Source organism: Pelobates fuscus, chromosome 10, assembly GCF_036172605.1.
Source record: "Pelobates fuscus isolate aPelFus1 chromosome 10, aPelFus1.pri, whole genome shotgun sequence".
NCBI lineage: Eukaryota > Metazoa > Chordata > Amphibia > Anura > Pelobatidae > Pelobates > Pelobates fuscus.
In genome coordinates, this window is record NC_086326.1 from 115136180 (window position 1) to 115197127 (window position 60948).

At 42.3% G+C, this 60948-nt stretch overlaps 1 protein-coding gene across 1 annotated transcript; it reads left to right on the forward strand.

Annotated features, from left to right (window-relative positions):
- The first annotated feature begins 8635 nt into the window (after positions 1–8635).
- Positions 8636–60400, forward strand: PTPRCAP (protein tyrosine phosphatase receptor type C associated protein). Its single transcript, XM_063434985.1, has 2 exons — positions 8636–8658; positions 59467–60400. Exon 2 carries the CDS (start codon positions 59467–59469, stop codon positions 59911–59913), a length of 447 nt encoding a protein of 148 aa, XP_063291055.1. The 5' UTR covers positions 8636–8658; the 3' UTR covers positions 59914–60400.
- Positions 60401–60948: the final 548 nt, after the last annotated feature.

A 60948-nucleotide genomic window follows, 5' to 3' on the forward strand; every position in this document is an offset into this window, starting at 1 on the left:
AGGAACCTGCTACCCCCTCTCTCCAGCGGCAGCATAACCCACCAAGGGGAGATGTTAAGCCCCACAACAGTGTAGATGGGACCGTAGTCTCTGCATCTGCACCACCGGGGATAGGGACAGTCTGTCCTGTTTCCCAACAGCAAGCCAAGGTATTGGAAGGGGAGGCAGTCGGTTTTCCCCTCCAGCAGAGAGAGCGTCAGGGAGAGGAGCCTGTTACCCCCTCTCCTCAGCGGCAGTTTACAGTGCAGAGAGAGGAACTTGTTACACCCTCTCTCCAGTGGCAGCCTAACCCACCAAGGGGAGATGTTACACCCCCCAACGATGCAGATGGGACCGTAGTCTCTGCACTTGCAGCACAAGGGGTAAGGATGGTCGGACCTGTCCCCCAGCCACAGAGCGGTGTATCCAGAGGGGAGACAGTCGGTCTCCCCCTCCAGCAACCAGGCTCCAACCAGGCTACTTCCGTGGTAGTGCTGGCACCAGGGCAGAGTACCGCTGGTCTCTGCCCACTCAGCAACCCACCAAGTCAGTCTACCAGCCCCCCGCACAGCCGTGGCGAGGCATCTGGACATGGACAAAGTTCTCCTCTACTCAGGTGTAGTAACCAGTTATTGTGGGTGGGCTGTACTGCTGTTTCTGTTTTGTGGGTGGGTTGCTGGACTAACCAGGGCACTGACCGGCAGGAGGTCAGATACCCTGTTAGTCTAGATGGTAAAGGGGAGAAATGTGGCGAAACCGACCTCGCCACGTGTCCTTGGAGGGGGCTGCTTGCCCGCCTCTTGCCTTTGGAATATGGACCCGACTTTATGTGAATGTGTTAACCCAGATAGCTATGCCATGGAGTCCATTCGTGTAGTTAAAGACTTCGTCTCCATGGCAATTGAACTGTGTGAATAGGATCTGAGCGCTATTCGGTAGTTTTGTGCGCTCAGATCCCAGCTATCTGGGGATATGTGACATGTCTGTGTTTTATGTATAAAATGTGACTTTGTGTATTTTATGGTATTTTAATGCTTTGTGCTCACCATGTGCATAATGGAGTCTTGTCTCTGTCCTGGGAGATAATTGAATTACTTCTCAATTATCTCCAGGATAGAAGACTCTGAAACTGGTCTGGGCCGGAAAGCCATGCTGGCAGGGGTTTTTAAAATATACTTTACTAACTTTTGAACCCCTGGTCTGATTCATGCCATTTTTTTAATATGTTGTTCCCCTGAATGGATTGATTGTGAATATGTAATTTTTATGTGAATGTGATGTATGGTTTTAGAGTTTTGGAAGTTGGGTAAAAAGTATGTTTTAGCTGTATGTATAATTGTATTACCTCTCAGGCTAAGGGGAGGGAATCTGTGGGATGTAACCATTGTGTGATTGGTGTATTGTAAATCCCTCCCTTGCATGGGAGAATCCTTCATTAGACAGTGTGTGAATAAATCTTGAGTTCCTGCTTAACCCTCAAAGTGAAGTGTCGTCCCATTATTGGGGGAGGATTTTTTGTATGCTGTTCCAGTTTGACTGCTAGGAGTGTAAACCTATTCGCATGGTTTTTCCTATTCGGCTGTATACAGCATTCATATGTTTGAGAGAATTTATATGTTTCTCCGGTTCGGTGATTGTGGTGTCTGACAGAGTGCTTGGAGTCCTCAGGAAACACTAGAAGCATCCTTTAACGGAGGTACCTAGTCGGGGTGCCCGTCGATCCATTACAGGGGAGATAATGTATAATAAGTACAGGTTACTGGCTATGGGGGGGGATAATGTATAATAAACACAGGTTACTGGCTATAGGAGGATAATGTATAATAAACACAGGTTACTGGCTATGGGGGGGATAATATATAATAAACCCAGGTTACTGGCTATGGGGGATAATGTATAATAAACACAGGTTACTGGCTATGGGGGATAATGTATAATAAACACAGGTTACTGGCTATGGAGGATAATGTATAATAAACACAAAAAAAAATGAATGCAGCTTCAGAATTAATCTAAATTGTATGCCGTCTAGGAGGTGGGAGGGTCTGGGAGGGAGGGTCTGCTGCTGATTGGCTGGAATGTGTCTGCTGACTGTGAGGTACAGGGTCAAAGTTTACTCAATGATGACGAATAGGGGGCGGACCGAACATCGCATATGTTCGCCATCCGTGGCGAACGCAACACGCTATGTTCGCCTGGAACTATTCGCCAGCGAACCGTTCGGGACATCACTAATTCTAAACCAGTAAATCATGACGTGATAAAATTTGTGAGGTCATTAGTATTACATATCAATTTTAGATTGTCCTACGTTGCAAGTTACCCTCGGGTTTTATGAGAAGGTGATAGGGAAAGGTGGTAGCATTGAGGTGAGTTGGCAGTTGCTGTGGTCTCATTGAAGAAAAGGGAATTGTGACAGACATGTGGTTGTTTTGGGCAAAGTCCTCCTTATTTTGTAATGGAAATAATTCATGTAACCCACCACCACCTGCAGAATGTCAGCTTACTAGTCTTTCTCGAGATTTCTTTCAAATACCCATTTTTTCCCATCTATCTTTACTGATCTTCATTTGACTGCATCTGATATAACCCTGGTCTACCTTTCTTAAATTTTCTGTTTCTGTGTTTTGACTGCTCTTGTTCTGCTTGTCTCTCACGCCTCTCTCTTTTTTTTTTTTTCGCTCACTTGGGAGTGGTCCGTCATAGGAAACCCACAGGAAGTCAATAAACATATTAAGTGAGCAGCAGAAAAAAGTCCCAGTTGTAGTGAAGAAAAAGACAGAGCAAATCTTTACTCCAAGAATCTTCTCGGTGCTTTCTGGTCAGTGTTTCTCTGTGTTTGTTTATTGCACTTCAAATTGCCTCAGTCTAATTCATCAGAAGGTCTCTCAGTCTTATTTATATATTCACTTAATTTCTCTAAATAAATAAGCACGTGTTTGGCAATTAATGGTAATTTTCAATGGGCAGTTAAAGACATCAGTGCTAACATGTTTGTAGCGTTTCCAAATAATTGTGAATTCGCAATGCACTTGGAACTTTTTTCCCGCTTTTTTTTTGGACAAAAAGTTGCTTTTCAGCTCACTATTGTTTTATGAGCTGTATCCGAATAAGTCCCTTATTTTCATGTTATATGCTGCTTTCTATGCTTTTAAACCAATAATTTACCATTTCTACTTTTTTTGGTAAAGATTTTTCTTTCTTTTTTTAAATAAAATTATATGTGTAACATTAAACAGTAATACTGTGAAAATGCTATTGCAAAAACACAGTACTATAAGCTTCCATATCTTCTGACTACTGATTGCTATTTTGACCCTGCTATATAATTTTATATCAATAAAAAAACTATTGATGAAAAAAAACGAAAGATATACAAATGTATTTATCTCAAATGATGTCACTGACAAAAATCTGTCTCGTGAGCATAAATAACTGTCCCAGCATATCAATAATATCTATAGCAGCTTGCACATAAGCATGAAGCATTCTACGGGTAACCTCTATGATTGGCAGGTCCGGGACATGAACTGTAACTATCTGCCACTTACCATGCATTTCTCTACATTATTAACTCAGTGCTTGCCTGCACGTCTAACTTCCCTGCTTACTCATAGTGATTATGATAAAGTAGAAAGTCTTAGAGTAGAGTGAAGAGCCTCCCCATAATTCCCTTATAAACAATTCATTTACCCTTTTGCTCACGATGTAACTCACAGTTTTTACTGTGTTCACAGAATGAGATGAAGACTTGATATTCAATTTATAGACATCAAACAACAAGAATAAAATTAACCCCTTAATTATTATTATTATTATTACTATTATTATTATATTTATATAGCGCAATCAACTTCCGCCGCTACATAAATATAGTAATAATAATCACTGAATTAGTGATGAATGGGTCCCAAGTTTTTTTATTACTCTCAAAGATTGTGATTGATAGACACGTTTAGGGTTAAGTACAGACATCACCTTCAACCATACTTCCAGTTCTGTCTACTTTTATTTTGACATTTTGACTTCAGTGTCTACTTTGATAACCATCAATTCCAAATGTGAGAACTGAAACAGGAATGCATTCCTTTTGGTGTATTAACTCTACATATGAGAAATTAGTAAAAATCACAAGTGTGTGAGTTATCAAAATCAGGACAAACGGATCAATCTGAACTATATGGCCAAACGTGTATAGACACCTGACCGTCACACCTACAGTGAGGGGAAAAAGTATTTGATCCCCTGCTGATTTTGAATGCTTAGCCATTGAAAAAGAAATTATCAATCTATAATTTTAATGGTAGGTGTATTTTAACAATGAGAGACAGAATAACATAAAAAAAATCCAGAAAAACGCATGTCAGAAATGCTATAAATTGATTTGCATGTCAATGAGTGAATAAGTATTTCACAATGAGTGAATAAACCCCTGCGATTTAGTACTTGGTGGCAAAACCCGTGCACTTGCAATCACAGGTGTTAGGCAACCAGGTTTGCACACATCTCAGGAGGGATTTTGTTCCACTCCTCTTTGCACATCCTATCCAAGTCATTAAGGTTTGAGGCTGAAATTTTTCAACTTGAACCTTCAGCTCCCTCCACAGATTTTCTATGGGATTACGGTCTGGAGACTGGCTAGGCCACTCTAGGACCTCAATGTGCTTCTTCTTGAGCTACTCCTTTGTTGCCTTGGCTGTGTGTTTTGGGTCATTGTCATGCTGGAATACCCATCTATGATCCATTTTCAATGCCCTGCCTTAGGAAAGAAGGTTCTCACCCAAGATTTGACGGTACATGGCCCCGTTCATCATCCCTTTGATGCGCTACAGTTGTTCTGTCCCAGAAAAACACCCCCAAAGCATAATGTTTCCACCTCCATGTTTGAGGATGGTGTTCTTGGGATCATAGGCAGCATTCCTCCTCCTCCAAACACGGTGAGTTGAGTTGATGCTAGGGGCTCGATTTTGTTCTCATCTGACCACAACATTTTCACCCAGTTCTCCTCTGAATTATTCAGATGTTAATTGGCAAACTTCAGATGGGCCTGTACATGTGCTTTCTTGAGCAGGGGGACCTTGCGGGCACTGCAGGATTTCAGTCCTTCACGGTGTAGTGTGTTACCAATTGTTTTCTTGGTGACTATGGTCCCAGCTGCCTTGTGATCATTAACAAGATCCTCCCGTGTAGTTCTGGGCTCATTCCTCACCGTTCTCATGATCATTGAAACTCCATGAGGTGAGTTCTTGCATGGAGCACCAGACTGAATGAGACTGACAGTTATTTTGTGTTTCTTCCATTCGCGAATTATCGCACTAACTCTTGTCACCTTCTCACCAAGCTGCTTGGCGATGGTCTTGTAGCCCATTCCAGCCTTGTGTAGGTCTACAATCTTGTCCCTGACATCCTTGGACAGCTCTTTGGTCTTGGCCATAGTGGAGAGTTTGGAATCTGATTGATTGCTTCTGTGGACTGGTGTCTTTTATACAGGTTATGATCTGAGATTAGGAGCACTCCCTTTAAGAGAGTGCTCCTAATCTCAGCTTGTTACCTGTATAAAAGACACCTGGTAGCCAGAAATCTTGCTGATTGATAGGAGATCAAATACTTATTTCAGTTATTGACATGCAAATACATTTTTAACTTTTTTGACATCCATTTTCTGGATTCTGTTGTTGTTGTTATTCTGTCTCTGACTGTTAAAATACACCTACCATTAAAATTATAGACTGATCATTTCTTTGTCAGTAGACAAATGTTCAAAATCAACAGGGGATCAAATAAGTTTTTCCCTCACTGCATATGAGTGCTTTGGGCATCCAATTCCTATACCATGGGCACTAACAGAGTTGCCCCCACACACCCTCATGGGGCTATAACCAGGGACGTATCTTCCGGGAGGGAAACAAGGCATCTGCCTTGTGCGGCACTTTGCAGGGGGCGGCTAAAAAGCCGCCCCCAAATGCCCAGGCAGATCCCTTGTTTGCCTCGTGTCCTGGGGGGGGCTCAAAAGCTGGATGGCTGGCCACTTTTGAGCCCCCCGATGCGGGGGCGGACAGCGATGGAGCATACTCATCTGAGCTCTTCCTGCTTAGCTCCCTCGCGCGCCGCTTAATGTAGCTGGGACCCGGAATATGACGTCAGACCTGCTCCCGGCATCACTAAGCGGTGCGCGAGGGAGCTGAGCAGGAAGATTAAAGCTCCCTCGCCACCTATTCAGCCTGTCCGCCCCTGCAGCAGCCCCACTGGACCGCAGGTAAGCAATCCACTCCAGCTCTCCCAGGGAGGCTGGGTGGATTTAAAATAAAAAAATTATAATAATTTGTGAGTGTTGGTGGAAAAGTGTGTGTGTGTGTGTGTCTGTGAGTGAATGTGTGTGTGTGTCTGTAAGTGTGTATGTGTCTTAGTGAATGTGTTTGTGTGTCTGTAAGTGAATGTGTCTAAGTGAATGTGTGTGTGTGTGTGTGTCTGTAAGTGAATGTGTGAATGTGTCTGTAAGTGTGTATGTGTGTGTGTCTGTAAGTGCGTGTGTCTGTGAATGTGTCTAAGTGAATGTGTGTGTGTGTCTGTAAGTGAATGTGTGTGTGTGTCTGTAAGTGAATGTGTGAGTGTGTCTGTAAGTGAATGTGTGAGTGTGTCTGTAAGTGTGTATGTGTGTGTGTCGGTCAGTGAGTGTGTGCGTCTGTCAGTGAGAGTGTTTGCGTCTGTCAGTGTGTGTCCAAGTAATAGTGTGTGTCTGTCTATCAGTGTGTCAAATCAGTGAGTGTGTGTGTATGTCATTGTTTGTCAGTGTATATGAGAGTGTGTGTCTGTCAATGAGTGTATGCGTCTGTCAGTGAGTGAGCGTCTGTCAGTCAAAGTGCGGCCTTGACAGGAAGGGGTGGGGAAATTTTAAATTAGGGGAAGGGGGGTGCCCGAGCACCGTCCTGCCTATGGCAGCACAAATCCTAAATACACCACTGGCTATAACTACCACGCATGTGGGGAAGATTTCCATAAACTTTTGGATTGTGTATGTGGGAATGTGTGCCTATTCACCTAAAAGAGCATTTGTGGGGTCAGGCACTGATGTTGGACAAGGCGGTCTGGCTTGCACCCGATGTTCAAAGGTCAGGTCTTTCTGTAGGTCACTTGAGTTCATTCACACCAAACTTGCCAAATCAATTTAGAACCACTCCAAAGTCCATCAAATTGTAAGCTTATATACACACCAAGGCAAACCTCTTGGTAACCAATAATTCACCTTGCTGCTTTTAGCTAAAAGGTAAAATATGTAATAAAGCAGAAAGGGATACTAAAGAGTCCAAAACCTGAAAAATAGCCTCAGACCAGTATCCTTCATCCACCAAACTTTATAGTAGACACTATGCAAACTAGTAGGCAGCATTATCCTCCCATTTACCATACCACTCCATTAGAATGTCAAGCTCCCAACAACTCTTGTGCGAATGTTACTTTGATAGGCAGTTTGAGGGTCTGTAGTGAGTTATAATAGGCATTTTTTACAGCCTGAGAACTGAGCTCCGCTACAACCATTTCATAGCTTGTCTGCTCCTAGATGCTTCCACTTTGAAATAATAGCACTTACAGTTGACTGGTACAGATACAGTAGTAAAGAAATGATAAAACTTACTTGCAACAGTGGTGACATCCTATGTCAGTCATTGATCTCTTCAGTGCCTCACATTGTACTGACAGTGAATGTCTATGAAAATTTAATGGCAAAACTGTGAAAAGCTGCATTTTTATTAAACCTTTCTGTGGCGGAACCAGCCCCGCCACTTGTGCCTGGAGAGGACTGCTTGTCAGCCTTTTGCCCTGTGATTATGGTCCCTGGGAGGTTTGGCCCTTGAAATAACTGATTTGGGCATGTTGTGTTGTATTGTATTATGCTGCTACTGGCCCTTTAGGAACCATCTGGGGACATACTGTGGAGTTACTGGGTGGCCGCCATTTCATGTATCAGAAGGAAATGGTGAGAACAATGGATGGCGGCCATTTTAACTCACAGACACTGTTGTGACTTTTCTACATGGTGCGATCTCGCCGGTATTTGGTACACAACGACATCGTGCAGTAGTTTTAACCTATACAACAGGGGACACATTATACAGTAATTATTTTTTATATAATCTGTATATGTTCTGCATAATCTGCATTAAACTGTATCTTCCAAACTACTGAACAGATCTGGGGGAATTTTGGATATGTGGTTCACCCAGATCCCCCGGTTCTGAGGATATACTTTATATGGGGTTATTGCATGTTTTGGGGTCCCTGTGATATGTTTTAATAAACTGTATTCCTCTGCCTGTGATAATGAGATTACCCATTGTGTTCAGTAATCATATCAAAGGCAGAGGGGAGTATTTTGAGTGTCTGTGTGTATTATACGGATTGATTGGTTGTTCTGTAAAACCCTGTGGGCTGTACTATGTTTGTGGATTGGGAATAAAAGAGGCTGTATGTGCCAGTACAGTCAGATTCTGCTTAACCCTCCAAACAAAGTGTCGTCTCGTTATTGGGGGAATTGGATTGTATGCTGACTGCTTTCGTATGGTTTTCCCTGTTCAGCTGTTTCCAGGATTCGTGTAGTTTGCAGTTCGGGAGATTGGTGCTTACAGTAGCTGCCTGTGCATCTGGAAAGGGGAATATCGCCTAAACGTTTTTAAACCTCTGGTGAGCAAAACGGTCCGTTACACTTTCATTTTGTAAAAAAAAAAAAATGTGTCCATTGTAAACAAGGAGTTACATATATATAGAAGATAAAATATGAAATCTCCAAGTACAAAACTAGAACAAGTGCCCTGACCACAGGATCACTGTATAAGTTAAGACTTAACGTTTAATAGGTATGTACTAAAAGTATGTAGAGATAAAGCGTGAAATAATTGATCATTAGTCAATTACTACCACATACACATGGAAAAAATAGCATAGATACTGAGTCTGAGGTATAAATCTCATGTAGACCTGAGTGTCAGTACGAATGCATAGAAAAAATATAAAAAAAGACAAACACATAATGTATCTAAAAACAAGTGTGTATATAGAAATAGTTGACACAGAATCTAATTTCAAAAACGTGTGTATATTGAATCTAAGAACAATAATCGGTTCTGTGTCAGGCTGATAGAACTAACCGGGAATGAGTGTTTTACAAATAGTCCTGTTCTACGGATGTATAAGATGTAACCTGTCTCTACAGTATCAATAGTGAAACAATATACAGACCGAAGAATGCCTGCATGCTAGGTCTATTTCTCCCTCCTAGAGATAGGCACACTTTGAGAAGACTTCATTAGCTGCCCCTCAGTGTGCTACGCTGGGACTGCCACTGAAGCGTGATTTAATAAAGGTAGAAAGCTCTTAGGTAGATGCAGGGTGAAAGGGTTATTGCTGTAATGGACTCAACTCCCCTCGGTTCTCGATCCCTCGGTCACCAAAATCAATGTTGATGGAGAATCATTGTCAGCATTAAAGACATGGACAACAGGATGCTTTGTCAAGATTTCTCAGATGAGTATATTTCAGAGCTGACTTTTATACACAGTTTCTTACATAAGCCGTGGGATCTGTCGTACAAACAGTAAAATTTATAGTTTCCTTGTAGCTAATAGTACATACTAGTCTGACAATAGAAAGATAAGCATTTGAATAGAGTCTGGGCAAGAACATCCTGAAATCGGAATGGGCAATGTCGCACATCCTCTAGAAGAAAGACCTTAATTGTCACAGTTAGCATAATTATGTCATACATTATTTTAAAGCATACAAAGCAAAAATAGTTTTTACTGTTTCATATCCTTTCAGTCAGCAATAATGATTATAAACCTTATCTAAGCATAAAATACATATGGACAAGAAAAGTTAACTATTTCATTTTCTTACATTTCCCCTCTTTGAGCAAATTAATTTGCTCATCTTATCTATAAAATCTTATCAGGACAGAGAAACTTCCACATGGTATTTTCAGGGGTGCTAGTCATTCCCTGCAGGACTTTCATTAATTTCTTCACCTCGATTCCCATGTGGTAATTCCTAAGGCCCAGTGTTAAAGATGGGTTGATACCCTCCAGTGGCAGAGAGGAGAATTTCCAATTGTTTCTGTTCTGCATTATAAATTAATTTCTGTATTCTCTTCCTCAATGTACAAGTAAGGTGGCAGTTATATAAAATCATACTATTTATATTTGTATAAAACTTCCATTAACTAATCTGAGATGATGCTGCATCAACTTAAATCTTATAGAAATTGAACAAACATCTGGACCAGATTACACAGACATGGTTTCACCATAATCATTCAGAACTCTCAGAGACTTTAAAAAAAAAAAAAATGATACTATACCATGTTTAAAAGGCATGGCAAACCTTAGACCGGTCAGTCTCCAAGAGCCTTAGTAAAACAGGTAGAAACCTTTGTCCATGATTTCTGATCCAGGCTATATACCACCATTTAAAATAACACATAATGTGAGACATAGAAGACACAAAACATATGCAGTAGTTATTACACTGGATCATTTGTAGCAATAAAAAGGTTATTTTACAGCACAAAATAAAGCATGTGTTGGACCACTGAACATGTAAATGTTGCTCTGTTATTTTCAAACATAAATAATGTTTACAGTATAGACCCTTTGCAACAAACACACAGGGCAGGGAAGATGTGCTGATTGGTGTTCTACACAATTAATCCCATATGGGGAATTAACTTTTAAATACTAATGAAGTGCCTCTTTTGTCTCAGTATAAAACTCCAACGTTGACGGAGAATCTTTGTCAGCATTAAATACACAGACAACAGGATGCTTTGACAAGATTTCTCAAATGAGTATATTTCAGAGCTGACTTTTATACACAGTTTCTTACATAAGCCGTGGGATCTGTCGTACAAACAGTAAGATTTATAGTTTCCTTGTAGCTTATAGTACATACTAGTCTGACAATAAAAAGATAAGCATTTGAATAGAGTCTGGGCAAGAACATCCTGAAATCGGAATGGGCAATGTCGCACATCCTCTAGAAGGAACACCTTAATTGTCACAGTTAGCATAATTATGTAGTGATGTCCCGAACTGTTCGCTGGTGAATAGTTCCTGGCGAACATCACTTGTTCGCGTTCGCCACGGACGGCGAACACATGCGCTGTTCAGTCCACCCCCTATTCGTCATCATTGAGTAAACGTTGACCCTGACCCAGACACATTCCAGCCAATCAGCAGCAGACCCTCCCACCTCCTGGACAGCGTCCATTTTGCATTCATTGTGAAGCTGCATTCTTAGTGAGAGTAGGGACAGTGTAGCTGCTGCTGATTTGATAGGGAAATTGATAGCTAGGCTAGTGTATTCAGTGTCCACTACAGTCCTGAAGGACTCATCTGATCTCTGTTGTAAGGACAGCACCCCAAAAAGCCAGTTTTAGGGCTAGAACATCAGTCTACAGTTTTTTTTTCTGTGTAATGTAATTGCAGTTGCCTGCCTGCCAGCCTGTGTGTCAGGCTCACAGCATATACTGTGCCCACTTGCCCAGTGCCACCACTCACTCACTGGTGTCACAATAGCTTGCATTTAAAAAAAACTAAACTTTTTTGACTGTAATATAATAGCAGTCAGTTTCCTTCACTAGTGTGCGTTTCAGGGTCTGCCCAGTACCACCACTCACTCACTGGTGTCACAATAGCTTGCATTTAAAAAAAACTAAACTTTTTTGACTGTAATATAATAGCAGTCAGTTTCCTTCACGAGTGTGCGTTTCAGGGCCTGCCCAGTGCCACCACTCACTCATATCTGGTGTCCGAATAGCTTGCATTTAAAAAAAACTAAACTTTTTGGACTGTAATATAATTGCAGTCAGTTTCCTTCACAAGTGTGTGTTTCAGGGCCTGCCAGGGCACAGTGTCACACCAGTGCCACTCTTATCTGTTGTCACAGTAGCTTGCAAGCATAGTACCACTAATCTGAAAAAAAAATGACAGGCAGAGGCAGGCCACCCCGCAGGGGCCGTCGTGGTCATGGTGCTGTGATTCCCTTTGGCCCTAGAATAATGCTCAGTGTTCAGAGGCCACATACCCTGAACTTGAAAAGTTCTGAGGACGTAGTTGACTGGCTAACACAGGACACCCAATCTTCTACAGCTTCCGCTCGGAACCTCGACGCACCATCCTCCTCCAGCTTAGCTTCGGGCACCTCTCAAGTTTCCACTCACCCGCCTGCCGCCACCACCAACACTAGCACCACAGCCACTTCACTTGGTATGTCAGAGGAGTTATTTACACATCAGTTGGAAGAAATGAGTGATGCACAACCATTATTGCCAGAGGATGTAGATAACAGGGATATGTCTCAGTCAGGAAGCATTACACACGTACGGTGTGATGATGATGATGTTGTACTCACTGCTGCTTCCTTTGCTGAGTTGTCAGATACAAGTGAAGCAGTTGATGATGACAATGCGTCCGTGGATGTCACGTGGGTGCCCGCTAGAAGAGAAGAAGAACAGGGGGAAAGTTCAGATGAGGAGACAGAGAGGAGGAGGAGGAGACGAGTTGGAAGCAGGGGGAGGTCATCGCAAGGAGCTAGTGGCACAGTCAGACAGCATGCATCGGCACCCGGGGTCAGCCAGACAGCACGCCAATCAACGCATGCTGTTGCCACCACCAGAATGCCGTCATTGCAGAGCTCAGCAGTGTGGCATTTTTTTGTGTGTGTCTGCCTCTGACAACAGCGATGCCATTTGCAACCTGTGCCAAAAGAAACTGAGTTGTGGGAAGTCCAACACCCACCTAGGTACAACTGCTTTGCGAAGGCACATGATCGCACATCACAAACGCCTATGGGATCAACACATGAGTACAAGCAGCACACAAACTCAAAGCCGCCATCCTCCTCCTGGTCCAGCATCTTCAGCCACGTTAACCACTGCTGTCCTCCTTGTCCCCTCTCAACCATCTGCCCCTCCATCTCTCGCCTTGAGCAGTTCCTGCTCATCTGCCCACAGTCAGGTGTCTGTCAAGGACATGTTTGAGCGTAAGAAGCCAATGTCACAAAGTCACCCCCTTGCACTGGCGTCTGACAGCTGGCTTGACTGAACTCTTAGCCCGCCAGCTTTTACCATACAAGCTGGTGGAGTCTGAGGCGTTCAAAAAATTTGTAGCTATTGGGACACCGCAGTGGAAGGTACCCGGATGAAATTTCTTTGCACAAAAGGCAATCCCCAACCTGTACTCGATTGTGCAAAAGGAAGTAATGGCATGTCTGGCACACAGTGTTGGGGCAAGGGTCCATCTGACCACTGATACCTGGTCTGCAAAGCATGGTCAGGGCAGGTATATCACCTACACTGCACATTGGGTAAACCTGCTGACGGCTGCCAAGCATGGAATGCGTGGCTCTGCAGAGGAGTTGGTGATACCGCCACGACTTGCAGGCAGGCCTGCTGCCACCTCCTCTACTCCTCCTACTCCATCCTCTTCCATTACCTCCTCGGCTGAGTCCTCATCTGCTGCTGCCCCAGCTCCCCAGGTACTGTTCCACATCCCGGATACAGCAGTGTCACGCTGTCTTGGGGTTGACTTGCCTGAAAGCAGAGAGTCACACCGAACCAGCATTCCTGTCCGCCCTGAACGCACAGGGGGATCAGTGGCTGACTCCGCACCAACTGGAGATCGGCAAAGTGGTTTGTGACAACGGAAGAAATTTGTTGGCGGCATTGCATTTGTGCAAGTTGACACATGTGCCGTGCATGGCACATGTGTGTAATCTGATCGTACAACGCTTTATGCATAAGTACCCAGGCTTACAGGACGTCCTTAAGCAGGCCAGGAAGGTGTGTGGCCATTTCAGGCGTTCCTACACGGCCATGGCGCACTTTTCCGAAATCCAGCGGCGAAACAACATGCCAGTGAGGCGCTTGATTTGCGACAGCCCGACACGTTGGAATTCAACACTCCTAATGTTCGACCGCCTGCTTCAACAAGATAAAGCCGTTAACGAGTATTTGTATGACCGGGGTGCTAGGACAGCCTCTGCGGAGCTGGGAATTTTTTTGCCACGTTACTGGACGCTCATGTGCAATGCCTGTAGGCTCATGCGTCCTTTTGAGGAGGTGACAAACCTAGTCAGTCGCACCGAAGGCACCATCAGCGACATCATACCATTTGTTTTCTTCCTGGAGCGTGCCCTGCGAAGAGTGCTGGATCAAGCCGTAGATGAGCGTGACGAGGAAGAGTTGTGGTCACCATCACCACCAGAAACAGCTTTATCAGCATCGCTTGCTGGACCTGCGGCAACGCTGGAAGAGGATTGTGAGGAAGAGGAGTCAGAGGAGGAATGTGGCTTTGAAGAGGAGGAGGAAGACCAACCACAACAGGCATCCCAGGGTGCTCGTTGTCACCTATCTGGTACCCGTGGTGTTGTACGTGGCTGGGGGGGAGAACATACCTTCAGAGAGATCACTGAGGACGAGGAACAGGACATGAGTAGCTCGGCATCCAACCTTGTGCAAATGGAGTCTTTCATGCTGTCGTACCTGTTGAGGGACCCTCGTATAAAAAGGCTGAAGGAGAACGACCTGTACTGGGTGTCCACGCTACTAGACCCCCGGTATAAGCAGAAAGTGCCTGAAATGTTACCGAATTACGGCAAGTCGGAAAGGATGCAGCAGTTCCAAAATCGATTAAAAAGTATGCTTTACACAGCGTATAAGGGTGATGTCACAGCACAATGGGAATCTAACAGGGGAAGAGGTGAAAGTAATCCTCCTCCTCCCACGACCACGCCAGCAAGGATAGGACGCTTTACAGATGTTTGGTTGATGGAGGACATGCGGAGCTTTTTAAGTCCTACGCATCGCCACAGCCCTTCGGGGTCCACCCTCAGAGAACGACTCGACCGACAGGTAGCAGACTACCTCGCCTTAACTGCAGATATCGACACTCTGAGGAGCGATGAACCCCTTGACTACTGGTTGTGCAGGCTTGACCTGTGGCCTGAGCTATCCCAATTTGCAATAGAACTTCTGGCCTGCCCCGCTTCAAGTGTCCTGTCAGAAAGGACCCTCAGTGTAGCAGGAGGTATTGTCACTGAGAAGAGAAGTCGCCTAGGTCAAAAAAGTCTAGATTACCTCACCTTTATTAAGATGAATGAGGGATGGATCCCGAAGGGACTGATAGTGGGCGATACATTCGACTAAAAAAGGCCTGATGAGGGGGACTACTTAACACACCACTCCTATCTGGTGGCACATTAGATTGCACGCGCAGTTCCCCAAATTTGAAGTAGGAGGACCAACTAAGCATCTTTTTCCATCTCCCGCTTCCTAAAATTTATGCCTTATATACACATCCCCTGATAGGGGACGTAACAGGGATTAAACTGATAAGAATAGTACTACTTAACACACCACTCCTATCTGGTGGCACATTAGATTGCACGCGCAGTGCCCCAAATTTGAAGTAGGAGGACCGACCAAGCATCTTTTTCCATCTCCCGCTTCCTAAAATCGATGCCTTATATACACGTCCCCTGATAGGGGACGTAACAGGGATTAAACTGATAAGAATAGTACTACTTAACACACTACTCCTTTCTGGTGGCACGTTAGATTGCACGCGCAGTGCCCCAAATTTGAAGTAGGAGGACCGACCAAGCATCTTTTTCCATCTCTCACTTCCTGGGTGCAGGAAGAGAGACCTTCAATGACATCAGTGAGGACAAGGAACGGGACATGGCTAGCTTGGTATCCAACCTTGTGCAAATGGGGAGTTTGCGGTTGTGCAAATGGACTGTTTGCGGTTGTTTGCGGTGCGTTAAACGGGGAGTTTGGTCTGTCACTGTGAAGCGGGTGTAACCCTTACACTACCTGATCGATACAACATCATACCTGATGTTTTAAAGCACGTTATTCCAAACAATTTAGGAATGTTAGGTGATTTCTGCCCTTTATGGATTAAAACCAGACTCTGCATCAACTATGTAATTTTCCATGGGAGTTTTGCCATGGATCCCCCTTCGGCATGCCACAGTCCAGGTGTTAGTCCCCTTGAAACAACTTTTCCATCACTATTGTGGCCAGAAAGAGTCCCTGTGGGTTTTAAAATTTGCCTGCCCTTTGAAGTCTATGACGGTTCGCCCGTTTGCGAACATTTGCGGAAGTTCGCGTTCGCCGTTCGCGAACCGAAAATTTTATGTTCGCGACATCACTATAATTATGTCATACATTATTTTAAAGCATACAGAGCAAAAAGAGTTTTAACTGTTTCATATCCTTTCAGTCAGCAATAAACCTTATCTAAGCATAAAATACATATGGACAAGAAAAGTTAACTATTTCATTTTCTTACACAGGGGGGGGGGGCGTGAGGGCCCCTTGCTGTGTGCAGGCTGGCTGGGGAGCTTGTTGAACTCCCCAGCTGAGCAATTACTTGCATTACTTACAGCATCGCGGGTGGGCCGCCTCGGTACATGACTGATTTGCCCGAGTGCTCAGTCCGCCCTCAGTTCTCCCCTGGTGGTAACAAAAAGTGTCACTATTTCCCAGTAGTCTGATCAGATTATAACAACATACCACAATTGTGATATTTTCCCAAACACCAGAAGTAATGACGCTTTCCCGTGCCTTCAAGGGCACCTGGGCTTCAAGAATAAGCCATTGCTACTAGTCTAACGAAATAGTGTGTGAGCAAGGAAAAATAAGAATACAATTGCAGCACTGTTAAAGAGTCTCTGTACTGTGCCTTCGAGTGCACCTCAGCTGTTAATGCAAGCCTAATCTATCTAAAATAGTAGTAGTGCCGCAATCGATGATATACCTGGACAAATGAATCATAGCAGAAGGAGGATCCTACCTTCTTTAAGAATTTTAATGGCATCAATATGATGTGTTGCCGGATACGGCCGTATATGGGTGTCCAAAGGTTTGGCGGCTCTTCACAATTGTGGTATGTTGTTATAATCTGATCAGACTGCTATCCGTTTAATTTATAATTATAACTGATAGAGCGTTCCACAACATACAAAAACTTGGCTTAATTTAATATAAAATAGCTAAATGTTATTTTAAAAAAACATTAGGGCACCCATTTAACTGCCTTATCCCAAACTGCATTCTGCTGATGATCTCAGCAGTTCTAAGACTTCTCCCTAGGGTGGAATCACACAATCCTCCATTAAGAGAAATAGTGCATACTATGTCTTTCAGTAGGTGGCAGATGATAGGCTGAGAGCATCTGCTGGTCCTATCGATCTATTATCTGCCACCTGGCAAATCCTACTAATGCTGGGAGGAAGGAAGTGAGGAAGCAGATGTTTCAAGTACCAATGGAACCAATTTAAGGGTTAAATTGAGTTAATCTCTGAACATGGGATGACATCCATATACTCCTGTCCCCGTAACCACCTCAATTAGCTAAGTTTTTAAAGGGGGTGGGATTGTTCCTTTAAGAAGTGGAAATTGGAATCTTGCACATTCTGTTGCTGTTAAAAAAAACTATAGTCCCTAAAATAACAATAGTATTTTGTTATCCAATCCCACACCCCTTTGTCCACACCTTTTTGCTATAAAAAAAGTAAAATTAGAGCAGACACTCTGCTGCTGCAGTCAAATAAAGTACAAATGAGGTATGAATTGTTTTTTCTATATAAACTCAACAATCCCCAGTGCTACCGATCACCCACTGGAGCACAAAAACAGATAGACTAAATGTGAGCTTAACTTCTGTGACTGGGAAAATATTTGAAGGGCTATTAAGGGATAATATTCAGTAATTCATTGGGAAGAACTTTGTTATTAGCAATAATCAGCGTGGTTTTATGAAACATCGGTCATGTCAAACTAACCTAATTGAATTCTACAAAGACATAAGTAGAAGTATATATTAAGGTGTTGCAGTGGATGCGATCTACTTGGATTTTGCCAAGGCATTTGATACGTTTCCTCACAATAGGTTAGTCTTCAAACTAAAAGAAATTGGTGTAGATGAATATTCTTGTTCTTGGGTAGAACATTGGTTTAAGGATAGAGTACAACGAGCTGTGGTAAAAAAAAATTTAGGCTGGTCAAAAGTGGTAAGTGGTGTCCCTCAGGGTTCTGTTTTGGGACCTCTTCTATTTAACATATTTATAAATGATCTTGAAATAGGCATTGAAAACCATGTATCCGTGTTTGCAGATGACACAAAACTTTGTAAAGTAAAAAAAAAAGTGAGCAGAGGGATTTAGATAGATTGGGGGACTGGGCACTAAAATGGTAGATGAAATTTAGAGGTCTATGTCCATTTCTTACTTGTATGGTCAATGAACTGAAGGAAAGAAAAGAAGGTTATTAAAATCGAAGTGCATTCTATACAGGATATAACCTTAATTAAGCAATTTTGTGGTTTTAAATGTGATAACAAATTTAGGGGCATATAAAGTTTAAGCTATTTTTTGTTCAGATTCAGTTTTATGCTTATGTAATCCTTCCTTTTTTATGGACTACCCTGCATAATTTAGTCCACATAGGCTAAATTATGAGAATATATATAACAGAGGAATCACAGGTACAATAATCTTTTGTGTTATAACTACTGTCAATGTCTGGGTGACTACTATTAACTCAGAGCAGCATTTCTGTTTAGGGTTGGTAAATAATCAAATAGTTAATCTGAGGCTGAAATCATGCACTGTGCAAATGTTACTGCGGCTTCAGTCTCGCTAGCATCTCAGCATAATACTAACTGCATCACATCCCCTTCCTGCTACCCTCACTACATCTACCACTTTCTCAGTCCTACGCTATACTCAAAAGCCAGATTTTGCCTGCTAACAAGAAAGGAGAGAGAAAGAGAAATACAAGTGAGTCCTGATTAAAGATATCATTTTAATTATTAGGAAAGAGGGGTTGAGAGCTCAGGGGCTTGAAAATTGTTACTGATAGACTGGATTGAGAGACGGAAGAGAAAGACAATACATAATGTATGTGGATGTTTAACAAAGATGCAACCTGCAAGTGCTCTGAAACAATATGAGCTGAAAAGTGAAGGTTTGTCTTTAATTTATTTCATGCAGAATTCAAATTGTTCATTTATGATTCTGGAGATTGAACAAATTGCCTTGAGTTCATAGGACCTTGCATTTGTCCAAAAACAAATGCACAAGTCTAGTATGTATTAAAGTGATCTGAAAATGCTGGTTTTCTTTACAGTCAAAGCTGCAAGTTTTTACAGAGAGTTCCATTTCAGACGGCCACCAAATTTACAGTGGTCGGAAGAAGAGAAGTGAAGCACAACACTTTTCTGGTTGAAATAGTGGAGGAAACATTTATAACTCATTTGCATCACTAACAAAAATGGTGTATACCGTTTTATACTGTCAAAAGTGATGGTTGAATTAAACTGACAGATGAAAAATTCCAAGAGATTTAGTAAACTGTGCTAAACATTTGCCAAAAATGAGACTAAAAACATCAGTGACAGAGTGACACTATTTTAGTATTTTAACAGGTTCCATTTTTTTAATTTCTGAAAAACATTAGGAAAATGAACAGAAAAGACAAGAAAGTGTAAAATATACAGCATATCCACATATGGGAAGGAGAGTGTAGGGATTGAGATAGGCATGTATGTTTCTAGAGAGAGTGCAGTAATGTAGACCAAGTGCAAATTATCCAAAAATAGTAGTACCTTAGCCAAGAAAATATGTATGGTCAGTTGGCAAACAACTGCCTGTTCACTTGCACTTGTTAACTTGGTGTGCATGTGCACCATGCTAATACATCTATTTTGGCAATAAGCCCTTCATCCCTAATATGACACCACTGATGTGAGATTCATCGCTAACACAACCCTTAAAGCAGCCACCCCATATAATATACCAATTTCATGGAGACAGAAGTTGAGCAGTAAGGTTTTTTTCTCTGTTTTTCTGGGATGCATTATGCCAAACAAGTAGCCCAGGATGAAAGGACAAAGTTCTAAACCTCAGACTGACCCACCGTATTCAGAACACTTGGGTGACATGAATCTTTGCGTTTATAGCACATATATCCTAAATTAAGATTATTGTTTAAAAACTTTGTTATGCAGGGGTGACTCAAGACTTTGAGAGGCGTTAGATGAAACTCAAACAAGAGGCCCTTACTAACACCATTAGTAAAAAAAAAAAAAAAAAAAAAAGGGTTTTCCTTGTGTGTATAAGGAGCTGTAGATATATTTATTGGCAGGCATGCAGTGTTGGATACAGAGAGGTAGTCTCGGTATTCATCTTTAGAGGCTTGCATTGTCGTGGCTCCCTATGCCTCGGCATTGTGAGCTCTCTGAGCAAAATAAACACATTTATTTTGCAATTACGCTTATCGCTTATACACGATTGCTGGGTATGGTTGTATAGCCTGGCAGTCATGTATACATAAGTGCCAGTGTGAAGAGGTTATTGGAAAAAAAAATGTAACTTTTGGTTGGGCTTTTAAAAAAAAATACATAATAATTTACCAAATAATAAATTTACAGATAAGAAAACAATGTCATAGACCTTTTCCCCACATATTCTTTTTTTTTGTAAATATCTTTTTATTCGTATTTTGGGGTTGCATGTAGTTTCATGAAACGTAAATAACAGTGTGGACACGCAGGTCCAGGTATCAGGATATCAAGATTCAACAATGTTGGACTCGCAGGTCCAGTCTGTAAAGAGAATAAAAAATATGCAACGTATATATATGCTGGGGGTACACATTACCCCTATCAACTATACTTATTTCTACATTAGTGGACTCGCAGGTCCCTTTAGTTTGCCTGGGAACAGGGCTGAGCGTGTCTCCGGCTTCCCCTTGCATGTGCCGTGATTATGGTTTTGGCCGACTCTGGGGTTTCAGGGGTGTGTAGCCGGGGTCTCCCGGTTCATGGGTGGGAGCCCTTCTCTTCGTGGTATGAGGGAGAGGGGGTCGAGGGGGTTCTGTTCGTCGGGCTCGGCTGATGACTAAAGGTATCTCGGGATGTCGTCCCTGACTTACTTCTTCAGTCAGTCCCCCTTCCCCATTATCTCTCTGCTATGTGGGCTTAGTGTATCTCTTCGGTGTGTCCGCCTCCCCCTATACCGATTTGGTACATAGCACTTTTCCCCACTTGGTAGTCAACCACTGCCTGGAGAGCCTGATTTCTTATGCTTGTCCCTGTCTGGCCTTGCAATCTAGCATATTTCTTTTACTTAGTTAGTGCACGCATCCTCGCTCCCCGGTTCCCGGGAGGGGGAGGGGGGGGGGGGGGAGGAGGGGGGCAGGGGGGTCAGGTATGTAGGAGGAGGGAGGGGGGGGGTCGTGTCTCCAGGTGTGTGTCGGAAGTGTCGTCCGTGTCTATGACTGTTAGCGTATCAAGTCTTGGAAGTCTGGTTTACCGGTCGTTAGGATCCAATGGGTCCAGATGGTCTGGTACGTTTGTGATTTCCCCTCTGCCTGTAGGGTGAGCTCCTCAAGCGTTCTGAGTTCCTCCATACGTTGGAACCAGTGTGCCATCGGGGGAGCGTGTTGTTTTTTCCAGAATACTGGAATCAGGCTTTTAGCCACATTGAGGATTCTGACCGTAAGGGATTTCTTGTATACGGATGCTTTGGTTTTGGTGTGGTGTAGGAGGAGTGCTGCAGGGTCCTTCGGTGGTGGGGTGTCTGTAAATCTCTGAATGATTTTGTGTATGTGTTCCCAATAGGGTTGGATAATTGGACATTCCCACCAGATGTGGATGTAGGTTCCTGTGTGGCTTGTGCACCTCCAGCATGTATCGTCTGTTGTGGGGTCGTAAGTGTGTGTTTGGAGCGGGGTGCGGTACCATAGGCTCAATGTTTTGTAGGCTGTCTCCTGTGTCCCGCTCGACGGAGAGCAGTGGAGTGTGAGTGTGCAAATCTTGTCCCATTGGGCTGTTGTGAATGTGGTGTTAAGTGCTGCTTCCCATTTTCCCATGAAACTTGGGGGTGGCCTTCTCCTCAGTTGCATAAGCATACCATAGAGAACGGAGATGCCCTTCGCTAGGGGATCTGGGTCCATGCAGATGTCTTCGAATTCCGTCAATGATCTGGTGGCGTTATGTGTATGGAATAGTGTGTGCGTGAACATGTGTAGTTGGCGGTACCTAAACTGTAACATGAATGAGTTATGTGCATTCCCTGTCATTGCTTCGAGGGTTTTAAGTTGTCCACTGGTGGTCGCGTGGTGGAGTCTCGGAGTCTCCTGTGTCAAGAGTCTAGTTAGCGTCTTTGGTTCCATCCCCGGAGGGAAGTTCTCATTGTGGGTCAGTGGAAGTAGTGGGGATGGAGTGGTGGTGAGTGTTAGTGGGATGGCTATTCTGTGCCAGACTTGCATTGTGGCCTTAATTAGGGGGTGTGGAGCCGCCAGTCGTCTGCCCTGTGGGTGGTCTAGCCAGGGGAGGATCGAGATGGGTTTGCCTACCTGTGCCGATTCTATGTCTTTCCAGGGTTTGGGTACACCTGTTTTGGTCCATTCCACTACTCGTTGAATATGCGAGGCATAAAAGTATCTTTTAAAGTCAGGGAAGGCTAGCCCCCCCTTCTCTTTCGGTAGCGTAAGTGTGTCATGTTTTATCCTTGCCTTAAGTTTGTGCCAGGCGAATTTAAGGGCCATGGACCTGAGGGAATTAAAAAAGGCTTCCGGGATGGCGCATGGGACCGCCTGGAACAGGTACAGCACCCGTGGCAGGATGTTCATCTTGAGTACCCCTATTCTCCCGAACCATGAGAGCCGCACCTGCTCCCAGTCCCGAAAGTCCTTTCGGAAGATGTCGAGTAGCGGTTGGAAATTAGCTGCGTAGAGCTGGGTGAGATCTCTTGTGATGTTCGTCCCTAAGTATCGCAGGGATGTGCCTGACCACTGGAACGGGAGTTCCCGCTTCAGGGTTGTGGCCGTGTGTGATGGTATTGAGATATTGAGTATGGTAGATTTGGAGTGATTGATCTTGAAATTCGACAGTACCCCGTACGTGTCGAATTCCTGTAGTATTGCTGGCATTGTGGTTTCTGGTTCGGTGACAAAGAATAGCAGGTCATCAGCGTATGCTGCTACTGAGTGTCGTTTCCTCCCTACCACTAGACCTGGTATTAGAGGGTTGTTGCGGATTGAGGTCAAGAATGGTTCCAGGGCTAGTATAAATAGGAGGGGTGAGAGGGGGCAGCCCTGTCTAGTCCCGTTCATTATCGAGAAGGGGTCGGTGAAGGCTCCGTTGACGCATACTCGCGCCGTTGGTGTGGAGTAGATGGCTCTAATCCAGGACATCATGGATGGGCCCATCCCCAGCCGCTCTAGCACTTGGAACATAAAGTCCCATGATATTCTGTCAAAGGCCTTCTCTGCATCTGTTGAGAGCAGAAGAAGGCCCGTGTCACTGATTGTAGCAGCGTGGATCAGGGCCAGTGTCCTGGTCGTATTGTCTCTCGCTTCCCGATGTGGGGTGAAACCTACTTGATCCTCGTGGATCAGGTCCGGGAGGTAGGCCTGCAGTCTCTGCGATAGTACCTTGGTGAAAAGTTTGATATCGCAATTGAGCAGAGATATAGGCCGGTAACTGGCACATAATTCAGGGTCTTTCCCCTCCTTAGGGATTAAACTAATGTTCGCCGCCAGGGACTGCGGCGGAATGTGGATCTCGTCGCGAATCGCGTTGAGGGCTACCAGAAGGCGTGGGAGAAGGAGTTCAGGGAAAGATTTATAGTACCTAATCGGGAGCCCATCCGGGCCTGGGCTCTTGCCCTGTTTGGTTTGTTTAAGGGCCCCTGTTAGTTCTTGAAGTGTGATGGGTTCGTCTAGTTCCGTGCTCGCCTCTTGTGTCAAACTGGTGCCTATACGTGATTGTAGGTAGTGTGTTATGCGGGCTTTCTTTTCTGTTAGTTCCCTCTCTGTCAGGTGTGATTCTAGTGAGTATAGGTCCGCGTAATAGGTCCGTATGGTGTCGGCCATGTCTCGTGGCATGTTCTGGGGGTGACCCTGTTTGTCCCTGATTTTGGGGATGTATGCTGTCGATCTCTTCTTGGCAATCATGCGGGCAAGGAGGGCTCCACATTTGTTTGCGTTAGTATGGAAGAACGCCTTGGAGTGAGTGTATGCTCTATGGTAATTGGTGTTGAGGAGGGAGGAAAGTTCCCTGCGTAGGGCTGTCAGTTGTGCCCCGTCTGATGGAAGGTGGGATTGCTTGTGGGTGTCCTCTAATTTGCGAATGTCATTCAGTAGGGTGGTGAGTCTGGCGGTTTTTGCTCGTTTGAGGGCAGCACCTTTAGCTATAAAATGTCCCCTCATCACGCATTTGTGGGCTTCCCACAGGCAGAAGGGAGTGGTGTCAGGGGTGTCGTTCTCTGCGAAGTATTGTGTCAGTTTTCCCCACATATTCTATAATCCTTTACATGTATGTTATCATATATATGTTTCCCCATGTATTGTATATGTATGTATATATGCATATAATATATATGTTGCTTGCAACTTTACCTTTGCATTGCCCATTGATGATTATAGCCTCCCAGGGTACTGAGGAATAAAGGTAATCATGTTGACAATGCAAAGTAGCATTGTATACAGAGAGGTACATGTTTTTGCAGATACAGTTAACTATATAAAGCGCATGCAGAACATGAGTATACAAGAGGTCTATGTCCATATTCTTACTTGTATGGTCAATGAACTGAAGGAAAGAAAAAAAGGTTATTAAAATCGAAGGATATATAACCTTAATTGACCAATATTGTGGTTATACATTTTTGAAGAAATTTAGGTGCATCTGGAGTTTAAGTTTTTTTGTTGTTGTTCTGATTCTGTTTTATGCTTATATAATCTTTCCTTTTTTTATGGTCTACACTGCATAATTTAGTTCACATAGGCTAAATTATGAGAATATATATAACAGAGGAATCACAGGTATAATAATATTTTGTGTTGTAACTACTGTCAATGTCTGGGTGACTACGATTAACTCAGAGCAGCAAATCTTTTTAGGGTTAGTAAACAATCAAATAGTTAACCCCTTAAGGACACATGACATGTCTGACATGTCAGGATTCCCTTTTATTCCAGAAGTTTGGTCCTTAAGGGGTTTTAATCTGGGGCTGAAATCATGCACTGTGCAAATGTAAATACTGCACATGCATACACACACAAACACACTATTGCACAGAGACACAAATTTTGACTTAAAACAGACATACAGTCACAATGTGTATTTATCTGGCTGTGTGAATTTATGAGTGAGTCTGGCATTGTCTACCTGTGTATGTGTCTGACTGTGAGCATGTGCATGTTTGTGTCTGGTACTGTATGTGTGTAGGGTTGCTTTTATGGTGCTTTGTGTATATGGGGGGCTGCCTGTGGCCTTTGTGCACTTTGTTTATGGCAAGGCAATGTTTTATGACTTTGTGTGCTTGATGATTGTTTTCAGGCATGACTATGACAGGGTGAGTAAAGGGGTAGCTGCAGCGCTGTATTTGCCGCAAGGCAAACAAGGCATTGGGCGTTACTTTCCATGGGGGAAAATAAAATGCAGCCCCTAAAATCTCTTGTTAGACTTAGGGCATGCGGCTAGCTGAGCCCCAGGCGGGCGGCGAGGGAGCGCTGATTTATGAGCTCTCCCTGCTCAGCTCCCTGCTCAGCTCCCTTGCCTCCCATGACGTCACATTCCGGCTCCCGGCATCACTCTGCAGCGCGTCTAGACCTCAACTGACCGCCCACCTGCCTGCCTGCCTTCCTGCCCAAACAGCCCGGCCAGCAGCCCCACTGGACCCCGGGTAAAAAAATCCACCCAGCTATCCTAAAAGAGGCTGGGTGAATTTCAGGTAAAATAAAAAAAAATTATCTGTGAGTTTTGGAGGGGGAGTGTGTGTGTGTGTCTGTCAGTGAGTCTGTGTGCTTATATCTGTCAGTGTGTGTCTGTCAGTGAATGTGTGTATGTCTGTAGTGTGTGTTTGTGAGCGAATGAGTGAGTGTCTGAATGATTGTGTGTGTCTGCTAGTGAATGTTTGTGTCTGTGAGTGTGTGTGTGTGTGTGTGTGTGTATGTCTGTCTGTGTGTGTCTGTGAGGGAGCCTGTGTGTCTGAGTGATTGTGTGTTTCTGTCAGTGTGTGAATGTGTGTGTCTGAGTGTTTGCGTGTGTCTGTCAGTGTGTGTCTGTGAGTGTGTGTGTGTGTGTGTGCCTGTCAGTTTGTGTGTCTCTTTGAGTTGGTGGTTGTCTGTCAGTGAGTGAGTGTGTGTGTGCCTGCATCATTGTGCGTGTCTGTCAGTGTGTGTCTGTGAGTAAGTCAGTGATTGTGTGTGTCTGTCAGATTGTGTCAAATCAGTGAGTGTGTGTGTATGTCAGTGTATCTTAGAGTGTGTGTCTGTCAGTCAAAGTGTGTGCTAGTCTTTACCAGGAAGGAAGAGGTGTGACCTTGACAGGAAGGGGTGTGACAAATGTAAATTAGGGGGTGCCTGAGTTCTTGTCATGCCTAGGGCAGCACAAATCCAAAATACACCACTGGGTAACTGGCAGGGTGAGTGTGAATACATGAGACAGGGTTGGGGGATGAGTGTGATACAATGAGGGGGGGCAAGTGTGGCATGGTTGGTGTTACATGGTAAGGGGAGGTAAGTGTGACAGGAATAAATTGTTAATGTGACAAGGTGAATGTGGCATGGTTGTGGAGGTGAGTATCACAGGGTTGGTCTAAATGTGGCATTGTTGGAGGAGTGAGTGTGATAGGACAAGGACAGATGGCTGTGACAGGGTTAAGGGGGTTAATTGACAGGCTGAGTGTGGCACAGTGAGGGGGTAACTGTGACAGGATTAGAGGTGTTAAGGCAACAGGGTGAGTGTGGCAGGGTTCAGGGTCAGTGTGGCACAATTGGAAGATGGAGTGTGACAGGAAAAGGAGTGGTGAGCGTGACATTGAGAGAAAAGGTGAGTGTGGCAGAGCGAGTCAGTCAATGAGATAGGGTTGGGGGGTGAGTGTGATACAATGAGGGAGGGCAAGTGTGACATGGTTGGAGGAGGGAGTGTTACAGGGTAAATGTTTCTAATAAGTGTGACAGGATTAAATTATCAATGTGACAGGGTGAATGTGGCATAGTTGGGGAGGTGAGTATCCCATGGTTGAGGTGAATGTGGCATGGTTGGAAGAGTAAGTGTGATAGGGCAAGGGAAGATGAATGTGACAGGATTAAGGGGTTTAATTGACAGGCTGAGTGTGGCAGAGTAAGGGGGATGAGTGTGACAGGATTAGAGGTGTTAAGGCGACAGGTGAGTGTGGCAGGGCTCGGGGTGATTTTGGCACGGTTGAAGGATAGTGTGACATGGAGTGTTGAGCATGACAGTGAGAGAAAATGTGAGTGTAACAGGATTAGGGGCAGGGCCGGTGCAAGGATTTTTGCCGCCCTAGGCAAAAGTAAAGTTTGCCTTTGCCGCCCCCCCATGTGACATCACAATGCCCCACCCATATGATCTGCCATGTTAACTAACGCCAGTGCTGCAGTGCTGCCGTGTTTTCATTAAAAGGCCTGCAGGGACAGGCTATAAACACCAGAACCACTACATTAAGCTGCAGTGGTTCTGGGGACTATAGTGTTTCTTTAATGTGAGGTAAATTAGAGATTAGTGCCACGAATAATATACTAGATTGCCTACTTACAACCAGATGAGGATGATGATGGGCTCTAGCTGCAGTCTGGCACCACTGGTCTGGTGTAGAACAGGATCTCTGGAGGCTGTTTGTAACTGTGGTCAGGGCTGCCATCAGGGGGTGACAACCGTGACGGTTGTCACGGGCCCGACGGTCCTGGGGGGGCCCGGACTGCTTTGGCAGTACAGGGCCCCACAATTACTCTCTGCACCTATATATATCGATGATCACTATATATAGGTGCAGCCGCGGGCCCCCCCCCCCCCCCGGCTCCCTAGACTTGCAGAGGGGGCCCAGCGGACTGTAGCTGTACTTTACAGCATTTCCTGCTCTCTAACTCCCGCGAGATGTGCGGCTGTTAGAGCGTTTCCATGGCAACGCACCGCGCGGCGCGCATGACACATCTCGCGGGAGTTAGAGAGCAGGAAATGCTGTAAAGTACAGCTACAGTCCGCTGGGCCCCCTCTGCAAGCCTAGGGAGCCGGGGGGGTAGGGGGGCACAATGGCACCAGACCGGACCACCAGGGATCAAAGAATCTTCCCCCCTCCCTGAACCAGGTAAGAAACAGGGAGGTGGGAATAACTTTACATTTACATGTATCCACTACTAAACACACACACACACTGCATCCACTACACTGACACACACACACACTGCATCCACTACACTGACACACACACACACTGCATCCACTACACTGACACACACACAGCATCCACTACACTGACACACACACACACACTGCATCCATTACACTGACACACACACACACTGCATCCACTACACTGACACACACACTGCATCCACTACACTGACACACACACTGCATCCACTACACTGACACACACACACTGCATCCACTACACTTACACACACACACACACACACACACTACATCCACTACACTGGCACACACACTGCATCCACTACCCTGACACACACACACACTGCATCCACTACACTGACACACACACACACACTGCATCCATTACACTGACACACACACACACTGCATCCACTACACTGACACACACACACACACTGCATCCACTACACCGACACACACACTGCATCTACTACACTGACACACACACACACTGCATCCATTACACTGACACACACACTGCATCCACTACACTGACACACACACTGCATCCACTACACTGACACACACACACTGCATCCACTACATAGACACACACACTGCATCCATTACACTGACACACACACACTGCATCCACAACACTGACACACACACACACACTGCATCCACTACACTGACACACACACTGCATACACTACACTGACACACACACTGCATACACTACACTGACACACACACACTGCATTCATTGCACTGACACACACACTGCATTCATTACACTAACACACACTGCATTAATTGCGGGGGGAGGCTGGCCGGGCGGGGAGGGGAGGGGGGGGGGCAGACCTTGTGCTTTGTCAGGGGCCCCAAAATTTCTGGTGGCGGCCCTGACTGTGGTCACAAAAATCAATGTTCTGGGAGAACGGGAAGCAGCTCCCTTTTTTGGGGGCCCTTTACACAGCTCAGGGTCCACCTTCATGTTCCACCAATGAGTTTGTTCACAGGGGGTGGAGTGTGTAGGGGATGTCCTGATATGTGTGTAAGGAATGCATTGTGTGAATCTATGTTTGTATGTGTAAGGGCTGCAAGGTGTGTTTCTGTGTATGTACGGGATGCAGTGTGTGCGTCTGTAAGGGGTGCATTGAGTGTGTGTAAGGAATGCATTGTGTGTTTCTGTGTGTGTAAGGGTTGCATGAGTGTGTGTGTGTGTGTGTGATGGATGTCAATCTCTTTCTCCCCCACCCTTGTCACTCTCTTTCTCCCCCATCCCTCCCTTGTCACTCTCTTTCTCCCCCCTCCCTGTCACTCTCTTTCTCCCCCTCCCTCCCTTGTCACTCTCTTTCTCCCCCCTCCCTTGTCACTCTCTTTCCCCCTTCTCCCTCCCTCCCTCCCTTGTCACTCTCTTCCCCCTCCCTCCCTTGTCACTCGATTTCCCCCTCCCTCCCTTGTCACTCGATTTCCCCCTCCCTCCCTTGTCACTCGATTTCCCCCTCCCTCCCTTGTCACTCTCTTTCCCCCCTCCCTCCCTTGTCACTCTCTTTCCCCCTCCCTTGTCAATCTCTTCACCCCCCTCCCTTGTCACTCTCTTTCTCCCCCTCCCTCCCTTGTCACTCTCTTTCTCCCCCCTCCCTCCCCACTCTCTTTCTCCCCCCTCCCTCCCCACTCTCTTTCTCCCCCTCCCTCCCTTGTCACTCACTTTCTCCCCCCTCCCTCCCTTGTCACTCTCTTTCTCCCCCCTCCCTCCCTCCCTCCCCACTCTCTTTCTGCCCCTACCCACTCTTTTTCTCCCCCCTCCCTCCCTCCCTCCCCACTCTCTTTCTCCCCCCTCCCTCCCTCCCTCCCCACTCTCTTTCTCCCCCCTCCCTCCTCCCTACTCTCTTTCTCCCCATCCCTCCTCCCCACTCTCTTTCTTCCCCCTCCTCCCCACTCTCTTTCTCCCCCCACCTCTATTGTAGCGTGGCCGAGCTCTGTATGGTCCACGGGTACAGGGAGCTTTTGTTTCCTGTACCCGGCCGGACTAACAGGAAGTGCACACTCAGTGTGCACTTCCTGTTAGTCCGTTCGAATACAGGAGACAGATGCTCCCTGTACCCACGGACCATACAGCGCTCGGCCACGCTACAGTGAGGGAGTGACAGGAGGGAGCGCTGAGCGCTTCCCTCCTGTCAGCCCCTCTCCTCATGCTGCGCCCGGGCGGTGCACCCTCATGGATGCACCAGCCAGGGCAAAGCTGCAGCTGCATGAGGCTCTCTGCAGAGCGCTCGGGCCGCTGCAGCATGAGGGGGGCCGGCGCTCCTGCCGGCGCCCCTTCCCAAGGGACGCCCTAGGCGGCTGCCTAGTCCGCCTAATAGGTAGCGCCGGCACTGATTAGGGGGGTTAATGTGATAGGGTGAGTGTGGCAGAGCAAGGAAAGGTGAGTGTGGTTTGGTTGGAGGGGGTGAGCATGACAGGATCAGGAGGGGTTAATGTGTGTGTGGCAGGGTTAACGGGGTGGAAGTGTGTGTGGGAGGGTGACAGTGTGTGGGAGAGTGGTGACAGTGTGTGTGGGGGTGGTGACAGTGTTGTGGAGGTGTTGACAGTGTGGGTGGAGGGAGTTAATGGTGTGTTAGCGCAAGGTCTTAGGCGGTAGCCTAAATCACCTAATTAGAGAGCCGCCTCTGGTGTTTTGTTCAAAACAATTCTTTTTATGCAAAGTTTCTTTGGGTTTCCTTGTGAGGAAAATATATTAAAGGGACACTATAGTCACCTGAACAACTTTAGCTTAATGAAGCAGTTGTGGTGTATAGAACATACCCCTGCAGCCTTACTGCTCAATCCTCTGTCATTGAGGAGTTAAATCCCTTTGTTTATGAACCCTAGTAACACCTCCCTGCATGTGACTTGCACAGCCTTCCATAAACACTTCCTGTATAGAGAGCCCTATTTAGGCTTTCTTTATTGCAAGTTCTGTTTATTTATGATTTTCTTATCCCCTGCTATGTTAATAGCTTGCTAGACCCTGCAAGAGCCTCCTGTATGTTCAATTTAGAGATTGAGATAAAATTATTTAAGGTAAATTACATCTGTTTGAAAGTGAAACCATTTTTTTTTCATGCAGGCTCTGTCAATCATAGCCAGGGGAGGTGTGGCTAGGGCTGCATAAACAGAAGCAAAGTGATTTAACTCCTAAATGATCTATACACTAAAACTGCTGTATTTAGCTAAAGTAATTTAGGTGACTATAGTGTTCCTTTAATAGCTACACCTTTTCAGGTTATTTTACTTATAACAATGTTTCATCTTTACCACCACTTTCTAATGCATAATACAAATAATTACAAATACAGAAAAAAAAATAATGAAAAGTTGGATCCTGTCCAGAAATAGTATAAGTCCTTGTCATTGTAGGTTTAAATATACCATAACAGTATTTTTTTTTTCACTGCATGTCTATGCAGAGGCAAGTATAATGCTTTCTTTCTAAACTCTAAACCAAAAAAAGATTTCTGATAATGCTATATAGACTTGCTCCAGGAAGCCCTACCAACTAGCTGCTTACTTCTTCTTACAGGATGTGGTTTCTTTAGCTGAGCGAAACAGAGAGATTAGTTTGCATATGCACAGTATATGGTACAAAGATATATATATATATATATATATATATATATAGATAGATAGATAGATAGATATAGAGATATATAGATGGATAGATAATTTAGTTACAGTTTATTATCACACATTGCATAAGCCTGCCATGAAAAAAATCTCAAAAACTACATAAACGGGGACTTCATCCGTAAAATTTATTCAAATGCACAAATATCCTGTATGCAGTTTGAGGACCTAATCAATGTATGTTACATAGTTGCATATGTCCTTGTCTGCCCGTGATTAGTGGGAGTTACATGACCAAGCAGCACCTCTCACCATTTTAATAATGCACCTGACATAGCTGCCTCATGGCACTGTAACATCTATGAAAAATGCATTTTCTGTAAAACCTTCCCTTGACCTCTATACATTATGTTACACTATATACCAGAGCTTTCCAAACGTTTCATGTTGGTGACACACTGTTCAGAAATTCATTTTGCGGCAGGTTGCCGCGGGTGTTTTATTTCTTGAACACATCAATTCAGTTCACCAAAAGTGACCGGGACTCAGCGGTTTCGACCTGATTCTACATACTGTGCATGTGCAGTATACATGTATAATTCCTCGACTGTCTCTCTAACACTCTGGCCCTTGTTCACAATATAGTAATATAACATACTCAGCCCAAGTTGGCTTGTCTCACCGTATTTACTGTTGCTGGCTGACTGCTGTGGCTGGCAGGCTGGCTGCTGTGGTTGGTTGGCAGGCAGGCTGTCTGTGACTGGCAGACTGGTGTGGCTGGTTGGCAGGCCTCTCTTTCCCCCCATCCACTTTTTGTGCCTGTTTCTCCCCCAACCAATTTGTGTGTCTCTTTTTCCCTTTCCCCTCTGCATGTTTTTTTTCCCATTCTCCTCTGTGTGTATCTTTGTAGCCTCCCCCTCAGCCCCTCTGTGTATCTCTGTGTGCCTCTTCAGCCCATCTGTGTGTCTCTTTGTGCCCCCTCAGTCCCTCTGTTTGCCTTTGTGCCCTCTCCCCTTTTGTGCTCTTCTTCAGTCCTCCCTTTTCTACTGTGTTCTTCTTCAGTTCCCCCTCCCCTTCTATGTCCTTCTAAAGCCTCCCACTTCTGTGCCCTTCTTCTGTCCCCACTGTGCCCTTCTTTAGTTCCCTTCTATCCTATTGTGCCCTTCTTTATCCCCTCCTGTGCCATTATTCTGTGCCTTACTACCCTCCTGTGCCCTTCTTTGTCCCCTGCCCTGTGCCTGCTCAGCCTCATTCCATGTAGAAGTACCGAGCAGGCAGATCATGGTTGAGGAGCTTCCGTTTCTCCGACTTGGTGTGACAGGAAGCAGTTCTGTGCTCTTACTGTGAGCTCTTTCTGTCAGACCGGGAAGGGTAACAGAAACTCCTCTACCGCGGTCCACCTGCTACATGGAGTGACCAGCAGAAGGCAAGTGCTGTGCAATGCACTCCCCTTCTTGTCGGACACTACACTGACACACACACACTGCATACACTACACTGATACACACATTGCATACACTACACTGACACACACACACTGCATTCATTGCACTGACACACACACTGCATTCATTACACTAACACACACTGCATTCATTGCGGGGGGAGTTTTTCCATTTAGATTTAGACCTGGATTTAATATTAAACTTGTAAAATTATTTAATTTTGCATATATTGCAATATTTGAAATGTTGGATATTTTTTTATAGATTTTTATATTGTTTTACACATTTTTAAAAATTTTACTATATTAAAATAAAACCCAATTTTTTAAAAAGTTTATCCAAAAATATGAAATGGAAGTCTTAATTTAAGAAAATGCAGAATTTAGTTAATAACCCAGTGTCTCGCTTCTTCCTTTCCTCATGGCCTCTCCTTTTGTCCCTCCCATAGTGTGTGTGCAGGGTCGGACTGGCCCACCAGGATACCAAGAAATTTCCCGGTGGGCCACGGTACCTGGGGCTGGGCTGACAGCCCTATCCATAACTGGTCAGGCTTCTGTAATCCCGGCCGGCCATGTGTGAGATGTGCGGCCGCACAGGGCCCCATGGGAGCAGGGGGAGCCAGGCGGCAGGCACAGCTCACACATGGCCGGCCCGGATTATTTAAAAAATTAATAATTTCCGGCGGGGGAGGAGCTTGGCGTGCGGCAGGGGTGGAGCTTAGTGTGCAGTGGGGACAGAGCTTACTGTGCGGCAGGGACCCTGGTAACTGCAGCATAGGAAGCAGGAAGGAGTACCTGCTTCCTCAACAACCAGTCTCCAGGAGCTCCAATGGATGTGGAGGTAAGAAGCAGGTCAGTGTGTGTGTGACTGCCTGTGTGTGTGTGACTATCTGCCTGTGTGTGTGTGTGTGTGTGTGTGTGTGACTGTCTGCCTGCCTGTGTGTGTGAGACTCTGTGTGTGTGTGTGACTGTGTGTGTGTGTGTGTGTGTGTGTGTGTGTGTGTGACTGCCTGCCTGTGTGTGTGAGACTGTGTGTGTGTGTGACTGTCTGCCTGTGTGCATGTGTGTGTGTGTGTGTGTGTGTGACTGTCTGCCTGTGTGCATGTGTGTGTGTGTGTGTGTGTGCCTGACTGTGTGTGTAAGACTCTGTGTGTGTTTGTGTGACTGTCTGCCTGTGTGTGTGTGACTGTCTGCCTGTGTGTGTGTGCGTGTGTGACTGCCTGTGTGTGTGTGACTGTCTGCGTGTGTGTGTGTGTGACTGTCTGCCTGTGTGTGTGGCTGTCTGCCTGTGTGTGTGTGTGTGGCTGTCTGCCTGTGTGTGTGGCTGTCTGCCTGTGTGTGTGTGTGGCTGTCTGCCTGTGTGTGTGTGTGACTGCCTGCTGTGTGTGTGAGACTGTCTGTCTGCCTGTGTGTATGTGTCTGCCTGTGTGTGGCTGTCTGCCTGTGTGTGTGACTGTCTGCCTGTGTGTGTGTGTGTGTGTGTGGATGTCTGCCTCTGTGTGTGTGGATGTCTTTGTGTCTGCGCATCTGCTAGTGAGGGAGCTTCTGTGTGTGTGCGTCTGCTAGTGTGTTTGTGTTTGTGTGTGTGCATGTTAGTGAGTGAGCTTGTATGTGTGTTTGTGAGCTTGTCTGTAGGGATCATGTGTGTGTGTGTGTGTGTTAGTGAGCTTGTCTGTAGGGAGCTGGGTGTGTCTGAGCCTGTCTGTGGTGAGCATGTGTGTGCAGTGAGCTTGTCTGTAGTGAATCTGTGTGTTAGTGAGCTCTTCTGTAGGGAGCATGTGTGTGTCAATGGGCTTGTCTGTAGGGAGAGTGTGTGCGCATCAGTGAGCTTGTCTGTAGTGAGCGTGTGTGTGTGACAGTGAGCTTGTCTGTAGTAAGCTTGTGTGTGTATCAGAGTTTGTCTGTACTAAATTTGTGTGTGTACCAGTAACCTTGTCTGTGTGTGTCATTGAGATTGTCTGTCAATGAGCCTATTTGTGTGGATCAGTAAGATTGTCTGTGTCTGCATGTGAGTATGCTTTACTGTATAATTTAATTACCCTGAAAGGACTAATATTGTGAATTAGAAAGATAAATATACCAATAATATATATATACACACACACACACTACATAGCAAATTACTTATGGGGCTGGCATAGATTTTTTTCCAGGGCTGCTTCATATCCCCAGTCCGGCCCTGTGTGTGTGGTGACTGTATGTAATGTGTGTGTTTGTGTCCATGCCAGCTGTGTGTAATGTGTGTGTGTTCATGCTTGCTGTGTGTAATATGTGTATCTTGTGTGCAATGGGTGTGTGAATGTATGTGTGTGATGTTTGCTGGCTGTGTGTAATGTGTATGTGCTGTGTTTTGTTTCCTCCCTTCTACATATAGCTTTCTGTAGGGGTAGGGTATGTGGTCCATTGGGAGAGTTGTGATCTACTGGTGGAGATGATGGTCTGCACCGCAGGCGGGTGCAGTCCCCAGTAATCACAATTTGAGTCATGGTGCATGCTGGGAATTCTAGCAGCTGTGCTCTGACTCACTAAAAGTACAAGGGAGTGGTTACAGTGGTCCGCTGGAGGTGGAGACCACACAAGCTCCCTGTCCTGAACCCTGTCTTCCTCTGAACCCCTATGGGCAGCCCTGACAATTGCCAATGTGCTAACAGGCTAAAAAAAAAAGCTGTTACATGTCAGTAACATGAGTGGAACTAAACTTACGAAAAGAGAAAACAAAATAACACTTGCAGTAACTTTATTTTCTTGGGTATTATCCATGGTAGCATACACCAATGGTTTAGTTCTGCCCCTTAAGGCTGATTGGACAAGAAATAAAGAAAATCCTTAAAAGGAGGCACTGGTCATGTGGTCACCAGTCAGTAACAAGCTCTGAAGGCTGGAAAGACAATAGGAAGGTTATGAGATGCTGCCATTATTAATAGCCAGGAAAATAAATGATGAGTAAATTTCATTTTTATTAGCTTATTATGGCAACATATATAAATGGGGACCCCTAAGCTTTACAGGAGGAAAATAGAGCATTAAATGCATTCAAAATTACTTTATCCATTAATAAATAATATTAATACATAGTGAGATCCAAACTGGACCGACCGTAAGACTGAAGATCCAAACCGAGCCTCAATAGCTGCTTTGACATGCAGCTTGTATTGTTGCAAATGTTATGTGGGAAAGCAAAAGTCCACCAAGTTAAACCTTTAAACCCCATTCATGTATGCTATTAATCTAAAAGAAAGCAAATAACCCCAACTGTAGCTATTTCCAAATATGCCACAAAAAGGAAAAAAAAGTAATTCTCGTCTCCATAATGGCAATCACATTTCTCCGTGGATCAACAGCCTGTCCATATACATATTAGTTATAGCCCAAAATAATCCAAGCCTTTCTTTTCTTAAAAAAAATCTATATAATCTGTTTAGATAACCTCTTTAAGTAGAATTTTTCTTACTATAAAGAACCCCTTTATCTGCTGTGAGTGCAAAGGCCTTGTTCCAGTTTCAATGGGTGATCCAGTCTCAATGGGTGACCTCGCCTGTTGTATGGTGGGTTGTACTGACTGTGTATGTATTTGTATAGTGCTACCATAGCCACTCTAAGGTGCCTTTTAAAAACTTGTAACTTGCCTTTGCACTTTTTCATGTTCTACAATATTCTTCTTTAAAACCAATGCCCCAAATTAGACGGCATATTTAACCCCTTAAGGACACATGACATGTGTGACATGTCATGATTCCCTTTTATTTCAGAAGTTTGGTCCTTAAGGGGTTAAAACCCCTTCAGTGACTTACCTTAATCCAGCACCGGGCTCCATCGGCGCTGGTGACCTCTCCTCCCCCGCCGACGTCAGCTCCCGAGTGGACAGACACTAGAGGCTGGATTAACCCTGCTGAAAACTTCTATGTTTACATCTGAAGGGTTAAAACCTGGGGGACCTAGCACCCAGACCACTTCATTGAGCTGAAGTGGTCTGGGTGACTATAGTGTCCCTTTAACCCCTTAAGGACCAAACTTCTGGAATAAAAGGGAATCATGACATGTCACACATGTCATGTGTCCTTAAGGGGTTAAAGTGGTGTCTTACCATTGATTTATAAAGAGGCAAAATTATATTTTGGTCGCATGACTCAATATCCCTTTTTAAACATGAAAACACCTTACCAGACTTTGCAATGGCAGACTGGCATTGCATTCTGTTGCCTAGTTTATCTATAATCGTTCCCAATTCCTTTCATGTAATGTTATTCTCATTTATTCCCATTTTAATGTATAAGTGGCTTGTGGGTTCCTTATTCAAAATGAATGGCTTTGCATTTATTTGTATTGAATCTCATCTGCCAGTTTTCTGCCCAGTCTCCTAATATATCCAAATCCCTCTGTAGAGTTGTATCATGTTCAAACTCTCACTAAACTGAAAATGCAAAGTGAATTTAAAGAGAATTTCTAATTGAAGGTAAAAATAGTCTAACTAGAAAAATTATCTTAGCTGTGCTTTCATTTTGGCTACTGTGGCCTTAAAATTTTAATTTACTTTAGTAAATAACTATGTATATTAGCTTACCTTCTTTTGTGACATCTGCAAGCACCGACACATGCATTTTAATGCCTACTTAAAGATCATTTATAAACAGATTAAAGATAAGTGGATCTAGGACAGAATCCTAAGGGCACTCAACCTACCACTTACTACAATTTGAAACATTTCTATTTATAACTACTCTCTTCTTTCTATCTTTAAACCAACTGATTTCAACTTTAAAAGTTTTGTGTAGAAAAATCCTGTAGCAAAATCCAAGTAAATCACATCCACTGTAACACTCCAATCAACATTTGTATTACTTCTTTATAAAACACCATTAAGTTAGTTTGGCATGACCATATTATAACCTTACTGATAATTGCTAATGATATTGCTGTTCAAAATTAATTCTTGAATTTTATCCCTTAGCTAAGATCCAGGGGGGGGGGGGAACAGAGCAATTGCCCCCCCCCCCCCCCCCCACATCCCCTCCGCAAGACTGCCCTGCAATGTGCCTTCACGGACCAGAGATCTACCTCCCCGGACCGTAGGCACCGTGCTGGCAGCCGGCAGGGGAGGGAGGACCCGGAAGCTCAGCCTGCAGCTCCATCGGGTCCTACTCTCACGAGCACGGAGCGTTGCCGCGAGATTGAACTCTAGCCTTGGAGCCAGGTCCATCTAGGGTTAACCCTGCAGCTGTAAACATAGCAGTTTCAGAGAAACTGCTATATTTACATTAGGGTTAATCCAGCCTCTAGGGGCTGTCTCATTGACAGCCGCTAGAGGCGCTTCCGCACTTCTCACTGTGAAAATCACAGTGAGAAGAGGCTGGACGTTCATTGGAAAGCATTGAGTAATGCTTTCCTATGGACTGATTGAATGTGCGTGCGGCTCTTGCACTCCTGGCACACTAACCACTACACAGAGCTGTAGTGGTTATTGTGCATGGATTATTTCCCGAGATTAGGCTCTGGATCCGCCACTGTAGCAACCCATCATATAATTTCCCAACCACAGATGGTAAGCTCGGAGTTCTGTAGTTTCTGGGTTGAGCTTTTGAACACTTTTTAAATATAGGTAAATATAGGCACTTGCTTTTCTGCAATCCTTTGCTACCTCTGATAATCCCTGAAAGAAGAAGAAAAGAATCCTGAAAGAGTTTTTAAACAGTGTTATGTTAATTTCTACACCAAGCTCCTCTGTGAGTGAATACCACCTGGTCCTGTGGTTTTGTTTCCATTAACATTATTTAATTGTTGTAGCACTTTGTGGCGAAACCAACCTCGCCACTGTGAACTGGAGAAGCCTGGTTGCTAGCCTCCTGCCCTTGGACTATGGCCCTGCAGGTTAAACAGTTTATATTCCCTGCATTAAGGCTTATTCGTGCCTTTCTGCCGGGGTATTCGGTAGATTCCAGCTACCGAACAAACTGGCGAACGATGGACCACCTGGGAGCTGGAGTGTGCCGCCAATTGACCGCCCAGAAGCTGCGGTTAACCGCAGCTTAATTGACAAACGCTGGGTGGCCTTTGTTCGTTTGTCGAACACGTGGCGGCAGCCATCTTACGAGTCCCGAACGGCCAGCGGTGTTCAGAGCTAAAACTATAGAACTAAAAACGGACACTTATTTGCGCGAACACCGCTGAGCCATCCGCCCCCTGGTTCCTATTTGTGCCCTTAGGGTCGAACACCGGTTCATTCGGTATTTTGGAATATGTGAATATGTTACCCCAGATAGCTAAGCCATGGAGCCCATTCGTGTAACGAAAGACTATGTGAAAGACTTTGGCTCCATGGCGATTGAACTGTATGTATATGATCTGAGCGCCATTCAGTAATAATGTGCGCTCAGATCCAAGCTATCTGGGGATATGTAGAATGTATATATTTTATGTTCTAAATGTATCAATAGGTAATTTTATGTATTTTACTGTCTTTTTGTCTGCCATGTGTGTAATGGAGTTTGCCTCTGTCCTAGGAGATAATTGGATTTCTTCCCCAATTATCTCCAGGCCAGAGAGGAGGGATTCGGAGGCATTGTGGGAGGTAACTCCTGTGTGATTGGTGTATTATGTAATTGTTGTAAATCCCTCCCTTGCATGGGAGAATCCTTTATAAGACAGTTGTGTGAATAAATCAGTGTTGTTCCTGCTTAACCCTCAAAGCGATGTGCCAGGAGTGTAAGCTGTTTTATGGCTTTTCCTGTTCGGCTGTTTCCAGTGCTCGTATGATTCCAGTTCGGGAAATTGGGTAATTCATGTGTGTGCAGTTGGGAGTTGGTGAGTTCGTGTAGTCTGCAGTTTGGAAGATTGGTGCTTACAGTAGCTGCCTGTGTATCTGGAAAGGGGGATATCGCCTAAACGTTTTTTATCCTCTTGTGGGTGAAACGGTCCGTAACACACTTTATCCATTCACCAATCACCGGTTTGTTGTAAGGCTTTTGTAACAGGGATTTGCAAATCTACAGCCATAGATTATTCTTTGCTGTATATTGAAGAAAAAAATATGTAGCATTTCTGCCTTGTTCTGATCATCCTTAACTCAGTTGCACAAGTTTTTTTTTTTTGTAAATTAAAGGTTTATTGGAATCCCAGAGCATTAGTAATAAAAATTGTAAAAGGACATCAAGTTCCCTGAAAATAAGTGATTTTTCCATTGTGTAGGGCCGATTAAATATATGCCAAAATAAGCTCGGACTTATAGCTCCAGCAAAAGACCTGGATGACAATTTGAGCAAAACATAAATAACAACAAAGGAATAATAATAAATAAATAGCCGTAAAACAATACTGTCAAACCGTGTGTTAAAGTACATTTGACTGAGGTTTTGGATTCCCTTAAAATTTTCGCACCAGGATCTTGATTGTGATAGTTTTTAAAATGTTCAGATATACTGATTACTTAATTCTTTTCTTATGTTTTGTTATGTTCCGCAGTGGTGTATCTTGGTTTTGTGCTGCCCTAGGCAGGACAAAACTCAGACCCCCCCCCCCCCCCGCGCGCGCCACCCCCACCCAACCCTTCCCCCCTGCCCCGCCTTCTAAATACACACACATTCACTGACAGATACGCATACACTAGCTAACAGACACACACAGTCAGACACACACAGTTGGACACACACAGTCGGACACACACAGTCGGACACACACAGTCTGACACACACACACTAACAGACACACACAGTGAGACACACACACTAACAAACACACACAGTCGGACACACACACTAACAAACACACACAGTCGGACACACACACTAACAAACACACACAGTCGGACACACACACTAACAAACACACACAGTCGGACACACACACTAACAAACACACACAGTCGGACACACACACACACACACTAACAAACACACACAGTCAGACACACACACTAACAGACACACACAGTGAGACACACACACTAACAAACACACACAGTCTGACACACACACTAACAGACACACACAGTGAGACACACACACTAACAAACACACACAGTCGGACACACACACTAACAAACACACACAGTCGGACACACACACTAACAAACACACACAGTCGGACACACACACACACACACTAACAAACACACACAGTCAGACACACACACTAACAAACACACACAGTCGGACACACACACACTAACAGACACACACAGTGAGACACACACACTAACAAACACACAGTCTGACACACACACTAACAGACACACAAAGTGAGACACACACACTAACAGACACACACTGTCGGACACGCAGTCAGACACACACTGTCGGACACACAGTCAGACACACACAGTCAGACACACACACTAACAGACACACACACACTAACACACACACACACTAACACACACACTAACAGACACACACACACTAACAGACACACACACACTAACAGACACACACACACTAACAGACACACACAGTGAGACACACACACTAACAAACACACAGTCTGACACACACTAACAAACACACACAGTCGGACACACAGTCAGACACACACAGTCAGACACACACAATAACAGACACACACACACTAACAGACACACACACACTAACAGACACACACACTATCAGACACACACACACTAACAGACACACACACACTAACAGACACACACACACTATCAGACACACACACTATCAGACACACACACTAACAGACACACACACACTAACACACACACTATCAGACACACACACACTAACACACACACTAACAGACACACACACACTATCAGACACACACACTATCAGACACACACACACTAACAGACACACACACACTATCAGACACACACAGTCAGAGACACACACACACAATCACATTAACACATTTTTTTTTTTTTTAATTTACTCCCCCTCCCCTACCTTTGGGAATGCTGGGGGTGGGGGGGTTCTCCAATTCCCTGGTGGTCAAGTGGCTGCAGGACGGCACTGGCGGGCAGGCTGGGCGGCCGGCGAGGGAGCTCTTCCCCTGAGCTCTCTGCTCAGCTCCCTCGCGCGCCGCCCGCAGAGTGAGGCTGGGAGGCGGAGCCGGAATATGACGTCATATTCCGGCTCCCAGTCTCACTCTGCGGGCGGCGCGCGAGGGAGCTGAGCAGAGAGCTCAGGGGAAGAGCTCCCTCGCCGGCCGCCCAGCAACCAGCCCAGCATGTCTGTTAGCCGCAAGGCTAACAGGACATTTGCCTTGGGCATTTGGGGGCGGCGTTTTTTGCCGCCCCCTGGAAAATGCCGTCCAAGGCAAATGCCTTGTTTGCCTCGCGGCTAATACGCCCCTGATGTTCCGCTATTCTTTTTCTGGTAGTTCTCCTATATACTGGTGTCTACAAGGACAAGATAATAAATATGTAACATTTTTGCTGCAGTATGAGGTCTGATCTTTTATTTCATTTTTTTTGTGTAGCATTACATTTAAAAAATGTATTATCCTCTCTTCTTTAAAACCAGTGGCCTTCTACATCCCACACAATATCTACATTACAAAAAAAACAAATACGTTTTTTTTTTTATTATTATTTCAAAAATGATCAATTTTCTCTTCTTTTTTAAAATTTTTTTACCAGATTTGTTCTAAAATTGGTGCTCCCCTAAAAGTAATCAGCGGTTGATTTAGTAAAATCTTATGAATATTCTCATCTTATTTTAATAGTGACATACATTTCTTTATAATTTTCTTTATATTTTTATGTTCTTTGTCATAGTCTAACACCACAGGAATAAAACTATCTTCTTTTAATTTTTTTCTTGTACCCTTTGTCTCTCAATAATTCTTCTTGGGAAGTCCTATTAACCTCCACAAAAGGCTGATTTAAAATATCCTGTGGATAATTATTTCCCCCAAATTATTCTTAAAAAGTAATTTTTCATCTCTAAAATTTCTCTAAAGTCTTAACTGTCCTTTTGGTATATTTTGTAACAATGGGGAATAATGCCAACTGTTAAACAATACATACCCATTTACAAGCACTTTCTTAAAGTGTATTTTAGGTTTTGAAATGCCCTCTTCTACATATGTATATTTAAATCCAAAAATTCTAAATTGTCTTTACTTATATTACTGGTTAGATCATATCCCCAACCATTTATTGTTTTTAAAAAATCAAAACTCTTCAAATGTTTCTTTTGTACCCTTTCAAATAAAATGTATGTCATCTATTTACTGGTGATAGTGCAGCAGGTGCTCACTCAGTCATGCTGCACATATACAAAAGATAATTCCCAATGGGCCATAAATAAGTTTGCATAACTGGTTGCGTACCTACTTTCTATCTCCATAACCAGTTTTTACAAGTAACATTGAGTGAAGTACTAGAAGTAACTGTTATTTAAAGTCCATTCAAAACTTTCCAATGGGAAAATAATTGCTTTTGTTTTAGATCTGATTCCTCTTCTAAAAAAATATCTGATTAATATAATGAAGTTACATCAAAAGATACAAGCTTTCAAGATTCAAAAATGACACAACCACATCTATTTACTCTAGCTACAATTCGTGTAACCATGCCAAGGCAGACATATAGGAAAAACCCAAGATTGCATTAAAAAAGTGATTGCATCAATCCCCAATATTCGGCCACGTCATTATGGATGCAGCATGGAATGTACCAGGTGGCACTCGCGTCATTTTAAAATCAACAAAACATAAATGATGTGAGCCCTAACCTTGGCAATCATTTATACCTAAATTGATAGGTGCCCTGTCCAATATTCTGCATATGCATCAGGGGTATTAAATTGCTGCAAGGGCATGGGCCTATATATACCCTTGCTTTTCTATTGTCCAGTACACTTTTTTGGTTCCAGGGCCCTTAACCCCTTAAGGACACATGACATGTGTGACATGTCATGGTTCCCTTTTATTCCAGAAGTTTGGTCCTTAAGGGGTTAAAGGAGTACTATAGGGTCAGGAACACAAACATATATTTCTGACCCTATTGTGTTAAAGTCACCATCTGACCCTCTCTTGCCTCCCTAAATATAGTATAATCTTACTTGTATTCAAGCCTGAAGCTGCTGGCTCTGCCCCTGTCTGCCTCAAACCTGCCAGCTGTCTGCTGACATCATCAGAAGTGTTGTCCTGAACCAATCACAATGTTTTCCTATAGGATTGGCTGAGACTGTCAAGGAGGCAGATCAGGGGCAGAGCCAGCACAAGTCAAACACATCCCTGGCCAATCACCATCTCTCTGAGTAAAGTTCAGTGTCTGCATGCAGAGGGTGGAAACACTAAATGTTGTGATGCATACTGAGATAAAAAGCACCTCTAGCAGGCCACTCTAAGATACTCTGTATTTGGTAGAGCTGAGGACTCTTATATATAGGTCCTCAGGTATTGTAACATCGTTCTCTACATATCTCAGTTTGCTCTGACTACTGGCTCTTCTTGCTGCTGCTGTTTTTTCTAGAAATATATGCAAACAAACAAAATATGTGAACACAACTCCAGTGAAAACAGTGATTAGTATACAAAAACTGGAGCTTCCCTGTATAAGGTGAAGTATCCAGAAAAGGTCCCCAAAGACTTCCTTTTGTCTTCAGCATACATACAAAATAGAGTAGGGGATTATCTGCTAAACACAGATCAAATGGAAAAACATAGCGTTTAACTGTGTGAGAGTAAATGAGGATATATAGTTAACAATTGGCCACTCACAAATTTTCAGATGTAAAAAAGCCTTGAGTGTAATCTTTTTCTTCAAAGTTTTCTATGTTCATCCTCACACTCCCATCAGTAGTTTAGAAATATTTGTTCAAAAGAGAAAATATATATGGAAAAATAAGGTGCAATTCCAGAGTAAAGTAAAAAAGAGATTTAATAACTTACATATCAGTTAAAAACAATAAGCATATCACCACTAGGCGTCCTACGCGTTTCGTCCTAAGATAGGACTTCCTCAGGGACTTGGTGCATCAATGACAGCAAAAAAGCAAGTGTATAAAACATTCCCCCCCCCCAAGTTCTTATATATCCCCTCCGAGCGTTCATCATTCAATTATTCTCGGCCGGTGTTGCTTCACTATTCAGGCAGCACTTCCTGTTCGGACGGGATGTTGTCATCACGCACGTCTTCTGCGTTCCAGGCGTGCGTTCCACATACCCGGAAGTGGGTAGCGATCGTCAATTTGCAGTTTTTTCTCGGAGGCATGAAAGTTAATAAGAGCACATGAGGGGGAAAGGCATTAAAAAACTATGGATCGCTCTGGATAGCGCAATATGTTTATGGATACGAAAATGTATCCCTTATTATCCTATTCTAAACTACAAAAAATTAATATATCAATAATTATAGAATATATATATAATATATAAACCATGAACTGTACATAAGTTATATACATATATGTATGATCCCAATCTATAAAATGAAATTAAACACAATAAAACAAGTATGTACATTAAAGCTGATACATTCCAGATGGAGAAGGAAATCTATATTAAAGAGTATAATGCTCCGTGTATTCCATATATATTAATTACTTCGTTCCCCACCCATTTTTGTAAATATGTTTTTATTTATTTTCATATATGAACAGTAAACATTGAGACTCGCAGGTCTCGCTTTTTAACCTTTAGTGTTAACTTTACACTTATAAATTCCGAAACTCGCAGGTTTCGTCCCTTCTGCGTACAACATACTTTTGAGACGCGTAGGTCTCCCGTTTTTTGTAGGTTTCATTTTAAGTGGGGTTTTCCATTTATATTAACATCAGTAAGTCTGAGAATTCCATTGACCGCATTATGTTGTGTTGGGAAATGTAGCTGACCATAACTACATAATATATACAGTGGGCCGTATAGGGGTATCTTGCTGTTCAGCATGTATTGGACTCGCAGGTCCTTGATTAAGTGCTTCGCTTTTTGGCTCGCAGGCCTCAAGTACCATATACGTTTCAAGGAGTAATTCCTGCGTGTTGTGTGTTGTTTGTGGGTTAGGTAGCTACCTTTTATTGTGTCAGTGTCAACTCTGTGGGTATCGGAAACCCTTTTATATTCGTATATACACCAAGCACTTCTCCCCTTCATCTCACCCTTTTACAATGCTTGAGTATTTTCCATCAATAGAATTCTCTTTTTTTAAATTTCTTATGATTTATTTCTGGACTTTTTTATATGTATATATATAAGCCCCCGACTTTTAGTGGCAATGCCGGTATTAAATTATATTTTGATGGCAAAAGTCAATAATAGGTTGTATTGTACAAGAATATTCTAATGGGCTTTCTCAATTAATACCCCAATCTAAACATTGGCCAAAAATGCATAAAAAGATTAAATAAAAAAAGGAGAAGTGCAACATCTATAGAAATATTCCATGTGTAACCCCAGTTAATCCTCAAAAAAAACTCCACAAATCAATATCTTAAGACCCCAAGGTTGGAGTGTTTTTAATTTATTTATCCAGAATGTTTCTCTTTGCGAGAGTTTCTTGGTCAGGTCTCCTCCCCTCCAATAGGGATCTACACGCTCAATGCCCATAAAGGAAAAATTTTGCCCACCAAATTGGTTGCAAGAATTGCAATGCAGAGGTACTATATGTTTAATTGATTTTTTTTCTTACATTGTTTTGATGTTCTAATATTCTTTCTTTAAATTTTCTACAAGTTCTTCCCACATATTGTTTCCCGCATGGGCATTGGAGCATGTACACTACATTTTTAGTGTTGCAATTTATGTTGGATTTTATTTTAAATTTCTCTCCTGTTGTAGAACTAGTACATTCTTTCTTTTGTATGTATTTTTGGTTTTTACATGCTTTACAAGTATTGCAAGGGCTAAAACCGTTGATGTTAGATGGTCTACCTTTTCGTTGTATTTTTAATGCATAACTTGATGCCAGTATATTTTTTAGATTTCTTGTTCGCCTAAAAATCATTGGTGTTTTCTTTGGTAGCACTTTGCCTAATATGGGATCTTTACATAAAATGTTCTAATGTTTATTGAAGATCTTTTTTATTTTCCAATGTTGCGTGTTGTATTGTGTGATAAAAGAAAAATTATAATCTTTTTGGGGGATTTTTTTGGGTTTGGATATCATTAGATCTTTCCTATTCTTTTTTTCTATTTCCTCGATTTCTTTGTCTTACGCGGTGGATTCATATTTCTTTGCTATGAATTTATTTTTTAGGTGCCTAGCTTGCTCCCTATAGTCTGATTTCCTTGTACAATTCCTCCTCACCCGTATTAGTTGACTCTTTGGGATTGTTTCCAGCCATCTCTCCTGGTGACAACTTTTTCTATGTATATAGCTGTTACCCTCAGTTTTTAAAAAAAAAAAAAACATTTTGACTCGATTTTGTTATTCTCCACGAAAAAGGATATATCTAAAAAGTTTATAGTGATAGTATCCATCTCGTGTGTAAATTTTAGACCATATTCATTTTGGTGAATATAGTCCAAGAAGGATAATAGCTCATCTCGTGAGCCTCGCCAAATCATTATGATGTCATCAATAAATCGTTTCCATAGGACCAGGTTCGCTACCCAGCCATGCCCACTCCATATGTGGTTGGATTCCCAATCCCGCATATATATGTTTGCATAGCTGGGGGCGAACCTGGTCCCCATGGTCGTGCCAGTTGTCTGTAAGTAGAATGAATCATCAAAAAAGAAAAAATTGTGTTTGAGAATATAATGAATACTCTTCAGAATGAAATTTCGAAAATCAGATGCTATATTTTCGTCTCTCTCCATAACTTGCTCCACTGCAATCAAGCCTTTATTATGTTTGATTACAGTTTCCAAGTTATGTCTTCCATGATTCTCAAGATATGCGCTGTATCTTTTAAATAGGAAGGTGCTTCGTGTGCATACTTTTGGAGGTGATGGTCAACAAATTCCGATAAATGGGCGGATATAGAGTTTATGCCACTAATGATTGGCCTGCCTGGAGGTGTTATTGGATTCTTGTGCAATTTAGGAAGGAAGTAGAAAATGGGGATAATTGGAAACTTATTAAAAAGATATTCTTTGTTGTTCTTTGAAATTATGCCGTCCCTATATGCCTGATCTAATAAAATTCCCAATATGGTATTGAATTTTTTTTGTGGGGTCAAACTTTAAGCCTTTGTTTAACCCCTTAAGGACCAAACTTCTGGAATAAAAGGGAATCATGACATGTCACACATGTCATGTGTCCGTAAGGGGTTAAAGCCTTCAAATCTATATCACTGAGTTCTATATTCGTTAAGTTATACACTCCATGTTGTTTTTCTAATGTCTTTTTCTCAAGAAGTCCTCTCTCCGAGGATTCTCCTCCGTTCTTTTTCTCTTTGGGGGAGTAAGGTGCGTATCTAATGGAGTTTCTTGGCAATTGCACCGGGGTTTGAAAAATTGGGTAATTCTTCCGTCTTTGTGACGGGATTCCCCTTCTAAAAAAAGGTTCTCCCTTTCGTTTGACTGTTCTAGACTAATGCTTGCCACTTGTGCATATGATTTTTTGGGGTAAGGGTTATTATAATTGGGGGAAGTAAATTCCTTTCTTTCTCTTTGTTTAAATTGATAATGTTGTGTTTGTGAATTATTTTGTAATCTTTTTGGAGTAAAAGTTTTTCGTCTGGTGATTGGTGGACTATGCGTGAAGTGTTTCAATGTTTCTCTAGTTTTTATAGGTGAATAGTGAATATGATTCCTTGAAGTGTTTCTATTTTCCGTAGGGGAGGTGTTCCCTTTAAAAGGACTACCTCTCCTAGTGAATGTGTTCCTTCGTGTGTTTTCAAAATTTCTAGTATTATAATTACGTATGTGTCTATTTTTTTCTGTTTTTTCTACCCTGAATATGCAATTGCATAGTACTAGTATGGCTTTGCAATATATGGCTGCTGCAGACTTTTGGGAACTGATGGTTCTGGTAGTGGCTATACTGTACCTTATACTTGTGAGGCTACTGCACCTGCTACTCTAAGTTGCATCAGTATCTTTGAATGTTTACTAATAGAACAGACTGTATATCAGGGAAGCTGCACATAAACCTATGACCTTTTATGAAATGATATGTCTTGATGATTACTCACAGAAAGGCTTTATTAGGCTGGTTGGCAACTTTTTTATGTGATTTTACTGGCGTGGTGTACTAGCGGAACATTATCTTATAGGACTGTTCCTGTAGGGATGAAACATGGAAGTCGACTTGTTGGCTTCCCATATTTCCCATATTTCTTTCCATTCAGTACACCCAACATCTCTCCTAAGACTACCAAGTCCTGGATAACTAGGGATACTAAAGAATAGAATCATAGTCTTGAGAGATTTTTGCTCTCTTTAGTTCTATCCTGTGTGGGCTCCGGGCTGGTCACGTGCACCTCTTTCTCCACTCCCCAAACCCTGATATTCACACACAACTGGGCCACACAGAAGTACAATGAGTTTGCTTGCTATTTATATTCATTATTGTACTATACCTACATATTGTATATTATATGTTGGCATGCCTCATATTGTATTCTCCAAGTCTACATGGTGATGTCTGTCATTCAAAAATTAATAAAAAAATAAATAAAATAAAAAAAATGTTGGAAAATGGAGAGAATAAATATACAGAGGCTAAATATGTATCCCTTCAAAATTGGTCTGATTTTGCAGGAACTTGACAGTGATTGGCTGATAAAACAATTAATAAATATCAGCTGCTGATCATTAGACCGTGATTGTGGTCACAGGATTGGTCAGAAAACAATTGCACTGTCATTGGCTGTAGTGTCCGGGCAAACGAACAAATCGCGTTACATGAAATTTGTTCAGTGACTCATTTGCTTATTTAGTATTTCGTTTGTTTTGTGATCATTTATTTTTGAAGGAAATTAAAAACAAAATTTTATTTTTTTGTTTGTCTAAAATCAAATACACATGTCTACAAATTACCTAAATATGGTATGCTAGCACTTAAAATTGTTTTAATAGACACAAGTCTGTGAATTGTAAGGGATCTAAGTTTAGATAGATACAGTATCTCACAAAAGTGAGTGCACCTCTCACATTATTGTAAATATTTTATTATATCTTTGAATGTGACAACACTGAAGAAATGACACTCTGCTACAATGTAAAGTAGTAAGTGTGCAGCCTGTATAACATTTGCTGTCCCCTCAGAATAACTCAACACACAGCAATTAATGTCTAAACCGTTGGCAACAAAAGTGAGTAGACCCCTAAGTGGAAATGTCCAAATTGGGCCCAAAGTGTTAATATTTTGTGTGGCCACCATTTTTTTTTTTCAAGCACTGCCTTAACCCTCATGGGCATGGAGTTCACCAGAGCTTCACAGGTTGCCACTGGAGTCCTCTTCCACTCCTCCATGATGACATCACGGAGCTGGTGGATGTTAGAGACCTTGCGCTCCCCTACCTTCCATTTGAGGATTCCCCAGAGAAGCTCAATAGGGTTTAAGTCTGGAGACATGCTTGGCCAGTCCATCACCTTTACCTTCAGCTTCTTTAGTAAGGCAGTGGTCGTCTTGGAGGTCTGTTTGGGGTCATTATCATGTTGGAATACGGCCCTGCGACCCAGTCTCTGAAGGGAGGGGATCATGCTCTGCTTCAGTATGTCACTCATGCAGGCCCAGACTATGAAACTCCCACCACGCTTAAACAGGAGAAGTAATGAGGAGAGCTCCTCGTATTACCGGGGTGCTCCACCTCACCACTACTACCCCTTGATAGATATCCAATAGTACAGGCTTAAAAACTGACAACCTTTATTGAAACAAAAAAATTATAATTATGATAATAATAATATAAATCTCCAACACACTCACAAAAATTAGTGAACAACACACACCCTCATATACCATAAGTAGTGAAAAATAAAACAAAGACTAGAGACTAAACATCTAACTGGTAAAGTATTCAAGCATTTTCCTTGTGTAAGCAGATAAGTCACAATATATATATATATATATATCCCACCACGCTTGCCTGAAGGTTGCCGCCACACAAGCTTGACACCATCTGAACCAAAAAAGTTTATCTTGGTCTCATCTGACCAGTAAGTACAAAGTTCCACTAATTAATTTCCTTAGTCTGTTTGCAGGCTTTCTTGTGCATCATCTTTAGAAGAGGCTGACTTCTGGGACAACAGCCATGCAGACCAATTTGATGCAGTGTGCGGTGTATGGTCTGATCACTGACAGGCTGACCCCCCCCCCCCCCCCCACCACCACCCTTTCAACCTCTGCAGCAATGCTGGCAGCACTCATACGTCTATTTCCCAAAGACGACCTCTATATATTACGCTGAGCATGTGCACTAAACTTCTTTGGTCGACCATGGGGAGGCCTGTTCTGAGTGGAATCGGTCCTGGGAAACCGCTGTATGGTCTTGCCCACCGTGCTGCAGCTCAGTTTCAGGGTCTTGGCAATCTTCCTTTAGTCTAGGCCATCTTTATGTAGAGCAACAATTCTTTTTTTCAGGTCCTCAGAGTTCTTTGCCATGAGGTGCCATGTTAAATTTCCAGTGAACAGTATGAGAGAGTGTGAGAGCGATAACACCAAATTTAACACACCTGCTCCACATTCACACCTGAGACCTTGTAACACGAACGAGTCACATGACACCGGGGAGGGAAAATAGGCTAATTGGGCCCAATTTGAACATTTCCACTTAGGGTGTACTCACTTTTGCTGCCAATGGTTCTGACATTAATGACTCAATGTGTGTTGAGTTATTTTGAGGGGACAGCAGGTTTACATATACAGGTTATACAGACTGTACACTTACTACTTTACATTGAAGCAGTGTAATTTCTTCATTGCTAAAGAAAAAAAAGGTTACCTGCGCTCTCTTCTTCTCTTCTTAATCCCTATGTATATTTAAACAAATGGAGGTCATTTAGTTACTCCAATAGCCACTGGAGGGAATGCCTGCCTTCTAACGTCAAGGCAGACCCCCCCAGATGGGTCCTACTCTGACCCTTCACCCTGCTTCATTGAGCTTCTGGCACAGATATCTCTACTGAGACAGAAAGGGGTATTTTTTTTATATACACCCCTATACACTTATTATCCCTTAATAGGGACTACATGGGATGGGCGGCAGCATTGTAACCTAGCTGTGTGATACAAAAAGTGAATACAAATACAAAAAGAAAAGTCCTGCGCTCACCCCCATCACTCCTGGGCGGCAGCAACGACCACAGCTGATGTGTACTGTGGTTGTTGCTGCCGCCCAGCAGTTATGGGAGTGAGTGCAGGACTTTTCTTTTTGTATTTGTATTTCTTCAGTGCGGTCACATGAAAAGATATAATACAATATTTACAAAAATGTGAGGGGTGTACTCACTTTTGTGAGACACTGTATATCTGTTTAAGAGATGATAAGTCTGCCCAATGATACCATACTCGGTACCTCTCTACTTCTATATCCACTACCCTTCCACTGTAAGCATGGGGGACATTCACACTTTTTACATTTACCTACATAACCAGCTAAGGAGCCTGAAGCCATTGTATAAGAAGCAGAAACAAGCACACAAAAAAGAAGGTTTACAATGTTGCAAAGCATTATTGCAGTTTAAAAGAAGTAACATAGCAATCTCTCAATACTCATATGAAGAGGAAAGAAAGATAAGTAATACTTCTATAAATGTATATATAGAAACCTCAAATAAAGAGAAATCTGAACCGCAACCTTTGAGAACTGCCTCCTTAAAGGTCGACATAACCCCTGCTTAGTATAAGCTTAGTACAAGGAACAAACTTTTTGTAACGGTAACTGGGAAAGAAGCTTAAGTGAAACCAACTCCTTTAGTGCTAAAATTAACCCCTTAACGCCGTTACGACGTACCATGCCGTCCCGCATTAAATGGGCTTTAAAGCCGTTGCGGCGGCATGGCACGTCGTAACGGCTTTAAGCCCCTGTTGGAGAGGTGTACTCACCTCCGCCGCGATCCTCTTCTTGGGGGCTGCCTGACAGCCCAGGCAGCCCCCCTCTGGCAAATGAGTCCCCCGGGGGCCATGTAATCGCTCTCAAAGAGCAATCACATGGCCCCCTATAGCTGGCTATGGATCTGCCAGCAGGGGGACTGTTTGAAATATCAGACAGTCCCCCTGCTGGTGGGAAAGTAAAAAAAATATATATTAAACATGTGTAAAAAGAAATGTAAAATATTTTTATATATATACAATATGTATATATAATATATATATATATATATATATATATATACATACAAACGTTATACAAAGTGTATTTTAATATTAATATAGAGACGATTAATATAGATGACAGAGACGTCTTACTTCTTCAAAGAGAAGCCTTTTGGATCTTTACATTAGGAACTTTGTCCCCGGGGGGACTTAATGAAATTAACCCACTCAGTTGCTTCACCCCGAAAAGATAAAGAAGAGCACAGCAATTGATATATTGATATATTTGTACTAAAGGTTAAAGAAAAATCATAGCGGATGATTTATTCATGAGACTTTTTTCAACTATATAGTATCCATATTATTATTTTTTTCTAGAATTTGTTGGCTGACGGTGGTTCCAGCTAGACTCCATAGTCTGTATGGCCGTAAATCTGTAATATAATTAAGTATATACATAGTAACCTGGCGGGGCATTCAATCATACTTTGAAGTTTTGTTAAAATGTTTCGTTTTATATTGGGAATTCCAATTTATACGTAGCCACCGTATGTTAGTGTTAAAAATGTTAAAAATGTAGCAAGTGTAAAATACTGTCTAACACAGTTTAACAAATTTGTTAAAATATTCAAAAAGATCCTTAAACTCTTAGCCATTTTAAGGTGGCCTTGGTATTTCTTATTTCTTATTTCTTATTTCTTATTTCTTATCCTTGAATTTTAAAATATGTCTGCGAGCGCAGATTATTAGATGTTTGGCCGTAACCACAATCACTGTCAGGCCTTTTTTTACTTTAGGCACTCAAGGGGTTAATCCCTACTTTCAAAGTTGAACAATCTTTTTCACGTTTGCACAGCCTCTCTTTCATATAATCTACTCTCCAATCAAATCACCTGTAATGCATATTTAAATCACTGTTTTCCTGCCTTTCATTGTCTTGAAAAAAGTCCCACGAGGACTGAAACGTCGACTTGTATGTCTTTTGAAATTTTGGCAAAATAAATCGTTTATATCCTTAAGAAGACCTTTGAGTGCACTCTTTCCATTTGAATATATTGAAGGCTGAGGCAGCACCGAGGCAAGCACAAGACCGGTACATTGAGTGCGGGACATCTGCAGTTTGTATTAATATTAATATAAGTATATATATTAATATTAAAATTCACTTAGAATGACGTTACATATATATAATATGTATATATTATATATATAATAGATGTACATATATATATTATATATAAATACGTATAATTAAAATAATAAATAAATACAATAATCAAATAAATAAATAAATAAAATATTGAAACAAAATTTTATATAAATTATATATGCATATGTAATTTCATTCTAACTGTATTTTGTTATATATCGGTAACAAAATACACTTAGAATGGCATTCTATATATATCTATCTATATATAAAATACAAATAACCGCAAATATATATATATAGATAAATACATATAATTACATAAAAGATTACATTAGTATACACATAGAATTTAAATACCTATAAATGCATATCTATTAAAATTCTACGTGTATATTTAAATAATCTTTTAACGTAATTATGTGATTTGATTAATTAAAATTTGATTGACATGCCTGACAACACAGGGAGAAAGTGCTGAGAATTTAATTCGCAAGCACTATATTTGACCCTGTAACTCTCCAAGACACCATAAAACCTGTACATAGGGGGTACTGTTTTACTCGGGAGACTTCGCTGAACTCAAATATTAGTGTTTCAAACTGGTAAATTGTATTACAACGATGATATTTTAAGTAAAAGTGAAGTTTTTCACATTTTTTACAAGCGAACGGCACTTTTATGGTCTATATTATTGTTGTAATATGTTTTACTGTTTTAAAACACAAATATTTGTGTTTAGTGAAGTCTCCCGAGAATAACAGTATCCCCCATGTACAGGTTTTATGGTGTTTTGGAAAGTTAGAGAGTCACAAATTTGCCAGATTGGTTATGTTGCCTTTGAGAGCGTATGGTAGCCCAGGAATGAGAATTACCCCCATGGTGGCATACCATTTGCAAAAGTAGACAACCCGAGGTATTGCAAGTGGGGTATGTCCAGTCTTTCTTAGTAGCCACTTAGTCACAAACACTGGCCAAATATTCGTTTTTTGCTTTTTTCACACAAAAACAAATATGAACGCTAACTTTGGCCAGTGTTTGTGACTAAGTGGCTACTAAAAAAGACTAAACATACCCCACTTTCAATACCTTGGCTTGTCTACTTTTTCAAATGCTATGCCATTATGGGGGTAATTCTCATTCCTGGGCTACCACACCGTCTCAAAGGTTACATTACTAATCTGGAAAATTTCAATTTGAAAATAGAACGTTCTATATTTGACCCTGTAACTTTCCAAAACACCATAAAACCTGTTAATGGGGGGTACTGTTGTACTCGTGACACATCGCTGATTACAAATATGTGCATTTTCTTGCAGTAAAACCTAACAGTATTATGACAATCACAGTTAAAATGTCAGACGGAAATGCAAATTTTACAAAAATATCTTATTTTCTCACATTTTTTTAAACTGTATTCATAATAAATAATGTTCCATATATGAATAGTTAATGATAAATGAAAGCCCTGTTTCTCCTGAACAAAATGATATATAATAAGTGTGGGTGCATATAATTTGAAAGAGGGGAACTACGGGTGAACAGACATATAGCGCAAATTATAGTTTTTGTTTACGTTTTGTTTTGATAAGAACGCACACTATTGACTCCGTCCTGAAGGGGTTAAATTAACTGTCTGTTTTGGCTCCGTGATGCACCCTTGACAGGGAACGAACCATAATGTTTTTGCTTCCCTTTTAGTACGGTAGATACTTTTTTTTTTTTTTTTTTTGTAAGAAAGGAAGTTTGATAAAGCTTCTCTAATGTATTTATCACTGTTTCACAGAGAACTTGGCCACTAGGTGACAGAGGCTGCCCAGTTTCTCTTCCTAACATCAATCTGATCATCTATTTTGCCTGAATTTGTCATAGTGCTGCAGTACTATCTTTCTCAATCATATGAATAATAGGATTAAAAATACTTATATTTGTACATAAGTAAAGCTGGGAGAGTTTTAATGGTGTGTGCATTCTCTAGTAATAGAGCTTCAAGGGAGGTCTGGGACACTTTATCTTGTAATTCCAGTGACAGCTCCTTTGTTTTATGATGATTTTATTTAAACAAATACAATTTCAAATGTAAGGCCAAAGCTCAGCTCGAAGCTTAGCTGACATAGAGAATTTTCTCAGTTCAACTAATATTAATTGTACAGCGCTACAGAATTTGCTGGCACTATATAAATAATATAATAATAATAATAACAATAATAATTAACTTGAATTTGAAATTCACTTTGAATTCTCACTTATGAATATTCTTGATAGTTGCTAACAGACTCTGGGCTTTCAAGAAATGTTTATTTTAAGATCATGCAACACCTTATTTGCACAAAAGTGGACTCCATTCAAATTCAACCAATACTGGGAATGATGAAGCAACTGGAAGCACCAGAGTTTATTTAGGTGTTTCACAGCAACAAGAGTCGAAAAAAAAATGATTTCATAACGTATATTACAATAAAGAATATTTTGCATCTTCAAAATATTAGATATTTTAAATAAATAATATGGTAAAAAATACCAATAAAAATCTATTTTAATTCAAGGCTGTAACAGAGCACCATGTGGAAACATTTTAAGGGGTGCATACTGATGCAAGGCACTACATATGTTAATGTTAATACTATTTCAGGACGCATCAGGAGCTCTGGAGTATATCTGGAAGTGTGGTGTTTATTACTACTTAACGTCATATAAGCTGCTATAACTTAAAAGACATTTCAAATCCCTTTTGCCTCTTTGCAGTTTTGTCTGCTCTGTTAGTAGTTATTAGTTAACAGGGTAATGGGCTGACTTGGCCAGACCTTTCCTGCTACTTTATTTGTCCATACCCCCGAGCAGAAATTACCAAAAGAAGTATCACTGTAGTAACACCAGGCAATGGTGACACTTCTAAGAAGAAAAGGGAATAGTGTTGGTGCCATAAAGACCAAACCATATACAAAGTACAGATTTAAACCTGAATTTACCAAGTTACCTACAAACACCAGCTGGTCACTTGATGAAGTGGAGGGGAATGCAGGTCTGATTTGGAAAACATATTGCATATAGACACAGTTTTGTTACAGCAAAGAAAATTGCTCAGTAGCATATTGTGCTCTGTTCCCGCCACTTTATGCCAAAAGGCACCATTAATTTAACTTTCCATGGCATTGGCTCATTATATCTCAGTGTCACGACTTCTGGTACCAATGGTTGATGATTGAGCATTTGAGTCAAAGTCCATATCAACTTTGGTCAGTACAAATTATTTGAAGCAGTGGAGACAGGAATGAGGCTACAATGAAGTTTACAGTGAATTAAGCACTTGTGACGAAGTCTGTATGAATGGGAAAACAGTACTGAGAACTTGTAAGCTCTGTTACTTGTATTGCAGAAGGACATGAGTATGACCTGTGAGAGTAGTCAAATTGTGAAAGCTGGAGTTGGAAGCCAGTGAGGATGGACACAAGGGTGATCAATAAGTGAGGTCCGGAAGCCTCTCAAGCCAATGGCATAGTCAGGAATGTGAGCCAGGGTCTGAAGCCAAAGACAAATTTTATTTTGGGCCCACACCAACGGAGGCTAAAAAGGAACTGTTGTACACACAGCAAGGCAGGCCTGTGAACTCGTTAATCAAGCAATGAGAGCAGCAATGAACAAGGTATACATAAACAATCATGATGGTAGCAAGCTGAGGCCAAGGCTGGATTCCCATTAGGCAGAGTAGGCACCTGTCCTGTAGGGGACACCTATTTCAGCACTTATAATGTGCATTTTTTTAGCTTAGGTGGGCTGGTGAGGGGATGTTAGTGTCATGAGTCTTGGACAGTACCCCCTGTAGTCTAATCAGCATACTATGCTTAATAGCAGAGCTGAAAAAATGGTTATAAAGGCTGCATAACCCAGTGCTGTCCCAGTTTTGTTGCCCTTCCCTGAACTCTCTCCAAAGTATCAATATCCTTCTGTAGATACGGTCTCCAGTACTGTGTGCAATACTCCAAATGAGGTCTCATCAGTGTTCTGTACAATGGCATGAGCACTTCCCTCTTTCTACTGCTAATACCTCTCCCTATACAACCAAACATTCTGCTAGCTCATTGGTTTGTAACCCTTAGGATGCTAATTTGGTATCATTTAGAATAATTGGAATAGTGGCACATGGCTTTTGCATTGATTTATGATTTTTTTTCAGAATTTCATTTAGTTTTAAATTGATCATTTCTGAACTATAGAAACGGAAGCAAAACTAAATTAATTATTCACTGTACATTCTCTATATTTACTAGTGTTGCCTGCATACAGCAGGGTAAGCTCATTTACATGGTAGGCTCTGGTTGTACAATGTTAATTTAAAAAAAATATATAAACCATTGAGATTAAAAAAGTACAATTAAAAAGTACACAGCTAACCTTTAGTTATTATATTGTATTAGTGACATTAGTGACTGTCCATTGTATTCTGTGGCTGAGTTGAAAGGAGGGTTTGGGGAACCCTGCTAATACCTAGTTTGGATCATCAGCAACTACTGACAAATGACTTTCAATGCCCACTTTAAGATCATCAGTGAACAGATCAAAGACAATTGAACATTAAGAAAATCATCTTACCACTTTTGAGCAATTTCCATTAGACACTATGCTCTGCATTTGTTTTTACATCAATGTTTAATGAAAAACAAGTATCTTCTCCTAAACCACTGATATTTAATTTATCATGCCTTCTTACAAGCCTTTCATGTTTGATATATGACCATACCCCTTAAACTTTGCTATTTTTCTTTTTATCTTTTTCTATCTTTTTGTTAATTTAAGTTAATTTAATTTAAATTAACTGCACACATATTCATCCCATCATGTTTCAGCTATACCTATTATATCATATTGTTTATCATATGCCGATAGCTGTTGATTGGATTCATGAAGAGTAAGGTCAATAATGAAACTAGAAATGTTATTGTTTAACGCTTGACTTTGTAATCTCTGTTGTCAACAGATGTTGCCCCTTATTCACTTGACGCTCCATCTGCTGCTGGCTTTGCCGACTATGCAAGCAAAATCAAATCAAAAGGGAGAGGAAGAGGCTAGTAGTACAGCGACTGTTGTGTTCCTCGTTATTCTACTCATTGTGATCTGTTTTGCACTTGCACTGGCATGGAGGAGACTTGTGCGCATTGAAGGAGGAGAAGGATACCATCCACGTGAATTATGGCATAGGGCACAGGCAACGATGCAAGGATTGGTGAGTCGATGGAATGGGGGTGAAGAGGAAGACATGAATATTTCTGACAGACACAGTCAAGATGAAGAAAATCAAAATGAAGAAAATCAAGATGAAGAAAATCAATACGAAGAAAATCAAGATGATGATGATAATGATGAAGAAGAAAATGGTGAAAGGTTTCAACTGCATGATGCAGAACCTAATATCACTGCATTATAAGTATAGGGTGATTAGCCAAAAAATGAATAAGGTCTTAAGGCTAAAGCAGAAAGCTAAGTTAGTGCACTTTTTGTAACATAGCTCATAATTAAAAAAAGAGGATACATATTTTAAGCTTTTCTTAAGATGGGTTTTGTTTATATTATGTTTCTCTTGCAGACCTATGTAATTGATGTGTGACTTGTTAAAAGCTCAGATTTGTATGCTTTCTCAAATAAATAACTCCTCAGTCCATTTTGTGCAGGAAACGTGAAATATGTTGTATGTAATGTCTGCATGCCTCATCTGTCATGTCTTTTCTCTGCCCATTGTTTCAATAACTGTCATACATTTTTACACCACTACTAAAATCAGTTACACTCAGAAATCAGTTTAAAGATCTGTAATATTCTCTGTTATGCTTCACAGGTAGAAATGAGCTTGGCCAACAGATCTATATCCCTAGCATACGCGCCAAGAAAACCCAATGTCAGGGAAATAGCAGGCATATACGATAATACAAATCATGAAAAATATACACTTAGTTTATACATAAACAAAATACTTAATATAATGAGTAGTCTCCATTGGTATGATCAACTATATCCAGATCAGATACAGTGAGGGGAAAAAAGTATTTGATGCCCTGCTAATTTTGAGTGTTTGCCCACTGACAAAGAAATGATCAGTCTATAATTTTAATGGTAGGTGTATTTTAACAGTGAGAGACAGAATAACAAAACATAAAAACACATGTCAAAAAAGTTATAAATTGATTTGCATGTCAATTACTGAAATAAGTATTTGATCCCCTATCAATAGCAAGATTTCTGGCTCCCAGGTGTCTTTTATACAGGTAACGAGCTGAGTTTAGGAGTATTCTCTTAACCCCTTAAGGACACATGACATGTGTGACATGTCATGATTCCCTTTTATTCCAGAAGTTTGGTCCTTAAGGGGTTAAAGGGAGTGCTCCTAATCTCAGCTCGTTACCTATATAAAAAACACCTGTCCACAGAAGCAATCAATCAATCAGATTCCAAACTCTCCACTATG

Bases quoted from the DNA above. Each gene is read 5' to 3' on its own strand.
- PTPRCAP (XM_063434985.1), top strand. From the start codon at position 59,467: ATGTTGCCCCTTATTCACTTGACGCTCCATCTGCTGCTGGCTTTGCCG.